The 72,089-nt window shown below is 31.2% G+C and overlaps 5 protein-coding genes and 1 long non-coding RNA gene across 18 annotated transcripts in view; 3 read left to right on the forward strand and 3 right to left on the reverse strand.

The window, feature by feature from the left end:
- Positions 1-7,671: 7,671 nt before the first annotated feature.
- On the reverse strand, positions 7,672-9,278 carry LOC131607970 (acyltransferase Pun1-like). The gene has a single exon (XM_058879911.1). It carries the CDS (start codon positions 9,206-9,208, stop codon positions 7,895-7,897), a length of 1,314 nt encoding a protein of 437 aa, XP_058735894.1. The 5' UTR covers positions 9,209-9,278; the 3' UTR covers positions 7,672-7,894.
- A 20,562-nt stretch (positions 9,279-29,840) lies between these two features.
- Positions 29,841-31,759, forward strand: LOC131607972 (E3 ubiquitin-protein ligase AIRP2-like). Its single transcript, XM_058879912.1, has 5 exons — positions 29,841-30,124; positions 30,354-30,516; positions 30,771-30,837; positions 30,986-31,226; positions 31,338-31,759. Exons 1-5 carry the CDS (start codon positions 30,045-30,047, stop codon positions 31,546-31,548), a joined length of 762 nt encoding a protein of 253 aa, XP_058735895.1. The 5' UTR covers positions 29,841-30,044; the 3' UTR covers positions 31,549-31,759.
- Positions 31,760-39,729: 7,970 nt separating this feature from the next.
- LOC131603520 (uncharacterized) lies at positions 39,730-42,983 on the forward strand. Of its 6 annotated transcripts, none has more exons than XR_009284427.1 (5): positions 39,730-40,208; positions 40,289-40,345; positions 40,470-40,726; positions 42,122-42,185; positions 42,559-42,982. XR_009284427.1 is itself a non-coding variant. In XM_058875855.1 (2 exons), the coding sequence occupies exons 1-2, from the start codon at positions 40,200-40,202 to the stop codon at positions 40,751-40,753; spliced, it is 474 nt and encodes a 157-aa protein (XP_058731838.1). In that variant the 5' UTR covers positions 39,730-40,199; the 3' UTR covers positions 40,754-40,768. The 6 variants fall into 6 exon arrangements, 1 of the variants encoding a protein (XP_058731838.1); XR_009284428.1 differs by having other exon boundaries at positions 39,730-40,095; positions 40,175-40,208; positions 40,289-40,726; XR_009284429.1 differs by having other exon boundaries at positions 40,289-40,632; positions 42,559-42,983.
- A 3,598-nt stretch (positions 42,984-46,581) lies between these two features.
- Positions 46,582-50,729, reverse strand: LOC131603521 (uncharacterized). 6 transcript variants are annotated; one of them, XR_009284431.1, is made up of 10 exons: positions 50,291-50,729; positions 50,158-50,214; positions 49,492-49,555; positions 49,366-49,409; positions 48,746-49,221; positions 48,468-48,558; positions 48,025-48,094; positions 47,436-47,515; positions 47,241-47,350; positions 46,582-46,787 (listed from the first exon to the last, which is right to left on the reverse strand). It is a non-coding gene; the product is annotated as an uncharacterized LOC131603521 (long non-coding RNA). The 6 variants fall into 6 exon arrangements; XR_009284433.1 differs by having other exon boundaries at positions 47,241-47,355; XR_009284434.1 differs by having other exon boundaries at positions 47,436-48,094; positions 50,436-50,729.
- A 7,435-nt stretch (positions 50,730-58,164) lies between these two features.
- Positions 58,165-65,586, reverse strand: LOC131607973 (agamous-like MADS-box protein AGL29). Of its 2 annotated transcripts, none has more exons than XM_058879913.1 (3): positions 65,405-65,586; positions 65,020-65,095; positions 58,165-58,873 (listed from the first exon to the last, which is right to left on the reverse strand). In XM_058879913.1, exon 3 carries the CDS (start codon positions 58,852-58,854, stop codon positions 58,312-58,314), a length of 543 nt encoding a protein of 180 aa, XP_058735896.1. In that variant the 5' UTR covers positions 58,855-58,873; positions 65,020-65,095; positions 65,405-65,586; the 3' UTR covers positions 58,165-58,311. The 2 variants fall into 2 exon arrangements, with proteins under 2 accessions (XP_058735896.1, XP_058735897.1); XM_058879914.1 differs by having other exon boundaries at positions 58,165-58,876.
- Positions 65,587-70,295: 4,709 nt separating this feature from the next.
- Positions 70,296-72,089, forward strand: part of LOC131603523 (probable mediator of RNA polymerase II transcription subunit 19b) — a 5,130-nt gene continuing 3,336 nt past the window's right edge. For both annotated transcript variants that reach the window (XM_058875857.1, XM_058875856.1), the window contains exon 1: positions 70,296-70,532. The gene's annotated coding sequence lies outside the window, so the exon portion shown is untranslated. The remainder of the gene's footprint in view (positions 70,533-72,089) is intronic.

Raw genomic sequence — 72,089 nt, forward strand, 5'->3', positions numbered from 1 at the left:
AAGGTGACCCTCTTTGATCAGTGTCTCGATGGCGTCCTTCAGGTGTATGCACTCGTCCGTCAGGTGCCCGTGGCTTTTGTGATACTTGCAGTATTTGGACTTGTCGGTCCCCGGCCGGGAGGGATTCGGCTTCGGGGGCCTGATGTTGGAGTTTCTGAACTCGGCGTTTATGCACTCGGCCAGGATCTTCTCCCGTGAAACTTTCAGGGGGGTATAGTCGTTGAAGCGCCCTGCTGGACCTCTGCGCTCCTTTGTGTCGCGGGACCTGTCGTCCCTCTTTCTTTCGTTTGCTCGAGGCGCGGCGGACGGGTCTTGGCTCGAGCTCCGAGTAACGCCATTTCCCCTTGATGCTTTGACTGCGGCCGCTTCGCCTTCCTCGAAGGAGATGAAAGCCTGCGCCCTTTTCAAGATGGCGTTCATAGATCGCATTTTTTCGATCTTTATCGCTTTCCTGAATTCGCTGCCGGGGAGGAGCCCTCGCTCGAGGAGATACCTTTTCATGTAGTCGGTTGTCTCCACTTGGACGGCCTCCTTGTTGAATCTGTCGAGGTAGTCTCGGAGAGGCTCGTCGGTCCCTTGGACTACCGCTTCGAGGTTTGCCTCTGATTTCGGTTGACGGCGGGAAGCAGTGAAGTGACTCAGAAAGAGTTCCTTGAGCTCGGCCCAAGACTTGATTGAGTTGGGAGGGAGATTCCTGTACCAGGTCATTGCCCCCTTCCGGAGCGTGGTCGGGAAGATTCGACATTTGATGGAGCCTTGGACGACGTGATACTCCATGACGGCCTCCAGGTTCCTGATGTGGTCGTCGGGATCTGTAGTCCCGTCGTATGCATCCAAAGTCGGGGGTTTTTCCATTCCTCGGGGAAGACGGGCCCTTCTAATGCTTTCAGACAAGGGGCTGCGGAATTCCTCCTCGTCGCTGGCGCTCGGAGAGATCGAGCGTGTGTTACACCGGGCGGGTTCCTCCTTGCGAGGTTTCCTCCCCTTCCTGGCGAGCCTTCTTTCCTCTCTGTCGGGAGAAGGGCTCTCTTCCTCTGCGGGCTCAGGCCTCCGATTTTTCCTGCTTTTCCGCAGAGGGGAGCGCGAGTAGGACCTTTGGCGGCGGGATCTTTTCGGTGGAGACCGAGAGGAGGATGGTGAGCGTCGGCGAGTCCTCCTGGGCGGGGAGCGCGAAGAGGAGGAACGCGATCGACGGTGTCTCCGCGGGGGAGAGCGGTGACGGTGCCTCTTTTCCAGTTTCTCAATCCGTTCGCCCTGGAGTCGGATGAGGCGATTGGTCCGCTGCAGCTCTTTGAGGATGACGAGGGTCGAGGGGTCGGTTTCCCCATGGGCATCTGTAGCATCCCGAGTCTGCCGATGGTGAGTTCTCGGTCTCTCACGGGAACGGGTGGAGGAAGAGGCAGTCTGCCCGTCCCTGTGGTCCGTCTCGTGTTGGACGCGAGTCAGCGGTTGTTCAGGCTGGGTTTGGATCAACTCGGCGTTGCGATCGTTCCGAGCTGTGTCCTCTCCGTTGTTCTGAGGTTGGAGCTGCTCGGCCTCGTCATTCTGAGCCTGCTCGACGTGCTGAGGTGGTGGTCTTCTGACGGATTGGGGGGTCTCATGACCCGTCCTCCCATTCCTTTCAGCAGAGTGTCGTCGACCTCCCCGTCGATGCAGAGCCTGGCTGGATTCCTCGATCATGTCCGTAAGGCGGAAAGGATCGGGGGTCGGGACGAGGACAGTGTTGTTGTTACCGGCCATGACGATCGAAGGATGGATTAGCTTTTGATCTTTGTTTCTTTAAAGAAGGGGAAGCTTGGTTCCCACAGACGGCGCCACTGATCGTACCTGATCAGAAGAATCGTCAAGGCCTGCTCGGATGCTGGTCTTCGTGAAGTGAGAGGGGGGGTGTACCTGCAAGGTACTCCGATGCCAAAGTGAGTAGATGAGCAAAGGAGAGCAAGTACTAGCTAAGGTTAGAAGAGAATTGAATACCTGACCCTCTAGTCAAAGAGGGTATATATAGCCCCCAGCGCTGGGCCATGATCTCGCTATTGGGTTGGATTCCCAAGCCCAACTAGGAGACTGCCAGGTTTCCTGAGCGGAAATATCGGAGGTGCGTGTACGCCCTCTGTCCTGGTTAACCGCTCCGAAGTCCAAGGGAAGACGCGGTCTTTTAGGAGCCACGTGGGATCCGAGTTACTCGGAGGATTGGATATGAAAGAGCCCTGCGCGGAGCAGGGTCCTCGGCAAGGATGACGTCCGGGGGAGAGTTAACGCCGAGCGAGGTCGTCTGCTCCGGGTAGGGTGTTAGTGACGAGCAAGGCGTGTCGGGAAGGCAATGAACTATTCATGGGCCTCTGAGGCTTATTGGGCCGAAAGCGGTGTTGGGCCTAGCCTTGGCCCAGTCCAGAACAATATATATATATATATATATATATATATATATATATATATATATATATATATATATATATATATATATATATATATATATATATATATATATATATAGGGTTAATAGTAGTTGACCCCCTGTAATATGAGTGTGTTTCGGTTTACCCCATACCGTTGCCAAAGGCAGGTTTTGGCAACGGTTTTTTTGAAAAAACCGTTGCCAAAAGGTAGGGAGGGGGAAAAGCAAAATTCGCTAACATTACAGGAGATGAACTACTATTAACCCATATATATATCCTACGTCTCAAATTATAATAAGTCGTGTTTGAGAAAAAATCATTATTTTTAAATATGTCATTTTAACTCCTCTTTTATATGTCAAAAATCCATTTTAAAGATTTATTTTTATATATATTTAGGTGGTAAATGTAAATCAGATAAAGTGGGAGTAAATTAAAATTAAAATTTTTAATATCCAAAAAAATGACGTGTCAATTAAAAAAGACAATTCAAAAGTTAAATATAATAATAATATAAAATATTGTTCATATTTATCAAATAAATTATATGATTTTAAAAAGTGTTTTTTATTTAATATAACATTTGTTGTTTAAATATTTATTATTAAAGATTGTATATGACCATCGTGATTTTGTTTAAAAAAATACACTAAATTGTTAGGATCATTAACTTTTATAAGTATTTTTTTTATATTAATTAAAGACGAAAATTTAATATCCTATTTTTTTATAATTATTAATGACAATTTTTTTAGTTTTTTTAGTATTATTCAATGAAAAATAAATGTCTCTTGTTTTTTCATGAGTGGCCACTCAATATGGTAAATTTCAATAACTTATTTGATGCCTGATTTTTAAAAAGTTATAAAATTGAAGTGTAAAAAATTATAATTAATATATTATAATTGTACTAATTTTAAGGTTGAAGATATTATTATTTTTTATTTTAAATGAATTTTTTATTTCAAATATTACTCTTGTGTAACATTTATAATAAAATTAAAATATAATATAATTATTCAACTTTTTACAAAAAAAGATAGTATAAATATACAAAATTGTGAAATGCGAAAAAGTTATACTTATTGTGTTTTAATTATTCCAATTTATAGTTGGTGTATTAAAAAAAACATTAGTATTAAAAAATATTGAACTATGATTATTTTATTATAATTATTCCCATCTTTATTTTAAAAAATATAAAAAATAATTAACTAATGTATTAAAATTATTCTCCTTTTTATGTCAAATTATTTACAAAAACTTTTATTTTAAATTATTTTGTTAATGATTGCCATTTCTTACTTGTATAATTTTTATATTAAATTTAATTAGTATGCATAATTATTCTTATTATTATTTAGAGGAAATAGAAAAAATTAAAATTATTTGTTTATGAAGAACCATCTAAATGTGCTAGTCCACATGGGAGAGATCCTCAAGGCTCAAGTACAGTAAAATATTTTAAATTAGAGTTTAATTGTCAAAAAAGACTTTTTAGTCCGTTTCCAAAAAGTCCAATATCCATTGGCTAGTCCGTATAGATCGCGGTAGTTTCTTTGAGCTGCATAACTAAAAATTATATTAATATATTTTTGTTTTTTAATAAACAAATAAAATATTGAGTTGTCTCACCTCATAAATTTTATCATATATTACATTCCATATTTTTAAATATTATATATTAATATTATCGTATTATACCCTAAATCAAAAAAAAAAAAATTTATTTTAATATTTCACTTCACAATTTTATCATATTCTATTAGTCTGTACGTACGTTGAATATTTATGTATTATTTTGATTAATTTTAAACTTATTATGTTTTTTATAATATGCTATAGTATTTTTTTAAATAAATAGTAGTTAAAATGTATTATATTTTAAATAATATACTTTATATATTATATTTATAACATTTATAATAAATAATATGAGATTTTAAAAATAATAAATAAATGATCTATTTAGGATCGATTAATCTGCAACCTGTTTAGAGCCAAGGTCAGATATTATAATTCAAGTCCAAATTATAACAAGCTTTTTAAGATCCTGATTATAAAAATCCAAAGGCTCATATAGGGCCGAATAATGTATTTTGACAACGTTATAGGTATCAACGTTACTCTTAAATAATTCATTTCAAAACGATATAAAAAAAATAATGAAATATAAAATATTATAATTTTTTGTTTTGAAAAAATAATATGATATTTTTAAAATAATAAAAAATGAGTCGTTTAGGACCGAGTAGTCTACAACTCGTCCAAAGATGAATTTGGGTAATGTAATTCAAGTCTAAATTATAACAAGATTTTTTAGTCTCGGTCATAAAAAATTCAAGGCTTATTTAGGGTCGGATTATACCTGCTTTAAAAATTTTATATGTATCAACGTTACTCTTAAATAATTCATTTCAAAACAATATCAAAAAATAATGAAATATAAAATATTATAATATTTTGTTTTGAATAAATAATATGAGATTTTCAAAAGAATAAATAAACGATTCGTTTAGGATCAAGTAGCCAAATTAAGTATTTTTATTTTTATGCTATATTATATTAAAAAACATTAATATTAACGGAAAAGTATTTGTCATTTTAATTTTTTCATTATATATATATATATATATATATATATATATATATATATATATATATATATATATATATATATATATATATATATATCCTTTACTTAAGTCATTCTTTGAATCCAGGGCATTCCTTCTTCGTGTGTCCTCCCTTTTTACAGAAGTAGCGCTTTGCTTCTTTCTTGATATCGTCTTGCAGTAGTATTTTGAATTTCCCTTTCTGATTGGCTTGAGACTTGTCACTTTTGAAAGCTTTGTTCTTCCCCTGAGTGCTTGTTAACAATGCATTCTCATTCTGTTCCATTACAAGCCTTTCTTCTTCCTAAACACACATGATCATCAATTTATTGATTGACCATTTGTCCTTATGTGTATTGTAAGAAATCTTAAAAGGCTCATACTCATACGGGGGAGTTTAGAATATAGTGCACCAGGAAGGACTCAGACATATCAACCTCAAGTTTGTTAAGTTGATCTGAAATGTCACACATTTTCATTATGTGCTCACGCACACCTTCACACTAGTGAGTCGGTAGGAAGAAAATTTCATAATTAATGTGCTTGCAAAAGCCTTTTCAAAAGTGACGAACTGGTCGTCAATGGCTTCCAGCAAATCACGTGCTGATTGACAAAACCATGTATTCCACATGTGACCTTAGTCTTAATGAACATCACACTAAACTGGTTGGATCTCTCCCACCGCTCATATAGTGCGATTGCAACTGGAGTACTTTCATCTATAATTACAGGCGGTTCGTCTTTCGTAATAGCATAATCTATGTCCATCCATCCTAGATGGGGGAGAATTCTTTCCTTCCACACCTTATAATTATCTCCTCTGAGCTCGGGAATATCACATCGGATATCAGAAAAATTAGCAGGTTGAGAAGCTAAAAAATAAACAAAAATTTATGTCCAAATTTTGAGGCATAAATATTATCTAAATTGCATGTATTATCAATATAAACATACCATAAAATAAAACTTGCAACATAAAAATTACATGTGGGCTAAATTTTTAATGTAATAAGAATTATTTAATTTTGCGGTAGATTTTTTAAACTACATACACAATTTTATACTTAATATGTTGAAATTGTTTTCTATCCGAAATGTATACTTTATAATAAAAACTATCAAATTATATACCAATTCATAATTCCCGTGGGCAAGTTATGAAAAACAATTTGATATCTTTGAAGGTACTCTTACACGAGATTACCAATTCATAATAAAACTTTCTAGGAAGGATCTCCCCATGATACCTTTGAAGGTACTCTTACACGAGATTACAAGGAAGTTGAGGATTACATTTCTCTAGCACACTACTTCTCCAATCGTCACCGTCAGATTTGTCATTCCATGCGAATGAGTTATCAAATCATTGAAGGCTAACGAATCTCTTCCTCTATATGGATTCAAATATTTTTTATGGATGCTTAACAATTTCAACGTGTCAGTATAAAAGATGTTGCAAGAGCTTCCATCATCCACGAGGAATACAGTTGGGTTTTGTTTAGTGATGGTGACTACGAGGATCAGAGGCAGATCAAAGTTTGGAATTCCATTGATCTTTTCTCCATCTAGAAATCATAACTCCAATTAATCTCTGCTTTGCTGAACGCCAGAGTTCGTAAAGAGTTTAAGTCAATCTGGTGAAGGACATGTGTTGGATGCCGCGACGCCGTCGAACTCATCGATCAGCAAAACCTGGTGAACGATAGATCTAAAGGATGTAATGGATCTCTTAGACATGACTAACGAAGTTGTCGTTTCCACTTCTCATGATTTCGGTAGAGATGTGATTTTAGATTGAGATTGATTTGGTAGTGAAATTTTTCGAGAGTCAGAAGTCGATTTCCCATAGACGGCGCCATTATTCCGTTATGGACAAGAATTGGATGAAGATAATGGACTGGGGATCATGAACCTATGGTATTAATCTCTGATACGGAGATGCGAGGTGGACCTACAAGGTTAGCACTCCAACGCCCAAGTCAGTTCAAGATTCAAGATGAATGTAGTAAAAGCGGAGATCAGATAATGTATCTTGCCTTTCGTGTGAAATGATTTTTATACCCTGGGTCAAGTGGAGTGGGTTTGAGTTGAATTGGGTCTTACCAATTTGAGTATTTGACCGGCCTAGAACAATAAGCAACCGAGAGAAAAAATTGAGTTTTTCATCTCAGTTCTATGTCCAACCTAGAGGAAAAGTGGAAAATCGAATCCATTTTGAAAATACTAAAATTTTATTGTTGGAAATCAAACACATGAAAAATACCACTTTTCCCTTTTGGTGGAACGTCCAACCGAGAAAAAAGTAATGAGTTCATTCAACCGAAACAAAATCTTTTTCACCGAAGTAAAAGCTCTTTTTTATAGTTGTGCAATAATTAATGAATACTTGAAAGAGAAAAAATTTAGAGGTTAGAGTGTCTCTGGTAGTTAATAGCTGGTAGCTTATAGGTGGTAGCTAATAGCTTATAGTTGGTGATTAATAGTTGATAAGCTAACATGAGTGTTTGGTAAATTAGCTGTTTCATTAGCTGATAAATACAAAATGACATAAAAGATCATTTTAATTAATAAAGATAACAATATTTGTTAAAATAATAAGGGTATAAATGAAAAAAAAAGTTACAAGTTAAAAACTACAAATTCAAAAGCTACTTCAAATAGTTTTTGAAAAAAAGGCTACAAATTAAAAGATAAAATAGTATTATCAAACAGAGTTTTTTCATTAATGTGAACTGAAAAATTAAAAGTTAAAAACTCTTTTTTGGATCTTACCAAACCTATCATAAATAATAAAATAGTATGAAATAAAGTTGTATTTATATGATGAATAGTACAAATGTTTTATTTTCATGTCCAATTTATCTCAAACAGTAACATTATTCATCAAACAATACTTGGATTTAAAGAGGCATATTGAAGCAGCTCCACATCACATTCAAACCTCAGCATATCATTCTCTTCCATACTCACAATAACTTCAATCCCCTCCCCATCACTCGTATCCATCAAAATTATCGCATTCCTCGCAGGACAAGCACTAGTGGTCACCCAAATTGGTTTTCCCCACCCAAAATCAGCTTCATACATTGGAAACTTACACCAACTAGCATAAGCAATCAAACTCTGATTATCATCACTCTCTATAACTGGAGTAGTAAATTGTTTCAAGCATTCACAAATAAATGACAAGTCTTTTTCCTTACCTCCAAATTTCTTAGGATAAACCTCACAAAACTCACTTAACCCTTGTCTAATTTTCATTTCCAAATCATGTAGTTCCGGGTTCACAATAAACATGATCCAAACTAAATTCCCTACACACTTATTAGATAATGGAGGAATCATTCTTTTGCGAAGGTTTACCGCCATTTGAAGCGATGTCGTTTTGAAATTTAATCCTAATGTAGAAACCACACACTTGTAAATCAATGCGGTAACAACTTCTACACGCGTGGGATTTTCGAAAACTTGAGAATTAGAATTTACGAGGTTTCTAAGTAACTTTAACTTCGATGCTTCGAACACAAACCTCTTGCACACTATTGTTTTGTCTATCACAAAATTGACTTCGGGAAATTTTGGTATATTCTCAAGTGAAAATATTGTATCTCCAGCATAAAGCAGATCGTAGGGTAACAATGACGCCGATGTTGACTTTGACTCTGACTCTTTTTCGCGGTTCAGTTTGGACCAATCGTTCATGAAGTTGAAAGCAGTTGTAGCATCTATAATTTTGTGACACGCGCACACACTTATTACGATTCCTCCACATGGAAAACAATTTATCTGAACGACTAAAATACTTTCATTCCAATCCATCACTTTCCATTGCAAATCATCTGGAAACAAAGGGTTAAGCGACTTTTCATTGGGGTTTTCGAGTATTGTTGATAATTTTGTTCTTGTGACATTTGCAACTAGAAATGACACGCCTTTGTCGTTGCATTCGATCGAGCGTTGATCTTTAAACCTGCCAGCAAAGGGGTAGTATATGGATAGAGTTTGAGATAAAGAAGTTTTGAGGTGTGAGATTTTGTATTTTTGGTCACAAACTTTGGTATCATTGTAAAAGAAAAGAAAAGGCATATAGTAACGGAAAGTGATGTGATCTATGAAAGAAATGGGGAAATTTGTAAGGTGGGGAGGAGTTGGTGATGATGGTTTGATGATTTCTCTTGATATTATTTCCATTTCCATACTTCACAAAATGATTTTGGATTCTTTGCTCTGCCAACTCAAGTGCATAATATAGTAGTGCAGCTGAATATTTTATAAAACAATATTGGTAATTAATTTTAGGGTTAATATCATTTTATCCTCCTGCCATATAGGTCATTTCTGGTTTACTCCCTGTAAATTTTTTTTTTTGAAAAACAACCCTGTTATTTCAAAATACTAACTTTTTAGCCCCTAAAGTCATCCGCAGGAAAATCCGAAAGAAAATCCGTAGGAAACCTACAGATTTTCCTGCGGATTTTGACTTTAGGGGCTAAAAAGTTGGTATTTTGAAATGGCAAGGTTGTTTTTCAAAAAAAAATTTTTACATGAGGATAAACCAGAAATAACTTATATGGCAGGGGGTAAAATGGTAATAACCCTTAATTTTATTACACTATAGTTGGAGCATATTTTTTATAATTTTATTGAATAAAGTTTATTAGAAAAACTAAGCTAGTAGTACTTGGATCTGATAATAACTATATATAGTGTATATAATCCTCTAGAAACGACAATTAGCCGGCTAAGGATTACAGCCTGGTTTATATTAGGTATATTCTTTCATATCTTTGACTTTAGAAGAGTATCGATATCTTAAATACAATATTAATTTAAAATATAAAAGTAATTATTAAATTAGTATCATAATTAGACATGTTCTGGAATGACTGGTTTAAACTTAAATTTATATAATTTTATATATGATTTTTATCGTTCATCACGTAAAAACAATGTTATCGTAGCCATTAAATTATTTATTGACATTACAATTTGTATTTTGTGTGTGTAGTGTATTTCTGAAAGAATCTCTAGTAATCATATGGATCCAAGTTTATAATGAATACAGATGGATTATTATTGAAACAATAAATTAATTACTTAGGGTTACTTTACTCACTCTCATCCTAGGATGAGTTGCTCCACGTCGTGGTGGCAAAATGGGTATGAATTGTTAAGGATGTCCCTTTTGTGTGCACTTTAGTGCGGGACGGGCTAAAGTTTTAGGCTCTCACTTTTAATGGGACCGTCCCGCTCCGCCTTATTTTTTAGGTGGACTTATGCGGACATGGAATTTAACATAAAATTTTATATTTTTAGGCTTAATAGGTGTAGTGCCCGCGGGTTTAGTCCGGTCCGCCCTCACTTTTTGCAGGGAGGGTCAAGGTTCTAGGCCCGTATCCTTAACTATGTCCGCCCCGCACTATCTTTTTGCGGGCCTAAACGGGGCGGGCATACTCATTTGCCACCCCTACTCCCACGTCTTAATGAAAAAGGAAAATTATCTCCTGAATATAGAAATACACTTTCGGACGCACTACAATTCACCTCACACCTCAATTTTTGTTAAGAATTAATACAAAAATTTATAATCGCATAACTTACGAAAATGTACCTCTGCACAAGTTTGTAATCAATAAGATGTGAGACCATCCCCCTTCCACATTTTCAACCATCCTCTTTCCACATTTTCAGTATACTCTCTCAAAGTTTCAAACTCTCTCAACTCACTATCAAGTTTCTACTCTCAACATCCAATCAATCAAAGTGCTCAACATCAAACTCACATTTGATCAGTTTTAGAATTCAAGATTTTCACATTTGATTTCTCTATACATGCATTTGTTATAAATTGAGCATTTGATTGTGTAATAGCTAGTTTAGATAGGTAGTTTAAATGAGCAATGCGTTTTGAGAATGTTGGATTTCCATGCATTTCTGCCATTGTCGTTTTTCTAAGTTGCAGGTTAATATAGAAATGCACTTTCGTATTTGTTCAAAATTTGATTTTTCTAGAAATTTCGAAATGCATATATGTATTTTTCCTGTCGGCATTGTCTGGCTTGATTTTTATTGTGTTTCTTCTAAGTCTGATTTTTTTCTATTATGTATTGCTTGTGTGGTTTAATCATAGGAAACATAGATGATAATCAAGATAGAATAAGACTTGGTAGAATGTCGTAGCATGCATTAGTTTATTGGGGAAAATCCCAACCTTTGCAGCCATCGGTCGATTCTAATTCATTTGATGCAGAGGCGTCAACTTATAGAATTCATGTATCTTTGAATCTGTCTTCCCGAAGGAAGCAGACGTCACCTCTTATTACCTCAGAAGCCAAATTAATCTAGGTTGAGGCATTAGCTGTCGATGCAGCCATTCTTAAGAATTTGGAGAAGGCTCGTATGACTTATTATTACTGCCTCTAGATGTGGGACAATATTAATACAATAAGGATACATTTTAATACACTCTAATGCATGTTTACTTGTTCAATATCATAACTTCATGTGCTGTTTGATTGTTAGTTTTGAATAAGAATAGGGTTGAGTTATATGACCTATTTTTAAAATTCATTTTATGCTAAAACGTGCCCTCGCTTAATTAGAGTATGAAAATGGTGATCTTTGTGGAATCTCATGAAATTGTTATTTGTATAATTATGAATAAGTTGTGTGAAGCAACTGCATGTTATCTATGATGGATTTCCTGTTTTGTACCTTGTGTTTAGCATGTGTGTATTGAGTTGGTTGAATCCTACGTTCATGCATATGTTTGTGAATTGCCCACCACCGACTCCCTCTACACTTCTAACGCTCTTAGCTCCATATAAGATTGTGACTTTCTGGCTTCTTTCTTAATCTCTTCTTATCGACCCATCTACATGTCACGATTCTTTGTCATTGTGGTGTTTGCGAATGCTAATGTTTGTCTTATTCATTATGTGGTTACTCATTTTCTAATCCCTGGAAATTTCAATCTTGGGCAAGTCTCCAAAATTGATGTGGTGATCAAATATCCAACAAGATTGAAATTAATTGGGCTAGTGGGTAATTCAACACATGTTGGAAAGATGTATAAAGGGAAGCACATGTAGCCATATGATAGCTTCATTATGAACATTATGTTGTATGTTTGATTTAATCAAGAGTTTGAAGAGTCAATTGAGAGTTTGAAAAAAATTGGGAAGCACTCATTGAGTCAGATGCATATCAAAGATGATAATGGAGTTTTAGTACATACTTGTCTCAAGGAGAAAAACAAAACTCCTCAACAAACATCTCAGCAAGCAGGAACTTTAAACTTGAATGATTTTAACTACGATATCCCTCAATCTCCTTTCACTGAAGCTCAGGTCAACACCATAAGTACCAAACAACGAGCTCATTCTAGAACCATGAACAAGACAATTGCTTAAGCTGACTTCCTGGATCACAATCTTTCTAACTATTGAGTGTCTTTTCCTCATGGACTTTGTGATAATGATGATGATGAAACTCGATAGATTTTTGCTTATTTTCTTGTTGTTTATTTCTTTTTTGCATTGTTTTCCTGAGTGATTTTTATATATGTTTTCAAAAATTAAAGGTTTTATAAATTAATCTCATTTTTTCAAATAACACAATTCATGCCTCCCCCTTCTTGTGTTTGGAGTCACTTGGTCAACATGTCCATGCATTAAAAAGTATTTTCTTTTAAATAAAACAACCATGTTTTAGTAACATGATTGTAGTGTTATATTTGTGAAAGCCCCAAACAGGGGTGACCCCATGGTTCCCGCCTAGCATGGAATCGATTGAGTGACATCCTCACATAACATGGGGGTTCCCTTTGGGCAGGTGACGTGTATAGTACCGTCATCCCCCTTAGTCATAGGAGAAGGAGTCATGCTATGACTCCTTAAAAGGTAGGTAGTCAACAATCTTCCCTAGTCAAGGAGGAGTGGTTAATACCTCTAAGGGTTTTCTAAGCCCCAGATCCAAAAGGCCTAAATAAATTCTTCTCCCCTAACGGGAGAAGGGGGAGATCATAACATACGCATAATACCCAAAGTGCAACGCTAATACACAGATCATCTGACCTCGCGTAGGCAGTTCCTCTAATTCCATTGTAACATCATCATACACGGCTTCTTGTCGCCATGGCCAAATATTAACCACCCTAAATTGTTATAAACCTACTATGACCTCTAAGTATCTCATACCCCTGTAGGGGTACCATGCACACCTATACTTTTTGAATAGTATATTGGCGCCTACCGTGAGGCCCCGATAAAACCAACATGGGGACACACCTTCTTTATCACAATCACCATACTCACGGTTACCCTACACTCTTATACCTAGAATTTCTACATTATGGTTAATAGGAGAACTTCATCCTCTATGTTGGCGGATACTAGTGGTAGCGGTGATGCCAACGCCCTGGCGGAGCTACGTTTCACCATGGATAAACTATGTTGTAAGAATTAGACACTAGAGGACAATATCCACAATATCAGACAACGCTAGCAAAAGTCTAATCCCGTAGAGGAGATGGAAGTGTTGGATCCCTAACCATTCTCAGACAAGATATGGGAAGCGTTTGTCCCTGAATGATTCAAACCTCCCTCTTTGATGAATTTTGATGGGTGCAGTGATTCATATGAAAATGTCGCTTCAATCAACACATAGATGACCACCATTGGAGCACCTAACTTCCTGAAATGCAAAATTTTGTCTAGAACCTTCAGAGACGCTGCCTTACAACTCTATATGGGTTTACCATTCGCCAACTATCAGGAGATGGTAAAGAAACCTGTGCATCAATTCGCTACCAACCATGACAGGAAAATCCCCACCATTAGCATGTTCAATATACAAAAAAGTGTTGCCTACGTCAATGTAGTCTACCTAACATACTTCATTGATTTAGGGCGGATCCAAAAGTACAACTGGGAGAGTCGCGTGTTTGATTTATCTGTACTCCAAACTAGGTTAAGCTTGTCTTTGGAAAACAAGACAAATGATTGGAAGTTGCACACTGTTAACGGTAAGTTATTTGCAACCTTTACTATTGCTTATATTTTCACAACGCTTGTGTTACACTTGTTACTAATATTTTACCTGAACCATTTTCAAGCGTGAATTATCTCTCACTTTACTCGCATAATCGGGTGGGAATCTGAGATGGACTACATTGAGGATTGGTCACGTGCTTGAGCCTTTGCCTAGCACATAGGGAATCAGGTGATAAAGTTGTGGATGTTTAATGACTGCACTATAGCATATGACATATTCTTCTACCCGTACAAAGGTTACCCTCATATATGTCCCTTGGACAACAAAGCCTTCTAATTTAGATGGTTGCCTTGTGGTTCATACATGATGTATCCACATCTTCCTGAGCAGGTCATGCACTAGTTTGGGTATCTTCAAAAAATTCCAAGACATCCCTCCATGTATGTTCCTTTGACAGACTGTCGCAGAGATCTTGATGCCATACTTGATGATTTCTATAGTCATTTGGTACCATATGAGGTATGAAGGGTGCCAGCGGATGAAGCACGAACCTTATGAACATGGCTACATTTAATGGTTCTATCGAGTGTCACATCCTTACATGATACCATATGTTGATGGAGCACCACCTAAACATGCTCATCAAGAGATATTAGAATAGAAGTGTGCTAGGGATGGCCACAACGGATTTGTTGCGGGTTTGTCGGTGTATTGTGCAAATTGCGAGAGATGTCATAGAGATAGGAGGAACTGTGAAAGGCAATCGTGGTATGGCCGCCTTACAGACCATCTTACTCAAGGCACGAAATTCCTTGAGGTACACGCAATGGCAAAGGAGAATAAGGGGGTTAGAAATACCCAATAATTTATTTTTATTTGCATTTTGGTAACTGTTGTATCGTGGTAACATTTGGATTTGTATTATTGTTTGAATTTATATTAGACATCCTTGAATTGAATTAGTATAATTAGCAAGATGATAATATATCCTCAGTATCATCATCATTGGATAATCACCATTAGTATAATCATCATTGGATAAAAAATATTAATTTGGGACACTTGCTCCCAAGGCAAAAACTCTTGAGGTTATTCCAGAAATGCATCTTCGGTTCATTATTTTACAAAGATTTAGTGGATGACTCACTTGTGAAGCACAATGTGCTTTCAGGGTTAATCATGAGAAGCATCTCCAAAATGTTTTCGGAGTGATTTTGTAGATGCATCTTCGAACCTTTTTTAGACAATATGGGATGGATGGCTGACTTATGAAGCGTTATATGTATTTTAGGTGCGTCCGAAGATGATTTTTGAAAATGTCAAAAGCAAATTTAAGTGGGAAAAGTAACCCCAAAATAACTCCCATATACGAAAAGATGTGAACTAACCAAACAAGTGTAGTTCATTTTTCAGCAAAATGGGTCCAATGTATACACTTCACATATGTTTTGTTAAAGGTCCCCTATCCTTCTGGACGGCAAAATATGAGAATTATAAATAACACCTTTACAATTATATATGACATTCTTAGATTTATTTCTAATGATTATTTTGGTCTTTAAATTAATTTTTTATATTTTAAAATATTTGACATATTTTATAAGATTTTAAAATATATCTGTGTAAATTGTTTTTTTTTTTTAAATCTATGATTTTACACAGAATTGTTTGAGAAAATCAGTATAAAATTATTATTTTTTTTTAAAAAAAAATCTATGATTTTACAAAATGTTTGAAAAAACCGATATAAAATCAATTTTTTTATATTTAATTTTTTAAATATTCAGTATAAAATCATTTATTTTGAAGAAAAATTATAATTTTTACTAATTTTTTCAAAATTTTGAACACCCTACAATACATATCAATTTATCAAAGAATTTGATAATATTAACTTCATTATTTCAATTAATTACTAAATAAATAACCTACCGAATTTTAAAAAAATAATCAATGCACCCCTACATTTTATACCGATTATTTCAAAAATATGATATAAAGTCTAAGATTTTGCGAAAATTATAGTTTTACATCAAATATTTGAAAATTTTGATATAAAATCATACACTTTTTCTCAAAATTTATAATTTTATACGAGATTTACAAAAAAATAATATAAATATAATAAAAAATAAAAATTCAAAAATTTAATTAATTATTTTTTATTTAAGAAACAAAATAGTCATTAAAAAATACAGGGATGTTAAATAAAATATTAGGGGTATTAGGAATAACTCTCCAAAATTCATCGGATTCTAATTCTTTTAAGCATTGGGCCTGAGTACTTTCTATAATGAACAAACTAGGCCCTAGTTAAATCTTCTAAAAAAGATAAAGGAATTAATAAATGCACCCATTGCAATTACAAGTGTAACCCTATACTTTCAATTTAGAACTAAATACTCTATAAAAATTGTGTAGCAAAAAATTTTAATTTTAAAGTATGTAAAAATGTAGAAGTTACTAATAATAGGTTGACTTAAGTCGTAAGCGATATATTTTTTTTTTCTGTCATTATTTTTTTAGTCGTCTTATTTAATTTTATTTTTTAAAATACTTTTCAAAGTCAAAAGTAAAGTTTTGAAATTTTAAGTTTCTTAGACTCTATTTGAATTAGGCATTTTAATGAGTGAATATAATATTTTGAAAAAATTAAAAATAATTTGAATAAAATTTATTAATTGAATTTAAAAATAGAAATAATTGATAATTTATAAATCTATCAAATATTTTATTAAAGTTAAATTTAACAATTTTAAAAATAGATAAAATTAAAAAAGTTTAAATTTCTCTCATAATAATTTTGAAATAACATCTAAAGTCAAAGAATTTGAAATTTTCTTAATATTCTATAGAATGTGAATGTCAAATTGGAGTTTTTTTTTTTATTTTGCAATTTGATCTCCATATTTTTCAAATTTTTCAAATTTTCAAAAATTGTAAATTGGTTTTTAATAATTTTCAAATTTTACAAATTCAATATTCAAATTTTTCAAAAATAGTAAATTGGTTCTTGATAATTTCCAAAGTTTACAAACCAATCCCTTTAAATATTTAAAAATTGCAATTTGGTTCCTCTTTGTCAAATTTTTAAATTTTGGCCCAAAATTTTTAAAGTTTATAAAAAATTTCCTAAACAATTTAACAATTAATATTCATAATATTTTAAAACAAATTGTGAGAGAATGTGACATAGAGAAGTTGCAAGGCAAACGACATCTATTATAGATCTTTCTCTTACCAACTCTATAAATTATATTTTAGTTGATAAACTAATTTAAACTTATGCCTCAAGAATGTATGAGAGGACCAAATTGAATGAAGAAGAAAAAGTCATTGGCAATTCATAACCGTGAAAACCCACTTATGCCCTTTCCTTAATGAAACGCACTAACTCCTTTCCTTGTCCTACCTCACCATTTAGCAATACGATTCAGTATGTATGATGGGGAAAGAGAAAAACGACAATTAGGATAACGACGTACACTATGAAAGGTGAAAATTATATGATTGAAAAAAGAAACTAATGCTAAAATTGGATGTATAAAAACGATGAGAAAGAAAGACATAAATTTAAGAAGGAAAAACAGATGTTTTAACTAAGTTAAAAAAAATAGTAAAAGAAAACTTCAACTTGGTTTAAAATTTTAAAGTACCACCATATTAAATGTCAAGTCACACCGGTAGTTTTAAAAAAGTTACGTGATATGGTTGATTGATGAATTCTAATGGAATGACAATGTAAAATTATTTTACACTGTCAGTACACTGTTAGAGAAATAGTATGATAATCCTGGATATCTTCAAGAATCGTGTTTGTTCACTTTCCGAACAAAGTATTTCGACCCTATACTTGTCTGGGTTCACGAAATCTTTGCGGGGATAATTCTTGAAGAATCAATCTGTTTCTGACAATGGAGAACAGATCAGAATGTAGAGAGGAAGTCTGTAATTTCGTAAACCAAATTGAGACCAAAAGACTCCTTATATAGGAGACCAATAATAGAGACGAAAGGACACACCTTTTCGAAAACAATTATGTCTGTTGGAACGGGTGCAACTATTCAAACCGAATTGTTATGTCCGTTGGGAAAGGGTGCAACTATTCAAACAAAATTTTTGCTCGGGGCGCTGCCCCGCACCCCGCCAGGGGCTACGCCCCTTGGAACCCCGTTTCTATTACTCATATTCAATTACACATTTGGCTCGACGAGCGTGCACTCCGCACTACCCTAACTCGTTTCAAACTTAACGCATAATTGCATTGGCCTATAGTAAATCACATTACTACCAAAATGCATTGATGATACTAAAATCACCAACATACACTACCTTTAACCTCATATTTTATTACATTTCGTTTCAAAAAATATTTAGATTTTATTATATTTATATTTTCGTTTCAAAAAATATATATTTTTTAGAAATTTTTCTATCGAAAATTATCAAATTAGAAACAAAATGTAAAAACCAAATTAAATTAGACATATTGAAAAATAATTAAAATGACACAAATTAAAAATATAGTTAAAATTGTAAAAAAATAAATGATTATTAATAGTTGTTATTATTATTATTAATGATAAAAAGACAAAAAATTACTGCATTAAATTTCTGTTATTTAAATTAAAAAATCAAATTATTATATTAACTTATGTAATGTAAAAACAGTTATCATTTAGGTTTTATGTAAAAATATTATCTATAATTGATAATTTTATTCATGAAGAATATAAAATTTAAGTTAAATAAAAATAAAATTATCAACTAAATAAAATAAAAAAGCATGAGTTAAATTTGATTTATAATTTCTTTTTTATTACAAAGTTTTTATTTATAACTTATTCAAATTAAGTTTTTTAAGTAATGCTAATTTATTCTAATAGGAAAATATTGAATATTAACACTAAAAAAAATATATTTAATTACATTTTTTATTTTCATATTTTGGTTCTGTTTGATAAAAGTAGCGATTGATTGATAAGCTGATAGCTGATAGCTGATAGCTCATGGCTGATGACTGATAGCTTATAACTTATAGCTGATTACTGATGACTTATAGTTGATAAGTTAATTGAAGTGTTTGGTAAAATTAGTGGCAACTAACTGATTAAATAAAATGACATAAAAGGTATTTAATATGTAATTATTCTATTTTAAATTAAAATAAATTATAGAGGGTAAAAGTGGATTTGAGTTAAAATAATAAGGGTAAAAATGGAAGAAAAAAATGATAAGATATAAGTTAAAACGCTATTTGAAATAACGTCTGGAAAATAAGTTATAAGCTAATAAAATAAGCTATAGACTCGTGATGAAAAGACCGTTATCAAACAGGTCTTTTATAAGCTATAAGTTCAAAAAGTGGCATGCCAAATTCATAAAATCAATTTTTTAATTTTAAGTTTAAACAGTTTTGATTCTCATCTCCTATTTATAGTCTTAAAATTAATGTATTTATTTTTAAATGTCATATTAATGGTAGATAGAGTCATCTGTAATAGGGAATGGTACCTTCAATTTCCCGATTGTGAAGTTGAAATACTAAACACTCATATGACAGATTATGCACTTATCAGAGTCAAAACACCGGGGTATAAGGCACAACCAACCACGTACAAAACAAACTTCAAATTTCTTAACTTCATTGTGGAAAAAATTGGTTATCTAAACATAGTTACAAATAGCCGGAGTACTGAACTAAGGGGCATGCCCATGTATGTTATATGGAAGAAACTTAAAAGATTGCAAACACTGATGAGGAGGTTGATTAGACAAACAATTGTGGGAGTTCAAAAAATCCAAGAAAACATAATGATGTTACTACAAGTAGAACAAGATCTGGAAGCTGATATGTTTAACCAAGAATGCATAGAAAATGTCAAAACATTGGTCAGATGAGATAGTAAAAGCATCTGAGCTTGAAGAGTAAATTTTAATACAAAATCCTAAAGTTAACTGGTTGGAAGGAAGAGATAGTAACACTGCATATTTCTATGCAACTGTTAGAGGAAAGAACAAACAGTATGGCATCTACACACTGGAAGATCAATGTGGAAAGTTAATTAATGAGCATAAGGGATCAAAATTGAAGTACTAATATTCTATGAGGATCTAGTTTGAAAGTCAGCTCAAAGAATACTTCCATAGATAATGCAGCTCTAAGACAAAGACCCCAACTACAAGATACACATAAGTAAGATTTGGTTCAACCTGTCACAGATAAAGAGATTTGGGAAGCACTAAAAGGCATATGAGATACAAAATCCCTTGGGGGAACTGAAGGCTATTAGAAGATAGATGAGTTTCCCTATTAAGTTCCTCAAGTAGATCATGTTATGTGTCACTATAGTGTCATACAATTATGTTATTAATGGATAGCATACCAATTACTTAAAGGCTAGAAAGGGATTGAGACAAGAGGATCCCATATCCTCTCTGTTGTTTGACTTTGTCATGGAATATATGCATAGATGCTTGAGAAACCTCCAAAGAATACCAAACTTTAACTTTCACCCTAAATGTAAAAAACTGCAAATAACCAATATTTGTTATGCAAATGATATAATACTATTTGTAAGAGGAGATGTTATATCAGTTCAGATTATGATGGAATAATTTCAAAAAATTTAAGAAGTCGCGGGGTTAAAAGCCAATCCTACAAAGTGCAAAGATTACTTCGGAGGAGTAACAAATGCAGATCAGAGAGCAATTCTAGAAGAGACCAAATTTGTTGTCGGAGACCTACCCTTCAAACATCTCGGAGTGCCTCTTGCTAGTATAAAACTTACTATGCAATAATGCAAACCTCTTATTGATAAAATTGTGGCAAAGATCAATCAATGGACTGCTAAATTATAGAGTTATGTAGGTAGATATCAACTGATCTAGAGTGTCTTATTTGTTGTTGCTGCCTATTGGATACATGTGATTCCTTTGCCCAAAAAAGTGTTGAAACAAATAGAAGACATATGTAGGAACTTTCTTTGGCATGACAAAGAGAAAAAGACTAGAAAAGCTCCAATGACTTGGGACACAATTTGCAATCCGAAAGGTGCAGAAGGCCTAAACATAACCTCTTTAGGGGAGTGTAATCAAGCAACAATGGGAAAGCTCCTCTGAAATCTGCAAACTAAAGTAGATAAATTATGGATAAAGTGGATTAACACATACTATATAAAGGAGCAGGATGTAATAACATACCAATTTTTTTTTTATAAGCGATGACATACCAAATTTAACAACACCAGTCTTGGATTCTAAAAAGTATTTTGAAAACAAGAGCAAAAGTACCACAGACAGTAGGAACGGAGAAATTCAAAAAGGAAAGTATCAAACAGTTGTCGTGTATAGATATTTAAGAGGGGGGAAAGATCAAGTAGCGTGGAAAAAGTTGTTCTTCATCAATTATGCAAGGCCAACAACAAAATTCATCTTATGGTTGACTTTCATGGGAAGGCTCAATACCAAAGATAGACTTGTTAAGTTTGGGATAATAATAAACAGAAATTGCAGTTTTTGTGACCAGACATAAACATTGGACTATCTGATGTTTGATTACAGCACTACAAATAAAATTTTGGCAACAATTTTGGAGTGGCTAGGCTAGAGAAGGAAGCCTACAAATTGGACTAATGAGAAACATTTGCTTATACAAGAAACAAAGAAGAAAGGATGGAAAAGAATGATGTTGAAAATGGCAAGTGCATACACTATTTATGAAATATGGAGGGCACGAAATGCAGCAACCTTCTCCCCGCTAGGTGTAGAGTCAACTTAAGAAACACTATTAAATACACCATAGTCATGAGGAGCACCATGCATATAACTCTTAAAGTTCATGTAAACACTAGCACACATTTCATAGAGTGGAAGGTAGAAATGAGTGGTTGATCATAGAATAATTTTAATGTAATATATTCCTGAATCCATATTGGATCGGATGTACTTACTGTTTTTTGGTAATGAAAATTTTTTGATTAAAAAAAAGTCATATCATTCATGATACGTCACAAATATAATATAGAAATTTTAATAAAATTTTAAATAAAAAATATATATTAAGCATAATCTAAAATAAACACATTGTCGATTTTCAACAATACAAAAGTGTAAAAAAAATCAAAAAAAACTTTTGTAAGTAATTTTTCCATAAATACAAATTATATGTCATTGAAAAATTATAGTAAACTTTGAATACTAAAATGTGAGAAATATAACCAAAATTATTTAAATTTTAAAAAGAAAAATAATTATTTGAATGGGTAAATATGGGACTAAAATTATAATTAAATAAAAAATTAATTGTATTAATTTATAAATTTGTTAGTAAATATATTTTTCATGAAATCTATTTAAATTCGGCCAATGATTTGTATTTGAAATGTGGTAGGGATGTTTGCGGTGCAGTTTGACCGGTTTTGACGTAAAAAATCATCCGAATCGCAAGAGGAAAAAGTGTGCGGTTCGATTTGGTTCAGTTGACTTTTAGAAATAAAATTGAACCAAACCTAACAAATGCGGTTTGGATTGGTTAGGTTGGTTCGGTTTTTTTTTACAAAAATTTATTGAGCCATACATACACATATTGATGACAATAAATTTGTACTTCGTCATTTATACATTATCAAATAACAACAAAATTTATCATATTTGGATAAAAAAATTCCATTTAATATACAAAATAATATTAGATAAAAGTGGAATAAAAAACATAAAATAGTAGCATAAAATAATATCAAAAATATTATAATGAAATATAAAAAAAGGAGATGAAATATTAGAGAAGATGAAAAAGAGAGAGCACAAGAGATGCGATTAGATAAGAAAAGGAACATTAAAAACGTAATTGGAAGAGAAAACAGTAGAATAAAAATAATAAGATGAAAAAGAAAGAACTCAAGAGATGAAAGACTAGAAAAGAATATGTGATATGTATTTGGAAAAGAAGATGAGAAGAAGTTGCAATACCGCTAGGAGAGATTTGAGAAGACTTAAACTGAAACCTTAAGTGTGAGGAAGAGAAGATCATTCATAATCGTAAGGCTAAGGCATAGTAGGTTTGAGTTTGAGGGGTTATAAGATAATGCGGTTTGGTTCAGTTTGGTTTGGTTTGTAAAATACAAACCGCAAACCGAACCGAACCGCGCGGTTTGTTAAAAAATGGCCCAAACACATCCGAACCAAATGCGATTTTTTGCGATTTTGGTTTGATTCGGTTTTGCAGTTTTCTATTGGGCCGGTTTGATTTTGAACACCCCTATCTGTAGGATGTTTTTATGGAGTTGGAAAATTGAAGGAAGTAGAAAGGCTCCAGTTGCTTGGGAGAAAGTTTGTAACCCTCGAAATGCTGGAGGTCTCAATATCATTTCTCTGGTGGAATGGGGCCAAGCTTCTATGCTCAAGTTGTTGTGGAATGTGCAAGCAAAAAAGGACAAGCTCTGGGTGAAATGGCTGGATGCATACTACATAAAAGGCGAAGGCGCTATGCAGTGGAATCCCCCTGCTAATGGCTCTTAGATCCTTAAGAAAATTATGAACAGTAGAGCTGCAATTGAAGATACTCATAAGTGGAAACAATCTCTGAAGTTGGACAAGTTTAATACTAGGGAGAACTACCAAATGATTAGAGGTGATAGAGAACAAGTTCCTTGGAAGAAAGTCTTCTTTCATACAATGCGAGACCGCGTGCAAAGTTATATTTGTGGCTTGTGCTTATGGGGAGAATTCCCACTAAGGATAGACTTCACAGATTTGGCATAGCAACTAATAAAGGTTGTTGTTTCTGTCAAGAGGACGAAACAATCGACCACCTTTATTTTGGAGGACAATCTTGACTTGGATTGGCTATAACAGAAATGGTGAAACGTGGAGCACTAAGAAGGAGTGGATTATGAGGGAAACAAGTAAGAAAGGTTGGAGAAGACTTCCGTTGAAAATGCTTTAGCAGAAACTGCTCATATGATTTGGAAAGTGAGGAATGAGGCCATCTTCCAACAAAAGCAACCTGATGAAGAGGTGGTGAAGCAAATTCAATACATTGTAGCTATTAGATGCAATATGATGAAGAGTCTTAGAAATCATACAAACATAAATGACCTTACTATTAAATAATTTGTGCTAGGGGTTACTTGTCATTTAGTAATCTTTGAATTTTTGTTTACCGGGATCCAAGTGGATCAGTTGCACGTAACTGTTTTTGAGGAATAATAAAAGTTATCTATTCTCCAAAATAAAATATATGGTTTAAAAATTAACATACATTAATGGTAATTGGTATAATTTTTTATTATATAAGATTTGAATTGATTAAATTTATAAATAAAAAATATTATATATATATATATATATATATATATATATAATCTCATAAAATAATTGTAATAAAGTCAATCGTTATTGCTATAAAAAATAAATACAAATACTTCAAAAAAAATATAGAAACTTAATCTAGAAATAAATACTAATAAATATGTTATTTATATTTATCTATCTAAAATCAATTTAAATTTTGATGCGACCGTTAAGAAAAATCCAAATTATCGTGTGGTCTCGTGAGTTGTGTTGGTCTCGTCATCATCTCATGAGTCCACTACGTTGAAAATTATGACAAAACGCAACACATCTTAACTTGATACGACATTCCACTTTGACAGTTCCTTCTTTTTCTTCAGCCACTATAACCTCAACACAACACAACCATAACCTCTTTTACTTTTCTTCATCCTCATCTATTCTCTCACTAAAAAATCAACAAAATAGTTGTTGATTTTCTCTCTGACCTTTCTCTCTCTCTCTGAAAATGGAAAATGGAAAGGTTGTGATACTCAGATGTAATCCTATATGTTGAGCATGTCTAATGAGACTACATGTCCCTTAGGCGGGGCATTGAGCCCTTTGAGTGGGACTTCGATCAACCCCTCAGACAAGACTTTTAAGTTAAGTCTCTCAAACCAGACTTTGGTCGCACCCCTAGATAAGACTTTAGGATGGGCCTTGTCTGAGGCGACATCTAGTACCCAGGGGAGGCGTTTAGCCGAGGTGGTCCCTGATATGTAGTACGACCATATTGCCCTTAAGGGCGGCAAAGATCTTCCTGTAGAAGTCCATCGTATTCTTATTGCCTTAAGAGGCAGAAATGATCTTCTTGTGGAAATCTAACATTTTTAATTGTATTGTCTAGAAAGGAAACAAGGATCTTTTCGTGGAAATTCAACATAGTTGTATTGCCTAGAAAGGCGACAAGGATCTCTATATGGAAGTCTAACATTCATGATATCATAATCAAAATATTCTCCCTGCTCATATACATTCAAAAGTTCGTACATAGGTTGGCGATATACCCCTTCAAAAATTACAAATAATCTAATTGTAATAATATTTTAAACAAACAGAATTCCAGGTTCTAGATATGAGTCGTCCATCAAACTCTTGCAGCTTGTATGCTCCGTGTGGGAGCTTCAAATACATAGTATGATCCCTCCCAATTATGTTGTAACTTTCCCTGCTGTGTAGGCAGAACCACTTGTCTCGGCACCAGATCACCTTCTTGCATTTATCTTAGCATTACCTCAGAGTTATATCTTTCGGCAGGATTATTCAATTGTTAAAGACTTTAGACATTCTTAATAAATTTGACATGCTTGGTTGTAAGCCATCTCATTTTCCAACAGAACAAAATTACAATCGGCTCTAGCTAACATGAAATATTTTTTAGAACCATCAAAATATCAAAGATTAGTGGGACACCTTATTTACCTCACCATTACCATACTAGAGATAACATATTCAGTTTATATTCTAAGCCAATTTATGCAAACCCCTTTCTATGATCATTGGGATGCATCCATGAGAGTATTGAGATAATTGAAATCTTCTACAGGTTAAGGCATAATCCTACCAAATGATCATTGGGACGCCTTACTTACCTCACCATTACCAGGCTAGAGATAACCTATTCAGCTCATAATCTAAGCCAATTTACGCAAACCCCTTTTCATGATCATTGGGATGCATTTATGAGAGTATTGAGATATCTGAATTCTTCTACATGTCAAGGCATAATCCTACCAAAGGATAATAATTAAAACTTGTTAGTTGTTCTGACTCAGATTTGGCGTCATATTCTATTACTAGAAAATTTGTATCTGGATATTTGATGAAACTTAGGAATGCACCCATATCCTGGAAGCCAGAAAAACAAGTTACAATTTCAATATCCTCGAGTGAGACAGATTATCATGCAATGGCTCATGCTACCACTGAAATACTATAGCTACGTAATTTGTTAGCAATTATCCAAACTTCTTGCTCTACTCCCACACTTCTACATTGTGATAATCATGCAACTTTTCATTTAGCTTTCAATCGAATTTTTCATGAGAGAACCAAACATATAGAAGTTGATGCCGTTTCATTTGTGAACATATAAAATATGGTGTTATCTCTATGACTTACTTGTCAATCAAGCAACAACAAGCAAACAAATATTTACAAAATCTTTAGGAACAAATAGTTTCCATTATATTATGACCGAATTGAGTGTTCATAATCCTCACCATCCAACTTGAGAGAAAATATTAAAGAATAAATTCAAAATATAATTAATGAATCATGCTATAACAACTTTGTGCTACTATCTTATTATTAAATAGACTTACTTATAAAATTAGAATTATCTTACAAAGTTTGTTGTTACATATGGAGTTTTACAAGCTTATTATTATTATTATTATTATTATTATTGTTATTATTATTATTATTATTACTATTATTATTATTATTATTATTATTATTATTATTATTATTATTACTATTATTATTATTATTATTATTATTATTATTTTTTTTAATAAGCAATTTTGTATCTAGCGGGTTTCGAACCTGAGACTTTGAGAGGAGCACACTCTCAGGACCCAAGCGTTTCACCGCTAGATAATGATAAATAGAAAAAAATTGACTGCATTAAACTTATGTTATTTTAATAAAAATTCAAATGTTTAAATTATCTAGAACTTATGTAAAAACAGTTATCATTTTGGTTTATAATTTATTTTTAGGTACAAAATTTGTATCTATAATTTTTTCAGGATATTCACGTTTTTATGTGATGCTAATTTTCTCTAGTAGGTGAAAATTCAATATTAACACTAAAAAAATTAAGATTTAGCTACACATCTTCATATTTTACTCGATTCATGAAATTAATGTCTTTATTTTAAATTTAAATAATTTTAGTCCCGTGTCATAATTTTATTTTTAAAATTTATTTATTTATTTTTAAATGTCAAATTATTTTTGAAACGTGGCAAATAATCATATATAAACATTTATAAGATTGTTAAGATAAAAATATAACATTGTTGCCAGTGGTGCAGTGATTAATATTTTGATGTGTAAAGATAAAAATATAAATTAAACATAATTAAAGAAAGGATACATTAAGAAGAAAAAATGTGAAAAAAGATATAAAAATACTTTTGAAAAATTTTAAAAATTAAAAAATATAAGTTATATGTCATTAAAAAATAACCTAACATGAATAGGAATAACATAGCTTCCAAGATTATTAATGTTATTATTCATAGATGTTGGCTAAAGTTTAAATTTAGAAAATATATTGTCGACCTTATGATGCCTTAGTTTGTTGATTTTTTTTGTGGCTGATCTTCGGATGGCCTTGGTTTTTATTGTTTTGGATTTTGAAATAACGTATTTCTATTCAAAAAAAAAACCTAACATCAATTTTCAATAAAAAATAGAGAAGTATGACTAGAACTATTTAAATTTTAAAAAAGAGAATTCATTATGTGAATGTGGTAAAAATAAGAGATTAAAATTTTAATTAAAATAAAAATTAATTGTATCAATTTATAGATTTATTTGTAAATATATTTTACAAAATATATTTAAATCTTATTGATGATTATGTTTGTTTGATAATGTATTAGTTTTTAAAATAAAAGATAAGATGCTTAAATGGTGAAGAGTGAATTAGATAGATGATTTTGATGAAGTCAGATGCAAATATAGCCAATAAATGACCATCTATCTAATCCAACGGTCAACATTTAATCCTTTTTTCTCTTTTATAAAAACTTTCATATTTACCTCATATTTTAAATTAATAATTCAGATTTACCTCATATTTTAAATATATATTACATAAATATCTTATTCATTTAATTATTAATTTAATATTTTAAAATGTGAAATAAATATGAGTCATTAATTTAAATTTAAATAGTTATTATTAAAAGTTCTCAATTTTCATTATAGTCAAACTTCTTATTTGATACGTTATATATATATATATATATATATATATATATATATATATATATATATATATATATATATATATATATATATATATATATATATATATATATATATATATATATATATATATATATATATATATATGAGGAGGGATCAAATTACACCATAAGAGTTACACCACGAGTTACACTCGTTCAATAACTACATTTCGAATTAATATTTTTTAAATTCAACCGTTGGATTGAAACATAATATCATATAGATCATACCTATAAAGTTTGAGCTTAATCTATAATGATTTGTTATACGATCAAGATATCCAAAGATTAACGTCAAAATGAGCTTTCATATAACGTTAATTTTGATGTAATTCAATGACATAGTAAATCATTATAGATTAAGCTCAAACTTTATAGGTATGATCTATATGATATTATAGTTCAATCCAACGGTTGAATTTAAAAAATATTAATTCAAAATGTAGTTATTGAATGAGTGTAACTCGTGGTGTAACTCTTCGGGTGTAATTTGATCCCTCCTCTATATATATATATATATATATATATATATATATATATATATATATATATATATATATATATATATATATATGAGGGATATTCTTACTCCAAGAGTAAGTTATCAAGACTTACTCCTCATCATGACCATTGATTCTTCTCAATCTAATGGTTAAAATTAATGAGTATTATTTTTCTCTCTCCACATTTAATTACTTATTAGTTTTAACCATTAGATTGAAAAGAATCAATTGTCATGATGAGGAGTAAGTCTTGATAACTTACTTCTGGAGTAAGAATATCCCTCCTCATATATATATATATATATATATATATATATATATATATATATATATATATATATATATATATATATATATATATATATATATATATATATATATATATATATATATATATATATATATATATATATATATATATAATGAGTAATTTATATCATCATAATTTTTAAGAGCCATCGAATTTAAAAAGAAATGTTAAAATTGAATTGTTTTTTTTACTAAAGTATGTGCCATTAAAAAGAAATAAAAATTATTATTCAAATTTAAAAATATCTTTTAATCTCACACATTAAATATAAAGTCAATAATTGGTAAATTTTTATTATATATGATTTGAATTGATTCAATTTATATATAAAATTAATTAAAATGGTAGTTGAATATAATTCAATTTATATATAAAAATTAATTAAAATGGTAGATGAATATAATTCAATTTTAATAAAATAATATAAAAAATGAAATCTAATAAAAATGCTGTAAAAGAGTCAATCGATATTATTTTATAAAATAAATTCAAATACCCATATTATAAAATAGAATATAGAAACTTTATCTAGAAATAAATACTAATAAATATATTTTTTATATTTATCCATCTAAAACCAATTTAAATCTTGAAAATTAGGTTAATTTAGCGTAAGAAAATGATACGAACGTTAAGAAAATCCCAAATTATCGCGTAGTCTCGTGAGTCGTGTTGGTCTCGTCATCATCTCACGAGTCCACTACATTGAAAATTACGACAAAACGCAACACATCTTAACTTGATACGACATTCCACCTTGGCAGTTCCTTCTTCTTCTTCATCAGCCACCATCACCACAACACAACCATAACCTCTTTTTCTTTTTCCATTCTCATCCATTCCCTCACTCAAAAATCATCAAAAAGTGAAGAGTTTTGGTTTTCTTTGAGAGAAGAAAGTGAGGGAAAATGGAAATGATGCTTTCTCGATTACCTTATCATGATTCTCTCAAACTACTGGAGGCTGATATTCACCATGCCAATGCTTTGTATGTTTCTGTTTTTCTTCCTTCTTATGATCGCTTTCAAAATTATGTAGAAAAAAGGGTTTTTTTTTGTTGAAAGGGTTAATTTATCATGTTTAATTTCTGTTCTAGTTTTCAATTAGGTATGAATTTGATGGTGAATTGTTTTTGTTTGGTACTAGGTTTAATTATGTTTGTGTTTTTGTTTGGTACTAGGTTTCATTGTGTTGTGTGTTTTTTTTTCTTCTTCTAGGGCTGCTGCGATTCCAAGAGCAAAGGGTGGAAGTGTTTTCCAAATGAAATTGGTTTACAGTCATTTGGCTCCTCTTTTTCTGTTGTTGTTACAGTGGATGGATTGTTCTTGTTCATGTTTTCTACATAGGTATCTCAACCTCTTCCACATAATTATATACAAGGTTAGTTAGTTACTTCCTCAATGTAGATGTTTTGTGTTTTGTTCTTTTTCTGTTTAGGAATTGGTTCCTCAATGTTTGTTTGTAATTGAATTTTAACATTGATACATGTTTTTGTTCTTCATTTGTTGTTGTTCTTGTTTGTTGATGTTTGTAATTGAATTTTAGCATTGATTACATGTTTTTGTTTTTCAATTGTTGTTGTTTTGTTGATGATGATGATGATGATGATGTTTCCTTTATTACTATCATCAAAGGTACACAATGATGGAAGACCGAGTATAACTTCTCGTGGAAGGAAAGCAACCATTCAGGAATTTTATGGTGTGTGAACCTTTTGACTTTCAAAAGACACTTTTTCTTATTGTTGTAGTTATTTCAACTCCCAACAAGAACAACATTGTTCTAATTTTGTGTGACTGTCTTTACTAATTTCATACTTTCTTTTTGTTGTTGAAAAATTGGACTTTAGCTGTTATATTGCCGTCTCTTCAGCGGCTTCATGGTAGTTTGGAGAAGTTGGAGATTTGTACGAAAGGGCACTCTAGCTTAGACAGTTCGAGTTATGGCAAGAAGATGATCGAAGCAAATGCGAAACTGAATAACGTTGATTTGGAAAGAGAAGATGAATGTGGGATTTGCTTAGAACCATGCACCAAAATGGTTTTGCCTAATTGCTGTCATGCTATGTGCATCAAATGCTACCGCAAATGGTAATCACTTTTTACTATGCACTGTCAGTGTAAATTTTTTTCGCACTATCAACTATTCATAATCACTGAACCATTAGTTTTTTTGTAACACTCTTAATGGTAATGTTGCAGGAACACAAAATCAGAATCTTGTCCGTTTTGTCGTGGGAGCATAAGAAGAGTTAATTCTGAGGATCTATGGGTTCTCACTTGTAATGAAGACGTAGTTGATACCGAAACAGTTTCAAAAGAGGATTTGTTGCGATTCTACCTTTATATCAACAGCTTACCTAAAGATTACCCAGATGCGCTTTTCTTAATGTATTACGAATACCTGATTTGAATTTTTTTAATTAATGAGAAAAAATGTACAGATTGGGAAATCCAGGCTGCAAATGTGAATAGAGTCTGGCTAGAAATTTCCCTAATCATGTCAGGCATGGCTTTTGCTAAGATAGATTTCTGGAATTGTCCCAGAATAACTACTTGGCCTATATATCTCCTATGTAGACAATGTAGTCATGTAGAGTTATATTAAAATTAACTTTGAAGCCTTTATTTGAGTTCTAGTAGTAATAGTTGATTCAGATATGATCATTCATTGTTCTTTGTCTACAAAGCTCTGTATGGCCTGACCCAACAGAGAAATTGTTTACACTCAGTGAGATTCAAACCCGAGACTTTGAGAGGAACACACTCTCAGGTCCTAAGTCTTCATCAACAGGCCAACCCCTGGAGTTAATCAGTACTTGAATACCCCTGGGGTTAGTTATCTGTAGTAGTTGAATGTTAGTTTTGGTTTCTTTGAAGCCAGTAAAATGTGACCATGAATCTAGACATGATCAGTTCATGCACATTGTGTATTTTCTTTTTTAACAATTTCTTTTCACCTAACTTGTGTGAGGAAAAGATCACCTACACAATATTATTGTTTATACACTTTCCTTCCACTTAACCTCTCTTTAATCCCTTTCATTAAGGACAAGAACTTTATTTATTTAAACAATTGTTGCCTTTCAAAGTTCCCTAATTTATGGCTCCAGTATAACTCATACCGGCCCTAGTACTATTAGAAATTTGAGAGATGGTTCATTTAATTTTAAAGAGGATCTTATAATAAGGTGGTCCAGACTAATTAGATATACTTTGCAGAATTTAACCAAACAAGTCATAAACTCTATGTCACTGTTATGAACCAATTGATAGCATTTCCATCTAGAACCCAACTTTTAAACCATTACTTTCTCTTTGTTATGAATTAATATGGGCATCAAATACAGTACTAGCAATAATGTTCACCAAATAGGGGAAGCAATGAATCCAATGCCGCCCAAGAATGGATTTGAAGTGGTCAATGTCTTTTCCTTATTACTTTTCTTCTTAAATTAAAGTTAAAAAATAAGTTTGGTCCAAAATGTTTACTAACGTCCGGAAAGGATTTAATGTTTAAAAAAAAGTTTAGAGATGTGTAGTTCTGAAAATATGTTTTTATAAATAATTTTATTATTTTGATGATTTACATAGATTTTTTTTTTTAAAAAGGGTAAAAGTGATTTGGTTCTTAACTGATTAATACAATTTTAGAATTTTAAAAAAAAAAACTCAATAACAAAATATATACACACAACTATTTTTAAAAATAATATTTTAAAAGGAAATATTTTTGAGCGGGAGGAAGAGCTTGAATACACTTATAGAATATGGCTCTTACATATTCGATAAAACACACATACGAAAGCCTTCTATGTATCTTTAGACACACTACTTAATTGGTTATGACCATAATATAATCGATTTTGCTCTATAGATTAGTTGAATAATTCCTATGTATCTTTAAACACACTACTTAATTGGTTATGACCATAATATAATCGATTTTGCTCTATAGTTTAGTTGAATAATTAATTATAACGTTTTGTATAATCGATTATGTATATCAGATCCATGTTTCTTAAAATATTTTAAATAATCGATTATGATACCCTAGTAATTGATTATGGACCTTAGAAGGGATTAAAATTACGGCTACCATTAAATTGGTCAATCATGTCACATAAGTTATTAAAAAGAACCTTAAGAATGTTGCAAAACAAACATTTGCATAAGTTATTAAAAGGAACCTTAAGAATGTAGCAAAACAAACATTTGTATGCAACCATGTAGGGATGACAAAAAGACTCAAATATGAAGGACCCACCCGCATCCCGAATTCGAGTCAATAGGTGAAAATTCAAATTGATTAGATTTGAGTTCGGGTACCACTCGATATTATATATATATATAGGGGATGTATCAAGTAGGAGGAATTTTTAAATAAGAGATAAGAGGATTTAATGCTAATCATTGGATTAATCAAGAGAGAGAATTAAATTATTTATTAAAATATTAATGTAATTATTATTTCTCTCTCTTGATTAATCCAATGGTTAGCATTAAATCCTCTTATCTCTTATTTAAAAACCCTCCTACTTGATATATATATATATATATATATATATATATATATATATATATATATATATATATATATATATATATATATATATATATATATATATATATATATTGAGAGCATTTTATAATGAGAGATGAGATAAACAAATATCAATCATTGAATTCATTAAGAGAGAGAAATTAATAACTACATTAATGTATTAACATTCTCTCTCTTGATTAATCTAATAGTTGGTATTTGTTCCTCTCATCTCTTATTATAAAATGCTCTCACTTGATATGCTCCATATATATATATATATATATATATATGGGAGCGTATCCGGTGAGAACTGATATCTTTTATGAGAAACGAGAACTATCAATATCAACCATCTGATTTAATTAACGCTTAAGATTTAATAATTCCATATAAAGAGCACCTTATTGAATCTTTTCTATTATATTTAATATTTAAAATTTTCATAAATATAAAATCTTTCCAAAAATATTTTTCAATATGATATTTAATTTTACCATTAACATATAAATTTAAATTTTTTACAAGATATCTCGTATAATGTTTTTTAAACTCTCGTGATCCTTTATAACTGTTTCAAAAAGAAATCATATATTTATTGTTATGGAACTCTGTTATTATTTATTTTACTAAAATATACATGTCTAAAATATATAATTTTTTTTCAATTATTAATCGTTGTATTGTTAAGGAGTTCGAAATATTATTATTTACAAAAAAAATCATATTCTATATTTTTGTTAATTGTTAAGATTTTTTTTTGATATTTTAATTTGGATTATTTATTTCTTACTAAATTTTTTTTTTTCAAATTTTACCATTGTGATTATTTTAAATAAATTTTATTTTTATTATTATAAAATTTTAATAATTGTTGCCTCTTTTAAATATTGACGAACTAGAAATTTTAGTCTTATTTTTTATTTAATTTTTTTATATGTTATCATTCTTGCAAGTAGCATATTGAAAATTATTTTCATTCTTTCAAGAATAATAATTTTATATCGAAACAAAAGGAATAAATAATAAGATTAAAAATTATAATTTATTAATAGTTAAGAGGGGTCACAATTATTAAAATATTATAATAATAGTATAAATTATTAAAATAGTCACAATGATAAAGTTTGTAAAAATAAAAAATTTCCAAACACGCAAATAAATAAATCAATAAAATTAAAATATTAGTAATACTTTCATATTTTTTAAATATTTTTAATAAAATATAAGTGATAAATTAAATAAAAATATTTTTTTATAAAAGAAATATTTTTAATTAAATTAAAGTATAGATGATAAATCAAGAATGTACTTTTATTTAGTAGAATTTGATAAAAGAATAATTTCTTAACTTGTAAGTAAATAAACCAGACACAGTAAAATAGAGGTAATAATTTTAAATTCTTCAATATTATTAATAAAAAAATTTACAAGTGAAAAAATCCTTAAATATTCTTCAATATTCTTCAATATGGAAAGTTGTAGGAATAATGTATTTTGCTGCGGGTTCGGGTTTGAGTGAAAAAATCCGAATTCAACGAGTGTGGGCGTGAGTGTTATTTTGCCACCCGAACAACCTTTTGGGTTTGGATTCAGGTGTCGATTTCAGGTTTGGGTAGTTTGAAATCTGGCCCGACCCGACCCGTTGTCATTTCTCCAATCATGAACCTTGAAAATGTTGCATAACACACCTTAGATTGTAATCACTTGTCTCATTCTTTATCTCTAATATATCCTGATTTAAATTATTTTTACCTCACAATATATTTTATTTTTTAGAACTTTTTTACTATACATTTATAATTGTAACCTTCTGACTTTCAATTTGTTCCATATACACTTATGGTATAATATTTTGTAATTTTGAGTGTGATTTTGTTTTAAATCAAGAGAGGTGATATTTATTTGAAAAAAAGGTCATGTGATTACATACATTGCTAAGAGAGTTTGGAGATGCAACTCCCTGAAAAATATCTCCAATAACATTATGAATCAGATGGTCCTTAGTGGTCCTCCATTCTTTGGGCAGACTTTGATTTTTAAGTTAGCTTCTTCATCGTGATGAGTCTCTATATTTAGACTTTGATCTTTCTTTTAATCACCATATTCCAGGGAGTTTTCTCGAGGATACATGCACAGTCAACAACATCTACCTCTACAAATAAGGGGTTAGACTCGCCAAAGTTAAGGTGGTCCTTAGTGATCCTCCATTTTTTGGGTAGACTTTAATTTTCTAAGTTAGCTTCTTCATCTTGAGTATTTACATTTAGACTTTAATGTTCCCTTTAATCACCATCTTCCAGGGACTTTCCTCAAGGATACATGCACAGTTAACAACATTTACCTCTATAAATAAGGGGTTAAACTAGCCAAAGTTAAGGTGAATTGATTCTTTTATCGTCATGGTTCTTTTGTTAAAAAATTTAAAAGTCTTACTAGAAGTGGAACATCCTAGGAATATGTCTTCATCAACTTTAATGTCAAATTTCCAAAGACCATCCTTCCTATTATTAAGAACAAATCATTTCCATCCACAAACATGTAAATAATAAATATTCGGCTTCCCTCCTTTATACAACTCATAGGACGTCAACTTTAGAATTAATCTTATAAAGACACGATTCATTACATAGCAACTAGTGCATACAACATCGATCAAAAAATTATTTAGGAAGGTTAATCTCACTGAGCATGTCCTCGCTATTCTAGAGATCTACTCTTTCTCTCCTCTATCCCATTTTGTTGGGGAATTCGCCAAGTGGAGAAAGTATGATGAATGTAATTCTCATTAAAATGATTTTCGAATTCCTCATTTTAGAATTCACCACCATGATCACTTCAGATCGATCCAAAGCTTAATCCTTTCTCGTTCTAGATAATCCTGGAAAGTTTCCAAAAGGCAGCAAACACGTCTCTTGTGTAAGATACAAATAATGCCCATGTATAACGAGAGTAGTCATCAATAACTATAAGGGCATGTAGATTGCCACCAAAAAACTTGGTTCTGAATAGACCAAAAAGATCCATGTCAAAAGTTGTAAGAGTTGGTTTGTAGAAACAACATTTTAAGATTTAAAAGAGGCCTTTACTTGTTTCCCTTTTGGTCACACACCACATAACATACTTTTCTAAAAGTGCAGGTTTGGCAGTCCAATCACTAAATCTTGGAGGACTAACTTGTTTAAGTGGTCTATGCGAATATGAGATATTCTCCTATGACATGACCAATATTCATCCTCGTTACTAAGAAGACAAACATCATTTGAAAGAATCTTATTTAGATTCACGGTGTAAGTTAAAGCTGGTAAAAATGGTTTGATCAGATTTGGTTTTGATAACCCTACATCTAGAAGAATCTAAGGTTACACTATTACCTTTGTCGCATAATTGATTAATACTTAGAAAATTATGCTTTAAGCCATCAACTAAAAGAACTTCCCCAATCGTTGGGCTGGAGGACTTACCAATGGTACCAATACCAATGATTCTCCCTTATTTGTTATCACCAAAGATAACAAAGAATCATTTCTTGGGAAAGAAATAGGAGAAAACAGATTGTAAGAAGATCTCTTATACTTGGCTTGATTTTGATGAAGACAAGTGTATCTCAAAGAAGAAAAAGATGAAGATGTCATGAAGAATGATCAATGGAAAACACATGAAAGATTTGAATGATCATCATCTTAAAGGTACATATCACAATTCATCCTATATATCACTTTGAAAGCTATAGAATTTCACTCAAAATTTATCTTACAACTTCTCTAAGATTGTACATGAAAACCATTGAAGTTAAGTTGCCAAATACTATATTTTCAGAAAAATAACAATGGTAATCGATAACAACTTAGTGGCAACCGATTACCAGTTTGATAATTTATTTACATAATTCAAACATTCTTTTTAAAGTGTTCATCCTTATTCAATTTTTTGAAACTTTGCATCATTTCACTTATCTTAAAAAGTTTCAATATACATTATGAGCACTCAAGTGATATTAGTTTGAATTGTGATACACGAAAGTGAAGTCCATAATTCAAGAGTAAATTTTGGAATGCAAGACATTAAACAACTTTTTCAAAATTACCAATAAAGTGTGTGTACTACTTATTCCTCAAGGTTATGGTGAAAGTGTTGATTTAAAAAAGTAGTGTTCTTTCTTTGTGGTTGTGTTAAATGATTATAAGAGAGAGTCTTGGTGAGACTTGTACACAAATTTCTAACATAATGAAAAATCCTCTAAGGGAATAGGAGGACTGGACTAGCCTTCGTTCGGAGAAGGTGAACCAAGATAATTTTCTTGTGTCATTTATTTTTTGGACATTTAGTTTTCTGCACTTTATTCATTAACATTCATAAACCAGTTAAGTAATCATACCATCGTTTTTGAAAAATCAACAAGTTAACACTTAAGCAAGAAAAAGTCAACATACCTAATTCACTCACTCTTAGGTTGCATCTAAAACTTACAATTGCATTAGAGCAATTGTTGAATCAATTGATTATAGACCCGAGAAACATGGGTTCCACTAAACCATTCATAGGAGAAGACTTTAGTATAAATAGACCATCTTGCTTTTTCGACGAGTGTTATGATTTTTAGAAAATAAGAATACAAATATTTCTTGAATCTCATGGTCTAGAAGTATGGAATATTGTTGAAGAAGGACCTTTCTTACGTACCACTAGTGTTGAGGGTGTAGAACAACCCAAGCATAAAGAATCATGGAGTGAAAATGATAAAAAGAAAACTATATATGACAAAAAGGCCAAAAATATTTTAGCATCAACCTCAAGTATTGATGAGTTTTTTAGAGTTTCAAATTGCAAAATGGCTAAAGAAATATGAGATATATTAGAAACAACACATGAAGGTACGAAAGAAGTGAAAATATCTATATTGAACACCCTCTTCCAAGAATATAAAATGTTTAAAATTTTACCGGTAGAAAAGATTTTAGACATGCAAAAGAGATTATCCACTTGCAAACCATCAAACCATTCTTGAAAAAATCTTTACAAATAGTGATTTAAACTTAAAGCTTCTAAGATCTTTGATAAGATCATGGAAACCAAAGGTTACGGCCGTTTTCGAAAAGAAAAACTTATCAAAAATAATATGGGCAACACTTTTTAAAAAGTTGCAAGACCATGAATTAAAACTTGGTCGATCAGAATAACATGAAAAAATAGAAAAAAGTCATAAAATATCTCTTTAAAGACCGAGTCAGGTATGAATCAACAAAAAGTTAATTCGGAAAAAGATGATAACGTAACCTTTTCTAGTAAATATATTTAACAAATTCTTAAAAAAACAAAAAGAAAAAAACAATAAGATTTAATTAAGGCAAGAAATTACTTTTTTTTTTAATTCTTTCCACCTAACTCCCTTTTTAATCTCTTTCATTAAGGACAAGAACTTTATTTAAGTTAACAAGTGATGCCTTTCAAAGTTCCCTAATTTATGGCTCCAATATAACTCATATGCCTTTCAAAGTTCATTTAATTTTAAAGCTGATATTAGGATAAAAGATATTTCTCATAAAAAAGGTGGTCCAGACTTAGATGATAATTAGATATACTTTGCGGACCACTACAACATTTATTGTCTCTGGCAACACTTTTTTAGGCAATATGTGTAAATTGTTCCCTAAAAAAAGATCAGGCAACGATTTTTGAATGTTGCTAAAACAATTTTTGCAACATCTCATAAATGTTCCCTAAAATACTTCTAGGAACAGTTTTCAAGCATTGCTATAATTTATCTTTGACAATAGCTGATAAATGTCCCCCTTAAATACTTATGGGAACAATTTTAAATTGTTACATTATTCCTAACAAAAGACTACATTTTTTAAATGTTGCATAAAATTTATTTCCAAACATCATGATATTTATTTAATATAATAATGAAAATATATATATTTTATAAAATTAAAATATTAAATAAAATTAGAAGATAAAATGCAGAAAAAAAGAAAAAATTCACGTGACCCAAATTTAAGACACCGTACTCACCATTCACACGCTTAGCCTAGAGTGAAAGAGAAATTAGAAAGAAAGAAAAAAACAAAATAAGTGTGTTGTTAGAAGGGTACCACAAACAAAACCTAGTAAGTACAAAACAAAGAAAATGTGCTTCGTCGGTACAGTCTTATTGTTGTGCGCCGTCGATTGTGTTGTTGTGCATCGTCGATTCCGTCGTGGTTCTCCGCAGATTGCATTATCGCCAATAGTATTACTCCATCGTATTTCTGTTGTCACTATTAATCTCTGCCAATTGCGTTGTCGTGGCGAATTCCATGACTACATTGCAGGTTGCTAACGAATTGGACCGACCCGGTATTAAGGGTTTCGTTAACGCGTTTGGTCTCTTTTCTAGCTGCTTCCTTCTCGTGTCCTCGTGTCTAAAACTCGGTAATGGAAGTTGTGCTCATCCTTGATCTTATCTCGCTTTTGCTTCATCTCTTGGTTCTGATTTGCGTTGTTGTTTTAGTTTTCGGTCTTCCACTGATTGATTAATGATGCAGGTATTAGTACTTTCATCCTTAGCTTTATTCTTCTTCAGCTTCTTCCTTAGGTGGTAATGGTTTCTGATTTAATTTTCCAGATTTCGGAGGTTCTAAATGCTACCCGGTTAGAGATCCTCATACTGCCCATTGAGAAGGTCAACTTTAGTCTTACCTTTAATGTTTTAACTTGCAAATTTTTAGGGAAAGACGGTGTTGTGCGAAACCTAATTCCAACTTTGCTCAACCTAATTCCAACTTTGCTCAACCTAATTCCAACAGCGCTCAACCTAATTCCAACAACGCTTAACCTTATCAAAACAAACAATGTATATGTTGCTGCTATGGGAAACGATTCACGCACGTGTTACTTCTGTGGGAAACGATTCACGCACGTGTTGCGGCTGTTGGAAACGATCAATGCTGTCGTATTGTCGCCGTCGTGGTATTGCCTCCGTTCATATTATCGTGTTGCTTGTATTGCTGTGTTGTTTTGTTGCTGCTTGCTCGGTTGTTATCATCTTGTTTCTACTTTTTCTGTAAGTGTTCATTCAACTCAACTATAGTAGGAATTATCACTAGTCTCTATGTTCATTTAGGTTAACATGTTTTTGTCTTATACCATGTCTTTGTTGAATTTAAGTTGAACCTGGAACTATTACCCCTCTAATAATTTGGAAGAAATAGAATCACAATAAATAGAATTACAAAATTCTGATTCAAGTTGTGTATACTGTACTGAATCTGAAACAAGTTTTCATCTTTTCTGCCACTGTCAATATGCTAAAGAAGTATGGAAAAATATTTTGTCTTAGTCGAGGTTAAAAAGTTTCAGTTGTGATAATATTGTGGTCATATCCTTGGGTTCACTAGCTCATCCAGAAGTAATAAAAAGCAGGAAAGAAAAAGAACCAATAGAAAGCAAGAAAGAAAAAGAAGTAATTGGGGGTTGGATAGAAAAGGGGCTGGAAGGTTGACGGCGTCGGAAACAAGGGCTTAACTTATGAAGAGTTTGATGTGGTGAAAGAAACTATGATAGGAGTAGACTAAAATAGAGTTGCTATAGCAGTACCTCAAAGGAGATACTAAGGACAACATTTGTTTCTCAATTTTCGGAAAATAAGAATAGAAAAAGAAGATCAAGGATATAAACAACATTTGTTTCTCAATTTTCGGAAAATAAGAATAGAAAAAGAAGATCAAGGATATATTGCTGTACCGAGAATCCATTCGTCGAACTCAGTTCTCAACACATTTCTAAGTAAGAGTAAACTTGTGAGTAAATAATGGGTACTATTATAAGTCATAGGTTATTGCTTTAATTTATTTTATAACTATTAATCATCTATTTTATGCTAGTAAATGATGAAGTGAAACATTGTATATGCTTTAAGTACTTTACTTTGTTCGACATTGTATATACTTTCAGTAAATTGTCTTGTTAGAGGGACATAGTGATATAACTTTACAACTTGATAAAATCTAAGTTCATAAATTATGCTTGTTTAGTTAGAAATTTTAGTTTGTAGAATACAGTGCATTGATGGTTTTATGAATTAAAGGAATACTTTTAATGTATATTTTAGTTTTTGTTTCAAAAAATATCTTGAACATAGCATATAGTTACTTGTTATTTGAGATGTATGATAATAGGATATGAAAATTGTCATGTGGTTTAGAATTGTTTTGAGGTAAACTTTCATAGAGACAGTGACTACAAGTTGTAGGTGTTAGATTTGGAACACTATGAATTATATTAGGTGGAGAGCCTATGAATGGTATTTTCAGGCGGGAGACTATTATGAATATTTACAAACATCTTATTCAGTTACATTGTATATTGACATGATTTTATATTGATTTTCGCATGTCATTCTTATAAGTTTCATTATTTGCTCATTGATGACTCACATCGTCTCTCTAATATGTTTCAGTTTCGGAAGCTCGTGTATAAATGAACACCTCTAATAGAACGTAGTGATCTTCTCTTTTTGTGAGGTAAAATGAAACGTAAGTAGGTTATTCTAAATTGTATTTGAATCACAAATGGTTGTAAAATAAGGTTTTAAAATAGCTTTCATAGAAATGGTTTTAGTCACATTAATTGCAGTAAATATATAATAATTCAGCATGTTCATTTAGCAACACACCTGTGAGCTTCTCCTCTAAGCTAAAACGTATTGAGTGGCATAAGCATTCAGCAAAAAAAATAAACATACATGGACTTCAATAGCCTCTCGGAAAACATGTCCTAGTGAAATTGTACTCATAATCTATGACATAAACAATGCTAAGCTACATAACAATAAACTATCTATAAAATGTATAGAGAAGTTAAACGTTTAAAAAGTTTTTTCATTTTCTTTTGCAGCAAGGTATTAATGAAGATGATGATGAGGACAACGGCGTAAGTGATAAAAGTGATAAATTTTAAGAGGAGGGCTTAAGTGATGAGGACCACATAGGTGATGACCTTCAAGAGGACGACATAGGTGATGACCTTCAAGAGGACGACATAGGTGTGATGAAGAGGATGATGGAGATGACGATGAGTTCAACAAATTTAGATGAGTTAGATGTTGTTGTTTTAGGTTTCTACTTAAGCATTAAACTTAAAGAAACTGTGTATTTTGTCATTTTGCTAGACTTAATATTCTAAGTGTTAAACTTTTAGTACTAAGTAATGTTCGACATTTTCTGTTTATTGTGTGTATTTGACCTAATGTTTGAAGATTTCATTACCACAATTTTTGTGGTACATGCAATTTATGTTTGGTGTAATTATTGTTTGAATTGTTTATTTAATGAAAAATATGGTAAAAAGTATTTCTTGTAACTTATAGATATATTTAACAAGTCTTCTTTTTATTTCATTTTTTAAGGAACAATTCGTAATTTTTAGTAGATATGACAACATTTAAAAATCGTCCCCTTAGAGTATTTTAACTCTACGACTTTTAGGGAACATTTTACCGTCGTTGCAATTTCTAACAACACCTAAAAAGCGTTGCCTAAGATGATAGAGAAAAACGTCCCCTTTTCATGTATTTTAGGCGACGTTTTCGAATATTGTGGCCAAAAAATGAAAATAAATGTCCCCTAAAACATTAGGCAACGCTCGCACAGAGGACGGCTGAAAAACGTCCCCTATTCTTTTAGGCAACGATTTTATCATTTCTGGCTACACTTTTCAATTGTTGTTAAAGAGGAAAAATGTTGTAGTTCAACCAAACCAGTCATAAACTTTATGTTATGAACCAATTGATAGCATTTCCATCTAGAACCCAACCTTTGAAACCATTGCTTTCTCTTTGTTATGAATTAATATGGCATCAAATACAGTACTAGCAATAATGTTCACCAAATAGGGAAAGGAATGAATCCAATGCCGCCCAAGAATGTATTTGAAGTGGTCAATGTCTTTTCTTATTAGTTTTCTTCTTAAATTAAAATTAATATGGGAAATGCTAACTAATGCCCTCAGGGCAATGGTTAAGACCTTAAAATAGTAAATTTAACTCAGCAAAAAAAAAAAAATAGTAAATTTATCTCGGGAATCTGCGCATTTAATATTTTGGAAATTAAAATATTAAAATTTTTATAAATATTTTTTTTTAGGAATACTTAACCATTGCCCCAATAATAGTGGTTAGCGAGACCCAATTAATATATGTATTTGGTCCAAAATGTTTACCAACGTTCGGAAAGGATTTGATGTTTAAAATTTTTCTATAGATGTGTAATTGTGAATATATGTTTTTATAAATATTATTATTATTTTGATGATTGAAATAGATAATATGTTCCAAGTAAATTCAAAAATATCTTGTGCAGAAAGAGTATATTGACATTATAGTTTTTCACTCCAAAATAATTTTAATTTGATTAAAATTACTATTATTTATTTTAAAGATTAATAAACACAAATATCATACAAAGGGGTAATGCATTAATTAATTAGAAAGAAAATTAGAGTACACAAATTATTCTTAAAATATGAAAAAAATATACAAAATACAATCAAATGCATAATCTACTGAGTATGGCTATTTCTAACACGCCGACACCTCCTCTGCCTAGGGCAACCTAAGGCATTATGCACCTCAGTAATAATGGAACGAGTTAGGGCAACCGCTTCATCGCTATCTCTCTCAAATAGCTCAAACTCGATGTCCGCTCCTGTCATTCGCATGATGTTCTGATAGATCGACAACACATATATGACATGATCATTTCTAACCTGCTCATTCTCTAGGATCTCCTCATGAGCAAACCTAGATGGACGTCTAGGAACGTGTGATGTCATGTAAGGGTGTGACACATAATATAACCAAGTCATGTAACCCTCAGCATAATGCCACTCAGATGTGGGTTCCTAACTCTGATACTCCTCGGTACCGAATGACTCACAAAATTCAGTAGAATGTCATTCAGTTGTCTGCGTACAATACTCTCAAGAGAAACCTATAAAGGGGACCTCATAATTATGTGCACGTACTCAAACTGTCGCATGCACCGCTCTGGCAAATACCTACACATGATATTAGTCTCACACGCCAACCATCCGGAATATAATGAAATATGGTCAATACACACTCCATGTGGAAGCCAACCTATAGATCATCGGCGTCTGGGTTTTCGACTATGGTCAGCTCCCAAATGAACCACATTGATCTCCACTACATCCGTCTCAGTGATCTTAGAATGATCAAGCAACCTTTCTCTGATGGGAAGGTGTAACAGGCAAGCGACATCATCTAATGTAATAGTCATCTCGTCAATGGGGAGGTGGAAAGATGACGTTTCACTATGTCATCTCTCAGCAAATGATCTCTCATTTCAAAATATCGCAACAGAATCATCATCATTTACTTTGTTTTTACTTTAAAATAAAACACACCATGATTCTTAAACATTTACTCGAAACCTAATAAGCATAGTTTAACAATTTGCTTCCAAAATAAACAACGTAGCAATTTAGGAAATTCAAATGTCATCTTCAACCCGATGTTACGTGATTAGAGCATAAATCACTACAAAACGATAACTAAAGAATATTTCCACGACTAACTTCCACTCACTTCCACGAAAACTACTCCTGAATATCTGCACATTATCCACGTAGAGACAACATTCAAACAGAAAGGGTGCGTAATCATAATCAATTATAAGAGATATAAGAAAGAATAGATTTGCAATAGTTATAAACTACGGATCAACAATATCAAATACATCATACACTCACACCTCAATCATCACTATAATTCATACACAACTTCCATCATAAAGCTCACATTCTAAACAAAGCCTAAAATGATTCATTTGAGACAGTAAGAAAATACCGTGAATCTAGACTTCTTCACTTGAAGCAAATTGTGTATTTTCTTTATTACATTTTCTTTTCACCTATCTCTTCTCGTGTGAGGCAAGCATCACCCACATAGTATTATTAATTTTTATTCACTTTCATTAATATTTTTGTTCCTTCCACTTAACCTGTTTCATTAAGGACAAGAACTTCTATATAAACTTGGTCCCTAATTTATGGCTCCACTATAACTCACACCGGCCCAGTAGTGTTACAAATTTGACAAAGGTTGTTCAATTAATTTAAAGATGATTAAGATATATAAGATATTTCTCACCAAAATAAAGTTGGTCCAGTTAATAATATTAATTAAACAACCCGATTAATCATATTTTGCAGAATTTAACCAAACAAGTCATAAATTCTATATCACTCTCATGTATCAGTTGATGACATTTCAATCAAGAACCCAACTTCTTAAACCATTGCTTTCTCTATGTCATGAAATAATATGGCATAAAATGCAGTAGTACTAATAATGTTCACCCAATATGGAAAGGAATGCGTCCAATGCCCCACCCAAGAATGAATTCACTACAAGAAAATTGACTTATAGTGACACTCAAAATTTGTCACTAAAAGTCAATAAGCTGTAGGTAAATGTCTATATGACTTTGAGTGACACCCACATTTGGCGTCAATTATAAGGGGGTGTAATGTGACGGTAAATTGAATATCACAATAGCTTTTAGCTACAGCTAAACTTTTTCCTACGGTTACAATGAATGTCACTATATACTATGCTAGTATTACAAGTAATAGAAACTTATACCTACGGATTATTTTCTTTTAGGTGTCACTAAAACATTAATAAATATAATTTTATTATATTAAAATATAATAAATTTTCATTTTAATATAATTGAGAAATATTACTAATATTAAAATAAAATTTACTTATTTTAAATGTTTTAGAATGCATTTTTAATGATAGCAAAGCTAAATAGATAAATTTTAACTATTATATTATTTTCTTATAAATTCAAAATAGAATGTTTGATTTTATATTATATAAATAAAAACTAATTACAAAAAAAATCATATACTTAACATCTTATATATCAAACAACTCCATGTTCCTATTTTCTATATTTGAATTTTCACATAAAATAAAACCCCCTATTTCTTATATTTCTTATATTGTATGTTAGTGTATCCACAACTTTGAACTTTCATGTGTCTCTTTACTTTTCACTTTCACGTGTCTCCATCTAAACTCATATATACTGTTCCTGAAATAATAATAAAAGTTTTGATCAAAATTAATTTATAGACAAACAAATCAATTAAATTAATGAATACATCAACTTTATCCAATTTAACCAATTATAAACCAATTTAACATATGTTACTAGTCTAAAGTCAATTCAGCAAGATAACTTTATCCAAAAAAGTTATATACATCAACTTTAAGCCGCTAACTCAAAGAAACTATAGATTAACTTTAAGCAGCTAACTCGAAGAAACTATAGATTGTTTAGAATTGGACGTTTCAATAAAATTTCAAATATAGAGAAAAATATTCTAACATGATATGTTCATACAAGCACACAATTTATAAACATTTAACTAAAAATTAGAACCAGACAAGAGGCAAGAATACTCTATATACCTTTAACTAAAAAGTATTAATGTTGATAAAAAAAGGACTCATACCAAACAACTATTTAGTTCTTAGTTCTTACCAAAAATTTGAACATAGCTTTTGGTTTTAGCATTCATCCAGTCCCTCCTCACTGCAAATGCGTTAAGGGCAAGACATATTTCTTCACGTTTGTTGATCCACAAGCCAAGACTGTCCTACATTAATCCCTCAGATATTAAGGCATTGACAGAAATCACAAATACAATAAGAAACTAAAAAATCAATGACAGAGAACCTGCATATATCAGGATGCACATCTATTCTCTGCTCTGCTTCTGCACTTGCTTTGCGCACATCCTCAAGGGTAGATACCAACTTAGGTAACAACCAAAATTGAGTCAACAGAACAATTAACAAACAAAATGAGCAGCTACAGCAGCAAGGTAATCAGTGATGACCTATATGTTCAAATTAACCAAATCTACTGACCTATATGTACTTTTATTCTCTAATAGTAGTCACATAGAACACAAGCTAATAAACAAACTAAAAACCTTTTTTCAAAGATGTCAGTGCTACAGAGGTTTTGACGGACATATACATGTCGTTGAATTTTCTGTGAGCTTGTTAATTGTTATATATTCAAAGATTCTAAGATGCTATGCAAAATATGTCGAACGACAAAAAAGCTTTTGTGTTCCTGCAATTAGAATCAAGAAGTATAAATTGCCAATATCATACCTTGAACGTGTTTCACTTCAGCTATCAATGGGTAATCTAATCAACGCAACTTTATTACCTCAGATGATAACTAACAAAAGATAAAAAAATGATGCATAAAACATTGAGGATATCCCCGGCGTACACCCACTGTTGTTGCTTACCTTATCCGACAACAAGTGACAAATCTGATCCAGGCTCTAATATTTTGGGGTGGACCTCCATGGTTAGAATCTAAATACAATGACATGTATTATTCTTAGAAGCATGATAATAGGTATGGCAAGATATTTGCATTCCAATTTCAATAATGCAAACATATCTAAATTAAGTGCAATTGAAAAAGAAATAAGATACATGGAACGAAAAATATTAATGAAAATATAGAAATATTTTGGCTCTATTGTGCTGACACTCAACATATCCTTATTTTAATATCTCTCCTAGCACTTAGTGGTTGTTAGAATAACTAAAAATCACGCTGGATCTCATAAAAGCACTCATTATTTAAGACAATATTGTACCAACATTGACATTTCAGCACCACATAATCAAACTCCAAATATTAAATGAAATCTATAAATCAAACCTATTAAAATCTACTCACCGCAAATAATTCCAGCACTGCCACTAACCGTTTGACCAGCATGGCATGGCCACTGATTTCCATTCCAAGTGCTCGCATTTTTGTTTGACCCCTTTTTTATTTCAAGAAATAATTAATACAGAGGAAAAATCGAAAAGTGTCTCATATAAAGGGACAAGAAAACTTATCATAGAGTCCTTTGTAATGGACAGAGGTAGTATATACTAAGTAGTGACTTAGGTAATATATACTAATGAAATTTGTTCAAAATAAAGATACACTTAAAAAAACTTTCACACCTGAGATAAGAGTGTCATATTTGCAAGAGATGGTTTACTTCTTAGAAGACGCTGAGCACGAGCAAGAGCTTCGAAACCTTGAGATACTTATTTCTTCTCAAAGCCAATCTTCGCAATTGTACACTTCAATAAGGCACCTATGATAAATTATATTGGTATGCTATGCCCTTTACAAAGTTACTCCAAAAGGGACACCGTAGAAAGACATAGCATATTTACACATATAAAAGTTGTCATAGTGATCACAAACATGGAAGTCTACATTTAGCTACTCATCAGTATCAATATGCAAATTCAATGTGTTTTGCTACTTGCACCTAGTACATGTTTTGCCTTCTCCAATTCACCGCAAGCTGCATATGCAATAATAAGGGCCATAAAAACTTGTCTTGTAGGGTAGATGACAAATTGCTTCAATTCACCACATACGAGAAAATTAATATGAAGCGCCCATATTTAAATTGGGGACATAGTGGCTGCACAAAATAGATGAAAAAAGAACCAAAATTGAATGGGAAAAGAAGTGAGTAGTATTGAAAGTTCAGAATTATACTAGGAGAGCCCCTAATAAGGGATGGAAAAATAATTATTGAAAGCATAGAATGAGCAAGATGACTCACTTGCATCAGTACTTCGTAACCATCTTTTGATAACTTTTGTGGCTCTGAAAAAGACCATAAACAAGTGAGTAGTTTAGTTACAATTGTATCCAATGAGAACCAATATGAAATTTTAGAAATACTAACCTCCAATGGAAAAAATGCCCAACTTTTGGATTAAATTAGTAGCCATGTTGATTGTGTCAATTGCCTGCATAATAGAAAGAACAATACCAAAAACCAAGACTTGTCAAACTCCAAACCATATTTAGAATAAAATTGATTTACTAGATAGTTGTAGGTATCGTAAATTGAGTTGAGTTGAAACTATGAAAGGAGAATTCCTCAGAAGTAACTTTAGACATACTCCTCAGAAGTAACAAAATCTAGATTCCACTAGTATATAGTAATTTTGAAATGAATTACTGCTACGTAACTTTACGTAACTATACAAAATCTAGATTCCACTCATAAACATTTCCAAGGGGTCTCAAGTACAACACTTTACTCAAAAGTGCAGGGGTCATCAACTACATTGGTAGTGAAAGGAACAACACCCATTTCCTTAGTTAATACACATGCAATTGGAAACCGAAATTGGTGAATGCAAGTAATTACCAACAATAAATGAATACACAACTAGAAAAATAACAACGGTCTTCCTCAGCCTGACAAAACCAACGCATAACCATGAACTCAAATTCAGTAACAACTAGTATAAATTTGTGACAAAAACAACAAATTTAAGATGAAATCAGTAGTAAGATAAACATTCAAAAATACAATTAAACTAGTTTTAAAAGTTTAAAGTACCTGATATGTGTCGGCGACGGCAACGGCGAGGCGCATATAATGGCGATGTCTCCGACCCTAAAGGCATGAAAAACATCAAATTGAATTATTTTAACTACGACTCATATAAAATGATATTATAAACAGAGCTCACATAAAAGATTTGATTATTGAGCAATTCAAATGCTTGATTTTGATGTTGAAACGATTCAAATATGATTGTTAAGGTTTGAGCAATTGATACGATTCAAATGATTTAGGTTGAAGTTGAAACAGTTGAGATTGAAATAAGGACGAACAATTTTGAGGTTTAAGCGATTTGAACGATTTTGAGGTTGAGCGGTTGAACGATTTTAGGGTTCGAGCATTTGAACGATTTTAGGGTTGGAGCGATTGAACGATTTGGGGAAAAAGTAACATTGGAGAACTTCCGTGAGAATCGATTTGAGAAAAAAGCGCGTTTGGAAAAGCGATTATGTGAAAGTTCTTCCATTTTGTCGGCACGAGAAAGAGAGAGAAGAGTGGCGCGTTTGGAAAAGGTTTTTCACGCTTTGTCAAAAGACGGAGATGGTTTTTCACGCTTTGTCAAAAGAGGGAGATCTGAGTTTATAATAATAATAACAATAATAATAATAATAATAAAGTTAAATAAATATAACTAATAAAATAAGAATTAGTGACGGTTTTTGTTGTCTGTAGGTAAAACATTGAAAAATGGCCGTCACCAAAGGGCATTTTTCTTGTAGTGATTTGAAGTGGTTAAATTTTTTTTTATTTACTTTTCTTCTTAGATTAAAGTTAAACAATTTATCATTGTGATACCTTTTCCTTTTAAAATGTCCCTTTATATATATATATATATATATATATATATATATATATATATATATATATATATATATATATATATATATATATATATATATATATATATATATATATATATATATATATATATATATATATATATATATGGGACGACTCAAGTGAGAACACTTGGTTATTATGAGAAATGAGAACAATGAATCACGACCATTAAATTTTAATTTGTTGATTTTAATGAACTGGATTGGTTTGTCTTTCTATGTTTATTTAAAATAAATATTAAGGATCTTTGAAATAGAAACCAATTCAGTTCATTAAAATCATCAAATCAAAATTTAAAGGTCGTGATTCATTGTTCTCATTTCTCATAATAACCAAGTGTTCTCACTTGAGTCGTCCCCATATATATATATATATATATATATATATATATATATATATATATATATATATATATATATATATATATATATATATATATATATATATATATATATATATATATATATATATATATATATATATATATATATATGACGTATCATATGAGAATGACATTTTTATGTGAGAATATGAGAATGAATCTGAACCAATAAATTTTAAAATAAATGGTGGATATTAAGTGTCAATATTTTTTTTCTCTTTCCTCAATATTTATTTTAATAATGGAGGAGAGAGAGAAAAATTCACACTTAATCTCCATCATTTATTTTAAAATCTAATGGTTCAGATTCATTCTCACGTTCTCATATAAATTATTCATTCTCACTATATATATCTTCGGACCCACCAATTCCTCATTTGAAGTAAAAATAAATTTAGAGATGTATCTGTGAAGGAAATTATAGGGTATGTTCGGAGATACATCTCCAAATTAATTTTATATTTTTAAATTCAAAAAATATTTCGGAGATGTTTCTCCGAACTAGGTGAGCATATTTAAAGCTCACGTCATACTCTCTCTCTCTCTCCTCTCCTTGGTTTCTCCGAAAAAAATGTCCATCTCCCTCCCTCTACCCATTTTCAGTTCCCACTCAAAGTCAAGTTTGGAAGCAACATCATATCATTTGCTTCTGTATCTTGTCATTCTCAACTCCCTATAACCGTTACATTCAATAGTTTACACCCTCATCAACACATTTTTGAGTAAGTTTTTCATCTAGCTTATTTTGAGTTTTGATTAATGTATTAGCTCAAATAAGTTAGTTTTAATGTATTAGATAATATTAGTATGTGAAATAGATCACGTGTAGGATCTGTTTCTATGATTTGGGTGAATTTGGATGACTTTTGGATGGGTAGGGCAGTGGCGGAAATGTTTCTGCCATGGAAGCTCAAAAGCGGAGCTTTTTTTCGGGATATATCTCTGAAGTGTGTTATTTCTAGTGTTTGGAGATACATCTATGAACTATTTCCTTCCTGATGCACTAACATCGTTTGTTATATTTTTTTCAAGGATAATGGCTGAAAACAATGAAAGGAGATACTCGGCCGCCCTACCCTAACCTCGTATACTCGCTACGAGAGGGTTCGTGAGCATAAGCAGGCTAGAGTCCTCCATATGCCTCACGACAGGGAAGAATCGACTATCACAGGAGTCGGGATCCCAGACTCGTGCACACCATGGTGAGGAGGCCCCTCAGTTGCACAATAGATTTGACTTTGCTAAACTTCCCATCCTTATTATGGTCGTAGATTTAATAAATTTTAGTGTACCGATATCGGTGGATGTAATCTTGTTCAATATTAGTGTTAGCGAGAAGCAACGAGGTAACCCCGTCGAAAAGATATGATGATGCAAAGATTGGATGTTCGACTCGTCCAGTCACCATAATGTTTTGTTTTATTCTATTTATTTTGATATTGGAGGAAGCAACATACATTTTTTACCAAAGAATTTAATGCTAATTGGAAGGCGTGGGAAGAGAAAATCTGAGTATAAAATGTAGAATCGAAAGATTTTAGCAAAAAATCAGAAAAAGTGAGAGTAAATAAGGAATATCATTATTTGGTAGTTTAAATTCAAGGCAAAATATCTTTTTTGGTCCCTTAAGTGTACCTCGGGGTCCATTCTGGTCCCTTATCTTTAAAAAGTTACAAAGTGGTCCTTTAATTGTTCAAAAAGGTCCACATTACTCTTTTCCGTCCAATTTTCCCAAACGATGTCAACTTTTGCATGCTGGCATCTGACGTGTGAAATATGTTTATACATGTGGAATTTGATGTGCCATATGATTACCACCATATTAATTAAAATTCAACAAAAACTCATAAACATTGCCTTAGACCTGGATTCAAACCAAGTACATGCTGGTCACTTAGTAGTTAGTTTACCACTGAGCCATTTTTTCTTTTGTGATTAAGTTTACTAATTAAATATATATTAATTCTCTCTTTTTCATATGTTTCTTTGAAGTTCCTGGGTTTCTTCATCTAGTACCAAGATCCATCACACTTATAACCGTTGTTGCCAATTCTTCATAATCTTCTGCAAACCAACAATAAACAGAAGAAGAAAAAACAGCGAGAAAGGTTAATCTTTCTGCAAACCAACAATTCTTCATAACCATTGTACTTTATCATCCTCATAACCCATGGCTTTTTTTTCATCTTGTTTCTCACTGATTTGCAAGCAAGGTTATTTGCATATCTTTTAAAAACATTTCACAGATCTACAATTGATTTTCTAAAAACATTTCACGGATCTTCTAACAAAGGAACCAAGTTTATGGCTGATTCAATAAATTGGGGTTTTAGGGTTTTGTAGGGCTGGTGACGGTGTGGTGTTCTCCAAAATTATTCACCCTTCATTCACCACAAATCTTCAATATGCCTCAACCCAGATTCGTGATGAGAAGAGATTAACGAGGGGAGAGATTAGCGAGATGAGAGATATTAGCGAGATAAGAGAGACGAGAGATTAACGAAATGAAGAGCTAACCCTTTCATTAAAGGAAGAAGAAGATAGGAGACATTGAGATTTTGCTCGGAGAAGAGAAGGATGTCGGCGCCGTTTTCTTTCCATTAATTAATTAAGAGAAATTTCTAAAAGGCGATTGATATTAGAAACAAGAACATGGAGATGAAAGTTTTTTGAAAGTCAATTGATATTAGAAAATGTAACATGAAAATGAAAAGAGAAAATTTATTTGGGAGGGAGAAATCAATTGGGGTAAACTATAACATGAAGATGAAACTAAATTGATTTACAGAAAACTGAAATAAACATGGAGCTGAGTGGCCCAGGGGTAAAGATTTAATGCAACACCCAAGGTGTCCTTGGTTCGAATTTACGATCAAGGCAAAATTTTAGATTTTTTTTGGAAATTTTGATAACCTTTGATTATGAATAGATGCCACGCGTACAAACAGGTGCCAGGACGGAAAGGACTAATATCGACCTTTTTGAACAATTAAATGACCACTTTGGAACTTTTTAAAGATAAGGGACCAGAATGGACTCTGAGCTAAACTTAAGGGACCAAAAAGGATATTTTGCCTAAACTCAAATATAATGTTTACATTATTGTTCTGGGGAAAATTTAATCGTACAATGTGAGAGGTTTAATGGGAGTTACAAAGTCAAAGGATATTCAGTGTCTGATCAGAGATAGTAAACCAAATATAATTCGTACCTAAAAGTCTAAACTAAAAGAGGTGGAAGATTGTGTTGGTTCGGCGTTGTGGAGTCTAATGAGATGTGTTATTCATTTACTTTCTTTCTTTATTCCTAGCTCCTACAAGTATTATTTATTCTATTTAATCCTTATTTAAGTATTAAGAGCAGAGGGCTATAGCCACACTTAGCCACAAGATAGATCCGCCAATGGCTGCTCTCTAAATAAGTTGGACTTAGGTCCAAATCCAATATTTTGATAATTTAAAATAATAATTAATAAAAAATATTAATGAATATTAAAATAATAATTCTTTGATAATAAAAAATACAAATTCTAGGTGTATATAAAAAAATTAATAAATTTTTTTATTTGATATACAGTCAGCACTTAATACACAATCATCAATATAAGGGGTGCCAAGTGTGAAGATTCCCTAGCCACGTCAGCATCAGGGGGGACACAATTTGGAATCTGAATTTTTCAAGGGGGATCAAAAAAAAGTTTTAAGGAGGAAATATCATATCTCGCTTATTTGGCAGGGGATATCGTTTATTAAACCCTAAAATTTTCTAGAGTTTGATCTTATAATTTCAAAGTGTGGAGTTTTAATCTTTTATGGCAAATGAAATTTATTAAAATATGATTAATAATAATATTTTAGTTAGTAAATAATATTAGGCAAATGGTTTTAAATTTAAAAATTTTAATTCTACTGTTATATGAACTAAGAATATATTCATTTAACTAGGGGTGACAAAATGGGTCGTCCGCCCCGTCTTAAGCTCACCAAATGAAATTGGGCATAAAAACTATGTCTGATCCGCAAAGGTGGCGAGCGGCGGGCTTGCCCGTCTATTTATTTATGGGTTAAGTATGTTTTTGGTCTCTATAAATATCTCAAATTCCATTTTTAGTTCCTATAAAAAAATGTCATATTTTAGTTCCTAAAAAAATTTTATGCATGCAGTTTTAGTCCCTATTATTTTTTAAAATTTTGAAAATTATTTAATTACCCTTAATCTTTTAAATTTTTGAATGATTTATTTCTTTAAATTTTTTAAAATAAGAAGAATTAAATATGAATTTTTTAAATTTCAAAAGATAATGAAAAAAGTAATACAAATCTCGACTTATAAATTAAAATTTGAGCTCTTTTTTTCGAGACATTTTTTATAACGTTCTAAACATGTTTGTAAAATAATCATTTAAAAATACATATCGGTTTAACAATAGACTAAAATTACGTGCATAATAATTTTGTGGGGACTAAATTTGTTTTTTTTAATAGAAACCAAAAACAAAATTTGGTCATTTTATACGGACCAAAAACATATTTAACCCTTTATTTATTTTTCATTTCTTTAAATAGATTAATAGTCTTTTTTACCTTTCAATTAAATTTTTCACTTATTTTTTAGAATAATTTTTTATAAAGCATTTTTTAAATAAATTTTACTTAAAAAGATATTGCATATATTTTCAAATAAATGTATAAAATAAAATTATCAAGAATTGAAATTACTATAATTAACTAAAAATGCAAACTTAAGGCGAGACGATTTGAACGAATAAGTGAGGCGGGTTTTGACACACAACGGACTTTGGCGGGGCAAGCTTTGGCGGACGGCAGGTTTTGGGGGGACGGGTTTTGGTGGGCAACAAACCCAAAATCAACCCAACCCGTCATTTTTTGACGGTGCGCGAGTCTTTCCGACGGACCATGCCCGTTTTGCCATACCTACATTTAACTATCGGTGATCATTGATGGCAGCATACTTCATCAACCAACATTTGTAATCAAAATTATCAATTTTTGGAGTTTTTAAAATTGGGAGATAATTTTGAAAATAAATAAGTAAGTCTTATAAACTAAGGCTTTATTTGGATTGATAGAATCGGATGGAGCGGAACAGAATGAAACAGAATAAAATGATATTTCATTGTTTGGATATTTTAAAAATGGATGGAGCGGAGCGGAAAGGAGTGGTATGTATTTCATTCTATTCCATCACTTAGTATCATATTTCTTCATCTCCGACTTGAGCGGAATGAACAATTCACCTTATTTTGTCCTAAAATTTCCAAACAGTAATAGTATCTTCGTTCCGTTCCATTCCGCTTCATCCCACTTCGCTTCACTCCATTTCACTCTGTGATATCCAAATATTGCCTAAAGATCCTCAACATTAAAGTTAGGTTTTAAAAATCCAACTATTTCATCCAAAAAAATTTAACTAAAAATTTCAATTGTTTTTAACAAAAAAAAATATTTTTAAAAAGGTTAGTCTACAGGTAACTGCATTTACAAAATAAATAAATAAAATATTTTTATTAAAAGTAATACTTATAAAAAATAATTAAAAATTACCATTTTTTATGAAAAAATAACAATGATTATTTAAAATTAAAATTTATAAGGAGTAAGCATTAATCACAAAAATTCTAAAAAATACTTGAAAATAATTTTAATACATACTTCAAATCAATCATTTGCAATTTTTATGCAGCTATACATTTTTATCAAAAAAAGTCTGTAATAAACAAAATTATAAGCGATAAAAATATAATTAATCCTTAAAATAACTTTTAGACGGGTTAAAAACGAACCCCGCAAATTAAACCACATTATAAATAATATTAGTTTTAATCAATGAGTCTTTATTAAGTAGGATATTTTTTACACCTATACTCGTAAGAGTTTAGTCAATTTTTTTTCCCAACCATTTAATTTTAAATTATTAAGGGATCATGCATATCGACAGCTTGACAACTAAAATAGTATTAGTATGATGGGTTATTCCCTCTCTAATTGGTATGCATCTTGGGCACGATTTTTAAAAACTTATCATATTTGATATTTTATTTTATGTTATTTTTATATAATTGGTCACCGACTTCCTTATATATCTATAATGAATTCTATTTTTGAAAGAAAAAATCGGAAAAAAAAAATATAATTTAAAAATTTAGTTATTCAAATATCTAAAATTAACTTTTAACTTAAATCTTTTAATATTAATATTTAATATAATGTTCTAATTGTTTCAAAAAAAATGCTCAAGAAATAGACAAAGAAAGAGCCTACCATAGAAAACGTTATTAGGACTTAAAAGATCACTTAAAAATAAAAAGCAAGTATACACAGTTTAAGACTAATTTATTTGTGCATTTTATGTAAAAAAAATTTTTACCAAATGACATTATATATTAAAATGAGCATTCCATTCATTTTATTTTAAATTAGTCTTCATTAAAGATTTTTCTTATATAAATATATAATTAAAATTAACTTAAAAGTGATGCAAATAAGACTATATAATTCATATGAAGAGTAATGATTTCGAAGATTTTCATATAAATTGAAATTCTATGGTTTAATTATGCCATAGCGAGTTTTCTTATCCTATCATTGATATTTTATAATACATCTTTTTTTAATGAAATTTTATAGACCTTATAAATCAATTATAAATCAATAATGAGACGTGAAGTTTAAAAATTCTAACAATTTATAAAATTTTAAGAATCTACCTAAAAAGAATTTTATTTTATTTTATAAAAAATTCTCAAAATTAAACTCGCACACACAAATTCTCAAAATAAATTAAAAAAATGAAACAAAAAACACTTTATTCATCACTCATTTTTTTATATAACAAAAGACAAGAGGAACATAAACTATTCCTAAAAAAAGACCATAAAATAAAATTATTTCTCATGCTACAAAGCATTAATTTTTTCCTCTTTTCCTTTTCGCAGATTTCGCCTTTACTCCTACCACTGGATCTCGAGCAAGAAGCATCATATATTCCGATATTTCAAGATCACTAAGACGCAACTTTACGATATCATGAAATTGTTTATATGAATCTTTCAATTCTGCAAGTTCAGAAAGTTTTTTCACATTGTTTTTCTTCAAGATTTCATCATGTTTCGCAGCTTGTTTTTCACTTTCTCGAATTTCAGCCAATACCTCAGCAAGTTCTTGGTTCAAATTTTCCATATTGGGAGCATCAGAAGAAGATGAGTTTTCTTGAGAATCATTTGGTATATTCTCTTGTTGGAGATAGTTGGCCGCAACAACGTCAACTCCAGGATGACCAAAAGAATAAGGTTTGTTACCCGGAGAAAACACGACAATAGCCACTTCTGCTCCGCACAAAATTGTCAATTCATTTGCTTTTTTGAATAAGCCCGTTCGACGCTTTGAGAAGGTGACTTGCCTCGTGTTTGGATCTTTCACCATCTCAATCTCAATTTTGCGACGACCCATGATCGTTTCAAGCACCTACCTACTAAAATAAAAAATGCGAGTTTAGAAATGAAGAATGATAGTAAAGATTGTGTGTGCATATGATACTCTTATATCCCTATTTATGTATACACTCTAGAAAGAAAAGGTTCATTGTTTGTAATATTAAATTTAAAATAAAGTTATGGACATTATTTTTATTAATAAAGAAATGTTTTATTGTTGTTCTAATTTTGTAAAATTATCCCTAAATGTTTTTTATTTTTAATTATTTATTTATATTTTATTCATTTGTACTAATATTAAAAATGTAGACATATTGAATTTACTGAAAAACAATAAATATAAATCATATCTTTATTTGATTTTAATATATTAATATGACAAATATAGAAAAACTTTATTGTGAATTGGTCACAGCTAACGCCAACTTATATCTTACATCATTTTCTAAGCAAAGTGTTCAAGGTTCACATCATTTTATATTGATTTAGATAATTAATCAAACTTCTTTTTTGAAAAATAAAATAAATTAATAACAATTATTTTGGTTTTTAATTTTTTTTTTAGCTTCAAGAGAATGAGGGTCCTAGGACCTTAAAATTACTTCTAAGGTGTTAGTCTACATGTTTAAATTTGATTTTTATCAAAGAAAAATAAATTTAACAACAAAACTCACATGATAAATATAGGAAAAAAAAGGAGAGCATTGCGGCGAAAATTCGTTTCATCGTACAAAGAGAGTATTGCGGCAGAAATTCGCTTCACCGTATAAAGAAAGAGAGTATTGCGGCGGAAATCCGCTTCACTGTCTAAATTAGACTTACCACATTTACAAATATAATATTAATTATTAAAATTGTTATTTATTTAGTAAAACAAGTCTCTTAGAGTAAAGCATCCGATGTTATTATGTTTCTAAAAAAACTATTATTAAAACAAACACCTTTTAAAAAATTATGCGGTATAGAAAGATATTCTTGGATGTTGAAGATGACCAATAAACCTTGGTGAGGATTAGTGATCTATTTGGTAAAAGAGGTAATTTGATAATCGAAAAAAAAACATTTTTAAATGGAATTAAACTTTAATAATATATATATATATATATATATATATATATATATATATATATATATATATATATATATATATATATATTACAAAATCAACTAATCATAATATTTTTTCAACAACAAAGTTTGATTTTGAATATGTCCAAATATAGATATTGTGTATTTCAATTCAGAGCCTAATTTTATTTTGAGTCTGGAATTATTATAATATATCAACAACATAAAACTTTTATATTAGCAATGCATAAGAATTGATATTTTAATTCATCTATATATCAATACATTGAGTCTATCCACCAACCATAAAAATAATTAACGGAATGAATTCAATTAATCTATTTAAAAACATGTATGGAATCTACGCATCAATTTATTTTGAAAATTCCATAAACTAAAGCAAATGATAATACAAATCTAATCAATAAAATTAAAATAGTTTATTTCAAAAAATTATCGAATAAATAAAACTAGAAATAAATACAAAATAATAATAAAATTTAATATATATATATTCATAATTTAATAATAGTATATTAAATTATTATTACTATATTATAAAATTATATAATTAAAATTTTACAAGCATGGTGGTAAATGACAATCAATTCCGTGGGACATGTAATTTTAGTTTGCAATTTTTTAGGGGTAGAATAACGTTTCAGACTTGTATTTTCTAATACTTTCCTATGTTCTGCTTCGTTTTTTCAGATTTTTTTAGATGCAGAGACATTCATATAAATTTTTATAATTTTTAGGTTAAAAAATTAAAAAAATTGTTGATTTTAAACAAAACGAACTTGCATGTTTCCTATCCTACCCAAAACCATGTCATATGTGATGGAATGTCTACTACCACTAACGTAACCATTGAAACGTAACCATTGAAGGTGATTAGTGCACTATTGCCAATAGTATTTCTTTAGGTTTTGATGATAACAAAGTATTTAATGAACAATTATGTATACTAATATATGTTCAAATGTGTAGGATCATAAGTAAGAATTTATCGAGCTCTAACTCTGATTGAAACATATGAAGAGAAGCTTGAGACTCAAATTATGAAAGATCAGAATCTGATGGTTCAAATTCTAAATGATAAGATTCTGATGTCTCACAACTAGGTAACTCAGCTTCTAGTGGAAACTCAGACTCTGAATACCATGTACAAAGGAACTTAACTTCTGACTCGTACTCAATTTCTAAAAGCTGATCTATCTTGTCAAGTTGAGTCACGGTTTAATAATAGGAAAATATCGTTTGAAACAAATATTGAAAGAGAGTCTTCATTAGCAGTCCAGTCATGATTTTTGAAAAAAACCGGTTTGAAAAAAATATTAGTAGAGTGACGAACATGGCTCGTTTAAATTTTGTAAAGAATTTAATAGGAACTTTTTTTTCTCAGGGACTAATATGACCTCAGCAGTTTTTATGAAGGAGTAAAATGGACCTTCAGTCTAATTTATTACTAAATTAAAATTTTAGTTTTTAGTTGTAAAAAAAAATCAATTTTTAGTTTTATTTTGATTTTCTATTTTACAATTTAATTTAATTTATTTTTACATTTAATCTATTAAAAAAATTGTTTTTCAAAATATAATTTTATAAAAATCTATTTATTTATTAAAAAATATATGATTTTTAAAAAATATATATAATTTTATAAAAATGTATTTATTTATTAAAAAATATATAATTTTAAATAAACTATTATAGTTATATGTCCACTGAAAATATATTAATAGATTGATTAAATGATTTTTATGATTAATGGACAAAGTAAATTGAATTTCTTTAAAATAATTATGATGAATTAAAATAGATTAATAAATTATTTTAATCATGCATTATCCTTCAATTTATTTACTTTACCATAATTTGTATCTTAACCAAAGAAAATTTCAAGTAAGTATTATTATTCTTAAACCCCGAGAATATTATTTTGCTGGGCAGTTAGGAGGAAAATAGACGAGGAATTTGAAAAGAAAAAATATTGCGAAGTGGAGACAACTTCTCTACCAATCACAAAAAAGAAAAAATATTGCGAAGTGGAGACAACTTCTCTACCAATCACAAAAAATATGGGTAGTGTACCTTCAATCAGTCACATGACACCATTTAATTTATTTATATTTAATTAATTATTAAATAGAACAATTGTTTGATGTTTTCAATGTATTTTACACTAAAGGTAATCTTACCCAACTTTTTGAGTTGGGTAAATAAGAATTCACCTTGCGAAGTTTATTTGTATTCATAATAAAAAAAATTATCTAGTTTAAAGGTACTAAAAAAATTTATAATGGAAAATGTGTTTTGAGGATTTTGAGACTTTTACATAAATTTTATAAATATAATTTGTATTGTTATAATATTTTAAAATTAAAAATAAATTAATGATACTTTTATCATTTTATACAAAAAATACAATTTAAAAAATATTAAATATTTTTTTATTTTTCTTTAATTTTTTTCCTAAAACTCTTTCTTAAATTCATCCCTGAATTTATAGTTTATTTTTCATATACTATTTTAAATAACACTTTACCTTATAGCTTATAACTTATCATTTTTTCCATTTTTTATCTTTATTATTTTAACTAAAATTCACTTTTATCATTTATAATATATTTTAATTTAAAGTAAAATAATAATGTATTAAATGTAAATAATATCAAATAATTCCGTCATTTTAAATTTATCAGCTAGTTAAACCGTTAATTTTATCAAACACTTCAATTAGCTTATTATCTCATAGTCATCGGCCATCAACTATAAATTATTTGTTATCACCGTAAACGATAAACTATCAGCTAACTTATCAGTCAACCACTCAACCACTATTTTTATATTAGACCGTATTAATTTTACAAATGAATAGACGTGACCGATTCAATCTTACATTCAAACATAACGTTTTAAGAGTAGACTTGCTCTAGCGTGGACGATAAAATGACTTTGTAATGTGCACGCTATTTTTTAAAGCAATTTTTTATTTAGTGACTACAATTTATTTTTAAAGATGAATATAAGATTTTCTTGCAGCGCTATCAATTGAACTAATTTAACAGAATAAAATAACTTATACCGTTGAATAAATAAGTATACCTTATCTCATTCATTTAAATGATGAAATTTATTCATTCAATAGTTGAAATTAACTCTTTTTTTAATTCAACTTATTATAAGACATGGAAATCTTTTTTTTTATAATTATTAACAATAGAATTACGTCATTTATTTTAATTAAACACAAGTTATAAAAGTTTTTAAAATTATTCATATCTTTTATTAACATTTAATCAATTGATATATGTGTGTTAAATTATTATTATAAAAATTTATGTGATTTTTACTATTAAATAACTATTATTTTAACTTTTCTGTTATAGGATACTTTATAATGTTATTTTTATATATTAAAATACTTTTTTTTTTAATTTACTAATTTTTCCACCTTATTTTTATTTTATGATCCGTTCTATTATTATTATTATTTCTTTTTGGTATAATTTATGATCCCTACATAAGTTAATCTATTGAGTTGAGGAAAATCACAATGCAAAACTTCTCTCAAAAAATTTAACATTTTTGTCTGGTTGGATTCTAATCCGATATCGTTCTATTACTATTTATATTAAAAAAAATTAATTCAATTAATTAATAAAGTATTTATAGTAATACAACTCATATAATTAACAATAACAATTAAAAATATAAAATCAAAATATAATAGTTTTATTTGTATGACCATAAAATAATTATAAACAGTTCATATTATCATACAATTTAATTTATAAATTACTTACGTAATCACAATTCATTTTATTTCTATTAATCATATATATATATATATATATATATATATATATATATATATATATATATATATATATATATATTATTTTATAAAATTCGTGCACAAATATCTAAATAGTGAAATATGTATGTTAAAATATTATAATAAAAAAAATTATAGGATATTATTACTCTTTTATTAGGGAATGAAAGTTTTATCAATATTTTTATGAAAACAAAATAATTGAATATTAATTATCATTTAAAGAATAAGATTTTTTACATGTATATTAAAAGTCATTCAACAATAAGTATAATTTTACAATATTTTTTTTGTTTTTATGGATTCTTTCTAATTTTGCAGTTTCTTATTATCCATTCAAGGGTTACTTTTATTATATGTTTTTCTTCTTTAACACTTTTTTCTTTCAAAAAGCAGCAAATTTTATCATTTTCATGTTGGTTTCTTTGTATATTTCGATTAGAAGATTTTGTAAATATGTTTCTAAATATTCCTTTAACTTTTTTTTCTCAAATTCCAATTTTTTTAAGATATGTTTTTCTTGAATAATAATCAAGAAAATTCTGGATCGTTTCACCCTCCACTCTATTTTAATATAGAAGATTAAAATGTTGATGAGATTTTTAATAAAAACAAAAATTCATTGTCTCTAAAAATAACTTTTTATTTTAAATTGTGTTAGTGAGGACAATGCAGTCTGTTTAAAAACTATGCTTTTGTTTGTTAATTTGTAATTAGCCCTCCTAGTGTTAGAATTATGCACTCACCTATAGCATCTTTACCGGCTAAAGTTTATTTCTACCAACCCCAATTCAAAGAGAAATTCACAACCAAAGTTTTCAATATAGAATTTACACTATCCACAAAACTCCATTTTAACTTAGAAATGTCTTGTAAATGAAACAAAATATAAACCACATTGCGCGACTTTTTCGAGTCTCTCTTTGGTCAATAGAACTAATTTGCATACTGATGTTGTTGTTAATTAGCAATAAGCCCTAGTGTTAGAATTATGCATACACCTATTGCATCTTTACTAACAAAAGTCGGTTTCTACCAACCCTAATTTAAAGGGAAATTCACAACCAAAGTTTTCAATATAGAATTTACACTATCTACTAAACTTCTTTTCAACTAGAAAATAGAAATGTCCCGGTAAACCAAGCAATCCGGCTGCCGGACATTACCGCAAAAAGTCACAACATCTTAACCCTAAAACAGCCTCTATACCAGCAAAATGAAAACTGAATGCATTAATATTTCTCAATAGTTGTAATGGCGAGAATTACACACCTTAATGAAGAAAACCTGAGAATCAAAGACTCGACTCGTCGCAATTCAACCAATCAAATGTGTCTGCAATCACTGGCTGCACAGTAATTATGGGACAATCAAATATACAATCACTGACTTATTTGTGAACCAAATCAACATTTCATCAAACACTTTTTAATAAAACATTTCAGCAAACACTTGCTATGCATCTACATAAAACTGTTCATCCTAGATAATTTGGAAAATATAACAATCCAATAATGACAAAAGTTACTTGATTCATAGAAATAGTGGTTTTATAAACCCTAGAAGGGAAAATTTTGTAGGAAACAATCAAAGTACATACTAATTTTGTTATAAAAAACAAAGATTCAATCTAACAACTAATAGATATTAAAGTTACCAGGGATTGTTGAGGAGATATAGGATCGAAATTGATTTGAAAACAAGGCCGCCTCGTGTTTATGCGATTGAAAAAGGCTGGAATAAGGTTGAAGAAGCTAGGGCAAGGGTTGGAGAAGCATAGAATCAATAACGATTCCCAAGCGTGAATAAACAAATGAGACACAATTTCTACATACTAAAATTGTCATGTGTGAAATGACACTTTTCTCCACTTTTGTATTTTCTGCTCCTTTTATAGAAATTAGAATGAGAAATTAAGAAGAAGAACTTTTTTTTTTCAATTCTCTTTCTTTTTTTAATCTTAAATTATTAAAATTTATCTCTAAAATTGTTAAATTGGGCTTTAGAGATCGTAGTTTGGATTTTTTTTTTTTTTGAGATTTTTTTAAAAATAATTCGTAAATATGGAGTTTAAAATCTGAACGCACTTAATACACAGAGAAGTATGAGACAAGGAAATCCTCTTTCTCCTTTTCTTTTTGTTATTGTAAGGGAAGGTCTCAAAGGCTTAGTGAATAAAGCGGTGGAAAATGGGGATTTCTTAGGTTTCAACATAAACGAGAAGTGCAACATTGATATTCTCCAATTTGCGGATGACACTTTGTTGGTTGGCGAAAGAAGTTGGAATCATATTTGGGCAATCAAATCGGTGTTCAGGAGTTTCAAAATTGTTTCGGGCCTTGGCATTAACTACCACAAAAGCAAGTTAATTGGAATAAATATTAACTTTAATTTTTTAGAGGTTGCTTCTTCTTTTCTTTCTTGTAGGTCGGAGGATAAAAAATTCACCTTTCTTGGTATTCTTATAGGGTCGAATCCAAGGAGGATGGAAACTTGGAGAAGCCTTGTGAACAAATTTAAAAAAAGTTGTCTTCTTGGTAGGGGCGTTATCTTAGTTTTGGCGAAAGGACTACCCTCCTTAAGTAGGTGTTGAGTAGTCTTACTATTTTCACTCTTTCCTTCTATAAATCTCTGATTGACATCATTAAGGAGATTACTAGGATCCAAAGTAATTTTCTTTGGGGTGGTTCGGAGGATTTTAGAAAGATCCATTGGGTGAGTTGGAAAGCGCTTTGTCTTCTCGTCGAGAAAGGTGGTCTTGGTCTTAGAAGAGTGGGTGTCTTTAATGAAGCTCTTCTTAATAAATGGAGGTGGAGGATTCTAGAGGAGAAAAAAGCGTTGTGGTATAAAGTGTTGAAGGCTCGTTATGGAGACATTAAGTTATTGGTAGTAAATGGCGAGAGAGGAGGAAAGAGTAGAATTTCTAAATCAGATTGGTGGAAAGATATTATCTCTTTGGTGAAAGGAACTTCGGAAGACATTTTTGCAAAGAAGGTGACTTTCATTATAAGTAATGGCTTTTCAGTCTCTTTTTGGCTTTCTTCTTGGTTACCTTGCGGTTGTCTACGAGATCTTTTTCCCTTGTTATTCTCTTTGTCCCGTTTGAAGGAGGCTTCGATAGGGAGCATGGGTGGTTGGGTGAATGAGGTTTGGGAGTAGGGTGATTTGGGAATTCCTTCTCAAAACAGCCCCGATATAATGGAAGCGACGTTTTCATATTTGGTACCACATACATGTTGAGTCGGTGTTAAGTATATTGCTTAAGTGTCGCATTTGTATTGATTGTTGTTGATGTGTTGTTTGGATGAAAATATTGAATATGTTGATGTTGATTTGATTAATGAGTGTAACTATTGTTATGTGATATTCTAGCTCCGCTTGCTTTCACCGTTATTTATTAAAGTGTATTCTTTCCCATTTACTTTAATATTGTCCACCATGGATAACTTGCAAATACTCTGGAGTAACATTTGCTAAAGTAAATGAAGATAGCTCTGGGAGTGAATAATACAACTCCTTGTTTATGTTATGAAATTGAAGTTTAAGAGACTAACTGTCATGAGTTGAAATGTTTCATTAAATTATTTCGATGTTAATTCCGCTGCGATGATGCCCTAAGTGAAGGTGAGCATGCGATGATAGGTTTTAAATGTGCTGATTTAACCCGTGTTATGGGGCAGGCTATGTTTGTTGTGTGTGACATCCTGAGTGATTTGCATCTTGTTTAATTAAATTCTCGATAAATTGTGTGTGGGGTTTAGGATGTTACACCCCCACATATGTTGTGTTTGAAACTTTTTAATTTTTAATCCTTCAAATGCCACCACTTGATCACCAGGGTTCAAATGTGGTATATTCTCTTTGCTTTTCTATTAAATCTTATATCTATAACCAATACTCGATGTTGGGTAGTTAAGATCTCGTCAAACATAATTTTATAGTACAACCAAATATTTCTATTTGATTTTCTGATAAGAAAGCAATCTATCCGAGAATATTGGACTCCACTCTTATATGTGATAATATGTTCATTCCTTTTCCTAAAGCACATATTAAGTATAGTAAGATCAAAAGTCGGCGAAAAATCTAGGATGGATTTATCCTCCACATTTACCTCCCTTATGCCATACCCTTATGCATGCCCTTAAAACCTCTTACCTCCTTCTCTACATGTCCATTTAGGCCCATTCATATAAAAATCTTCTCTCCTTGAGATATATCCTAAAATAAGTATTATAACAACATACATCACGCTGAATCCTTACTGCGCCACTATCTCTAATGGAACATCTGGAACTAGTCGTGGGATACCCTAGACATATCCATGGTGTTCTAACACCTCTTAAGTAAGTGTCTAGCCACTAAGGTCTCCCACCGCATATGACCTAAAAATATATAAGCCTCATCGAACTCACTATGGACTTTGTGACCTGTGTAGGGTGTCCAATTGACATTTTCTACTGTCAGCGCATCAAGTCTCCTCATGTACTCTGTAACACCTCCAAGATGTGCTTATCTGACCTTCCATCTCCTCACCCGTGGGGCGACCATAAGGGTATGATGCATCCTCATGTCACAAATAGTGGGAAAATGCTCGTATATCCAACAATAATAAAAGAACATTGACACATCAAGAAATGTCATACATAACAATTAAATAAGAACAAAACTACAAATAGTAATTTGTAGCATACCTGTAATAGACTCAAATAACCAGCAAGTTGTCTGGTTTCAAAAGAGTCGTAACTCCAAGTGTTGCATGTATGATGGTCAATGCATCGCACCCCAACCCCATCTGTTATGCTTAATGCTACTAAATAGCCTTAGCCACCGAGAATCAATATGAACATGAGAATTATTCGCAAAGGGAGTACATGCTACCAGATGTAGCATGTACACAATTTGCGGCTGTCTCATACATCTGTGCCTCCACAAGCTCAATATACATGTCCCGAAGCCAAGACATTTGAAAGTGATATCCCTATTAAAATCAAACTTCTCTAGCATAACCTCCTCAATAACTCCCAAATCCCGTACAACCATCATACATGCAAGCTTCTGGTTAATGACAAGAGCAATGAAGAATATAAAGGCGGTGGGCAGATGGAATAGGGAAGAGACATCATCCAAAGTGATATTCATCTCCCCAAATGGAAGATGAACAGAAGACGTCTTCTTGTGCCATCACTCAACACAGGAAGTCATAAGTGAAACATCAAGCATGGTGAATGAGCATTCGACAAATGATAGGAGACAAAATCAACAATAACCCTCTTGACGGCCTTCAAATCTTATAGAAGTTCTCCATCTTTGACCTGTGGGATGTCACCTTCAGCGCGACACAGTTGTGTAACAAACAAAGAAAAATATTATCAGTTAGTTTCAACACATCAAGTATCAATAATAAATAAATTAAAGTTAAACAAAAATATATATACCTCTCCCTACCATAATCGGTATGCCCCATGATCAACATATTTGGTAAGCAATGATTGGTCAATGGATTCTCCCGGGAACTCTCTGTCTGTGTGCACAGATGGCTCCGTCGAAGCAAGACAAGTAACCTTTGTATCACCAGTAGTAATAGCCTCAACGTCAGTTGTCTCAGCCTCAATAGTAATATAGATCGCATCTGTGGAAGCCACCTCATCAGACAATAAGGGTCACATATATCTCAATAACCTCGTCAGCAACCTCGTTAACAATAGGGGCCACATCCATCTCGGCCACCTCAACTGGATCATAACAGTTTGACCTTACACCTACTTAGCATGAACAACCTCAATGGGCTACTTGTCTAATCCAACCGCTCGACGTCGGGTGCTAGAGGTGCACAAAACTACTCAACCAACCGTTTATGGTGAAACCTGATTATAATTACTCTCCTAGCTCATTGCTGAGAAGACTCTGCCCCAACAGGCTAACCTTGGATGCCACACTACCCATGACCCTGCCTGTAATGGTGTCGTCATTTCTCTGGTCTTCACTACAAAATGGAAAGAAAAAAAAACAACGAACTACCGCCAACTTTGAAATTTTCGGGATTCTACTTCTTTTACCGAAAATTTTGAAATTCTCAGTACTATGTTAAAAATTGAACTTCCAACATTTTCAGAATTATCGGTAAAAATTTTAACATTTTGAACTACCTCGAATTTCAGAATTTTCGTTAAAAACGTATGAGTAAATATCAGAAATTATGAAATTTCTGATAAAAACACATGAATATATTCCGACATTTCTAAAATTCCCGGTACAAATACAAAGGATTTTGCCGAAAATTCTAAAATTCCTAATAAAGGCTCATGAATTCTGTAAAAAAAACTTCCTTTTTACTAAATTTCCGGTATGAAAATTGAAATTTACGGTAACGCTCAGAAACTTTTGATAAGTGCAAGAATTTTGAGTGAATTTTTAAAAATAGTTTAAAAGATGTGAATGATTAAATTATGGAGGTGTCATGTAAGGTGACTGGTTAAATCCTCCGTATAAATCCAAGATAGAGCCAAGCCCATCTATATGCCATGTCAATCCAAGATTGAGCCAAGCCCATCTGCAATTGCGGGTGCGGGTTTTGTCCGGTTGTAGAACCGCGTTTTCTATTCTCCACTTCAAATACGAAAAAAAACATTACGCACTGTTTAGGTTCAACAGTTACGAACAATAACCTAATTCATCTCAATCCCTTCCACCGCGCTTCATTGATTTGAAGCTTCAGGTTAAACATAATCGGTACATACATTTTGTGAGGTTATCGGATCTTGAAGACAAGAGATTTGAGAGGGGTAACAATTTGTGGCTTATTGATTCTTTGTTTTTTTCTGTTTCTTATTGATATGATGCTAATGTGCTATATAACTTGATTTTATTAGACAATAGCTTGTTTTGTTCTTGTTATCACTTTGTTGGAATAGTTGAGTTGGAACATTGTGGAAGCATTTGTTTCATTCTTGGATTGAATATGGCATTTCCTTTCCTTTCTTGCTCTTCTTTATTTCAAAACTTTGTTGTTTTCTTTGTTCACTGTTATATTAGAGCTTCGCGTTTGAAGTGTACCGCGAGGTTTAAACTCAGTGATATATCAAATGGAGCTTAAGGGACCTTTATGATCATGAGATGATTTTCCATAAAATCCAGTTGAAGGCATGCTCTTACATTTGTTTTGATATTAGGTCATTGATGACTATGTAAACTAGTTTCATGTTCTATTTGTCACGATAGGTCAACTTATCCTTGTTGATTACTCCCTCAATTTCAAAATGATTGTCGTTTAAGGTTTTTGTATATAGATTAAGGAATGCAATAATATTGTCATTAGACACTAGACTTTTACTTAATTAACCTTATTTAAGTATTGGAAGTGGTGTACAAAGTAATAATTAAAGGGCACAATTGGAAAAATGGTAATCATTGCTACGAAAAGTAAGTGAGAATGACACAGAGTTGTTAATCCCGGATAGCGGAGCGGAGCGGCCGACCTCCGGGAATGGGAATAGTGGGAATAGCGGCATCCCGGATAGCGGGATAAATTTTTGTATACTAATATATAATAAGATTGATACTTAGTTAGTACACTACCACTACCACTACCCGTCAAAAACATATACAGTATGTTAACCTAATTATTTCTAACTCCACGGCAGCGCAAATCTCACTTCTTCAACCCTAATTCACTTCTTCTTCAACCTCTCTCTCGCTTTGCGTCTCTCTCTCATTCTCTGTCTATGAATCATATCTTGGGAAACCCTAATTCACTTCTTCAACCTCTCTCTCTCTCACTCTCACTCTCTCTGCGGATCAGATTTCACTTCTTCTTCAACCTCTCTCTTGCACAGGGGTTAATAACTCTGGAATGACAGTGATTTGGAAACAAATTTTATTTGCTAAAAAGATACTAGTAGTCATTTTAAAACGGAGGGAGTAGTTTATAATGCTCATCTTCCCTCTTTTTAAAACTTTGTGCCACCTTTATAGCAGATTATGACGGAAAACCTGCAATATCGGCGGATATTTACCATTGCGGTGAATCCAAAAATTGCCATGTATATCCGTCATAGCGCCACCTTTGTGGATATTTGATAACACTAGGGAAAATGATAGGTTAACCTTTATTGTGGTAAAATACCTTTAAGCTCTCTCTAACAGAATTAAGGATTCCAGTTCTATTATCAACCTTCTCTTTGGGTTCTTGTTATGCACTGGCTGTGTCCTACTTTATATCCGTGTTTGATCATTTGTTATAAATGTTACGGTAAAAGTAAGGAAGCTTAAATATTGCGGTCATGTGCGTTAACTGGAGCACAATCATCTATCTATACATGGATACCTTTTTTTCCTCCCTA

This window comes from Vicia villosa, linkage group LG5, assembly GCF_029867415.1.
Source record: "Vicia villosa cultivar HV-30 ecotype Madison, WI linkage group LG5, Vvil1.0, whole genome shotgun sequence".
NCBI lineage: Eukaryota > Viridiplantae > Streptophyta > Magnoliopsida > Fabales > Fabaceae > Vicia > Vicia villosa.

Bases quoted from the DNA above. Each gene is read 5' to 3' on its own strand.
- LOC131607972 (XM_058879912.1), top strand. From the start codon at position 30,045: ATGGAAATGATGCTTTCTCGATTACCTTATCATGATTCTCTCAAACTA. The intron at 30,125-30,353 runs GTATGTTTCTGT...TTCTTCTTCTAG, and splicing joins ATTCACCATGCCAATGCTTT to GGCTGCTGCGATTCCAAGAG. The intron at 31,227-31,337 runs GTAATCACTTTT...GTAATGTTGCAG, and splicing joins ATCAAATGCTACCGCAAATG to GAACACAAAATCAGAATCTT.
- LOC131607973 (XM_058879913.1), bottom strand. From the start codon at position 58,854: ATGGGTCGTCGCAAAATTGAGATTGAGATGGTGAAAGATCCAAACACG.
- LOC131607970 (XM_058879911.1), bottom strand. From the start codon at position 9,208: ATGGAAATGGAAATAATATCAAGAGAAATCATCAAACCATCATCACCA.